We start from the raw sequence: 72089 nt of genomic DNA on the forward strand, positions 1-72089 counted from the left end.
GTAACTCAAAACTTTGTAGTTAATACTTGTAATACTCATCCAAAACCCAATTCATAACAAGAATATAACTTTCACAGCTACAGTATTCTAAAAGGTTCTAGTTTACATAACGGAGAGCACTCTAAGTAACCATAGTTTGAAATTAAGGTTCACTATAGTTGACTTAAATGAGACCAGATGGAAGTGCTAAACACTGCTTTACACTTAGTCATGGTTTGTGAGTTGAAATGAAAGCTTCGTCAACTAGGTGAGAAGGGTTGTCTCATGATTTTCATCTTTATGTACTTGCTTTGAGTGCTCTATGTTTCATTAATGGTTTGGGAGGTATTGTGCCAATTCACATGAAAATTTCTTAAATAGTATTTACTGTAGTCATAGTTGAAAAGAAAATATTTAAGGTAACTAAGGTATTGTTGATGGGTAAATTCGTATATTGTCGCAAAAACGATTCAGAGAATAAAATTAAAACGTTAAGTAAGGATGAAAAAAATATTAATATTTTGGTTGAATAAAACTCTAGAAAGACGACGAAATTTAGTTAACAAACCAAGGAAACTACCTTTCAAAATAGAACCCTATTAAGTATCACTTAAATGTTATTTTAAGAACTGAACCGTACATGAGACGAAAAATGCCGGCACGTTAAGATAATCTAAATATTTATAGACAAGCATTTTTTTAAACCTTTTTTTCTCAGCTCGTGTGCATCACAGGGAAAATCTACACATACTGTTAGAAAGATATTTTCCTGTAGATGTGCAGAATCCCTTTATAAATTATAATAGGCTCAAAAATAGGCACAAATATGAATTTAAAATTTAAAAAAATAACATGGGCCTTATGGGTTGCTATGCAGGTGACGAAATAACAACTATAAAAACATAAAATTAAAATAAATGGAATAATGCTACACAATCATGACATGTTTTATTTACAGCGTGGGGTGAAAAGAGAGGAGTCTGTGGACGCCCTCTAGTTTACATTAAACTCTTAATTAACTCTTGGTGCAAATTATTGACCAAAGTCAACCCTTATTGTGTGTAGCATATCTGACTTTTGACCACCATTCTAAATCATTAACTTTTTTCATTATACACTCTAAATTGTCTTTACCTACCGTCAGAACTCATTTTTTCCAAAACACCCGAAAATCTAATTCTATTCCTAAAGTTAAACGAAGTACACACTCGATCGTCTTTGTAAAAGCGAATCAACGGATGAGTCAGAACTAGATTAGTTTCTTTGGACTCCCGCCCTTTCCCCCAAAAAGGGGGACAAACACCCTTAAGCCCCGAGGTAAACTATTTACCCTCCGTTGTTGACACGTTTGAGCGACTCACCCTCAGCAGCAATTTTGTTTGTTGTTGAAGGATAAGTTTGTTTGGGTGAGACGAGTTGAACCATTGACTGTTTTCTTTTATTTACGTTCGCCGCCTTTGAGGGTGTTGAGAAATGTAAGTGCTTTGTTTTATGGGAAATTGTATCTTCTTTAGGGTGTAAAGGTATTTTTTTCGACACAAGTTTTACACCCGAAAAAGAGGTTAGAAGGTCTACGGGGTTCGAAAATACACTGACAATTGTGTAAAAAATCTAATTTGTCCCTCATATTGCACCATGGTTTTAGGGTGGTTAATTCAACAAAATTAAAAAGTCCTCATATTATCTAAAGTCAGCTACAAGTTCCATCAAGTTTCACTAATAGAACGAATACATACTACCAAGTAGTTAACTTACCTGTTTTTAACACTCTAAAATGTTAGATGCAACATTATTACTCCAATGACTTCAAAATTCAAATTTAATTTACGGAAGACATTTTAACCCTATCAAAATAATGATGACAACACAATGATTGTACAGCTATAGCCAACCTAATTAAAATGTTGACGAAGAGCTTTACGGTAAGTTCTCTTCAACGCACCAGAATTATTTTAATTTGTTTATGTAAAATTGTTAAACTGGTGAAATTTAGCCAAAAAATCGATTACATACTTATTGTATTTCACTTTCAATTTCAAGTTTGATGAGTCAAAAACTCCTTTATCTTTACTTTAAGCAGAAACTAAATAGTAAAAAAATAGACATTAGGAATTTCGTAAGGCTAGATAAGACGTCTCAGTGACAAATGTGAGGCAATTATTGAGCTAAATAGTTTGAGAGTTTGATCCTAGATATGTCACTCGCAAAGTAGTTACATAAGCTCGTATACTGAAGGCTATCTCTGAACAACATAATATTTCTATATTATCTGATGCAATTGTCTAGCAGGTAGAGTAATCAAACTAATTGCAAATGTTTGACATGATAAATATAATGAATTATGAGGATATATAAATTACATAGTAATAACTTATTGTATTTATTATCGTGTTACTGTGAGATCTTACCATCTTATGGTATTTGTTAACATTGTACCTAACCTAGTTAAAATCAATCATAATTAATTTACACCCCAATGACAATTGGCATCTGGACCCAGTACTATTTCACTTGAAATTGCACCAATATTGACCGTGCCTTTAAATTTTACTCCCTACCCAAAGTTAATGACCACGAATCTCCCAGAACCATCGGGACGTCTGCACGCACACGTCCAGTTCCTTCCTGTCTGGTAGACGCGAGCCTCTGGTGGTGCTCCGTTATAATTGTAAGGTACACACGTCAGTCTAAAAGGCCCGTTTTGCCAGAAGCGTCTGGTGCGTCCGACGCTCAGCGATGATCGCTAGAGCGATAATCGCTCAGCGTCTATCGCTCGGGCCTATTTTGCCAGAAGCGTCTGTTCCTTGCGATTATTTTATCAGTAAAGTGGTTTACTTTGGTAGCAAAAGGAGTGTTTATGAAAATGACCTGTAAAAAGCAAATAGCTAAGGCTGTAAATTTGTTAGCTGAGGAATTAGACGATGATGAGATATTAGAAATGTTGTGCAAACCTAGGGAAGAAGTGCGTAATATGTTTTTAAAGAGGCCTGAAGAGGGATATTTTAAATTGTTAATTGAAAATCAATTAAAAATTGACTTAACAGTCGTGTGCTGAAATGGCTTCAATCGGGTTTTCATCTTCTTCACTATTGAATCCTCACTTTGTTTGTGACATGTCACTAAACTTGAAAACAACAACTTATTTAAGGAAACAAAAGTTAAGTCAACAACTAAACACGTGCTTATTCCAGTAATAATCGCTAGCGACTGCGTCTCCGTCTGCTCCAGGAGCAGTGGTCCGCGTCAGACGCTTGCGTCTCAGTTACAGACGCTGGCGGCTGTAGCGATAGACGCTTCTGGCAAAATAGACTAACCTAAAACAATGCAAAGCAGTGGACAGCGATTGACGCGGAGCGATAGACGCTGAGCGTCAGACGCATGAGACGCTTCTGGCAAAACGGGCCTTAACACTAACACAGTTGCTCGCGTGAAGACACAAAAAGTTTCTTGGAAATTACCGGTCACGGAAAGAGAGTGAGTGTGAGAACGAACTGGTTCAGACGCAAAGAAAGCCCTTTTAAAACGTTTACAAGTGATTATAATTAGTAACTGTGTAAGTTGTAGCATCCTGATTGTGCAATTAAAATATTAGATTACAATTTGACGCCAGCGAAACACCAGGGGGCGTTTCCAAGAAGAGTGTTGAATGAATGACAGTTTTTTTTATTGACTACGTTCATATGATTCTGGTCAAACCCATGCATTCAAAACCTAACGATCAAAAACAAATGATCCAGTTTCAAACCATTAAGAAGCTTCTGTTTTTAGCGAATTTCCCATATAGGGAATAAGCTAAGGTCTCGTGGTAAGACCTAGACCCGGTCTTACTTTTTCGTTTTGAGGTCCCCAAAAACACCATCCGTTCAAATTCATATATATAATTATATATTTGTGTCTGTTTGTGTGTGTCCGTTAGCGCGATAACTCGAGCAAAGATGATCAGATTTTGATGAAATTTGGTACAAACGTGTAAACCTTCGTTTCGAACGAGTTCGCGTACCAGCATAATCGGTCTATGGGAACGTGGGTTTATTGAGGGGTTTTATGGGGTAAAAATGGATTTTTTCCTTTTTTGACCCTAAAACGCAAAATTTCATAATTTCTCTCCATGCCCATTTTGTAAAGCTTAAAAAAATTTTGTCTTTTGAAACGTTGTTGTATTCCCAACGGTTATGGAGATAATTAAACAAATTTTATATTTAAAATTCCCATGTTTTTCTTATGGATAATAAATTAATTGTTATAGTTTGCTTGTTTATGGATATATTTAAACCTAATTTGGAAATTTTGTATATTTCATACTAAGCTATCAACATTGCAATAAAAACACACCTGAATATCTTCTCTGTAGCAGCAAACCTAGGTACTCACTAAAAGTAATGTTTTTTTTTATATTAAATAAATCTGACAATTTTTAGGGAATATTTTAGTAGAAATCCTGCCAGGTAAATGGAAATTTGCTTAGCCTGCAGGTTTGCTGCGGTGGGGGTATTTATCAATATCGAACCGGTAAGCTCATCATTAGTATAAAAATCAAACTCTAGAAAACAAAAATTATATCTGGACCCTTTCCACACTACTGGCACTGGTTTCTATTTAAGAAGAATTGGCATATTCTGTGTGTAATTTGATTTTTCACCCCTTACAATCCCACATCGTTTCAATTATGAATGTTCAACATTGTATGTTGTTGATACTTCAAGTCTACATAAGGAGTTTGACAGCTTTTCGACTTATAAGGCTTTCAGTCCCTAGAGATATTACTGTAACGAACCGAAATCACCTCAGAATCTTGATGAAAGGTGATAATCAACAATCTCATCGATGGATCAATCTAAATTGATTGGCTTGCATTGTAACGTTATTTGGTGTTATTTGTGACGGTGATCGCTGATGATGTCATCAGATATTCATTGGACGTCCAATCCCTTCCAATTGGAGCCTTCAAACGTCCAATCATTCAGTTGTCACATCGTTGAAAATCAGGGAAGTGTGATTCATCATACGATATGTGTCAATCATCTTGCGAGATTGGTATAAACAATATGTGCAACAGACGACACAATTTTGCATTATTAATATACTACGGTAAAACAAAAACATGTTTTTGAGACAAAATACATTTGGTGACAAGTGACAGTAAAAAATTGAAACGGTAAAATGCATTCGTTTCGATTTCATCCTTAGATACGAGTAAATCGTACAGTGAATAGGATCAACTATTTTTACCTTCGTCATGAAATAATTAGGAACTAATATTAAACGTGGAACTAAAAGGTGTAAAAGAAACTTGTGTGTGAATTGTGTGTCTAAAATAAGGTTTAAGTGTTCATAGGACAATAAAGCCAACTGAGGTAAGAACTATACCATGGAGTGAGAAAAAAAAATCAAAAATATTTTTCCTTTTAATATTTGGTAAACGGTTTTACACTTTCCAATTATTCAATTCCTCTAAAATCCAAAGTTGGTAATACAGTACGGTATGAGTGTAAAACTTGTAAACTCCCAAGTAATTTAGTGGGGAAAATAAAGTCTCACCATCGACCTAATTTTAAACACACCGATAAGAAAATATATTGCTAGTACAGTAATAAACATTCAACAATTGAAATTTAGGTCACATAAAGAAGATTCAAATTTTCAAACTGATTTGGCACACCTATCCGACTGGAGCAACGATGAAATAAAGAAAGGAAAAGTTCGACAGGTGCGGCAGCCCAGAGGTCATCACCCCATGGTACACCCGCGTCTCTGAGGTGGCCGATCAGGCGGAGACGAGGAAGCGGGGTTTGGTCAGCCGCGAGAGTAATGAGAGGGCAATTTGATACACCTGTATTTGGCGCCGTCTGCAGCTGGGCACTAACACTCACACACACACGCACACCATCTCAAACGACATGTGCGGCCGACTTCTGCCGGCAAAAAATATTATCGGGAAAATCCAGTAAACGATTGGATTTCATTGGATTCGTGTGCTCCCAATATCTCCGCGTTCCGCCACCTCCGAACCCAAATCTGTCCCGCCATCTCCGAATTCTTGAGTGAGCTGCGAAGCCCCGTGGATGGAAGATTTAATGAAAATTTAACCCGTGGGTTAGGTTAGGTTTGGTCAGGTTAGGTTAGGTTAGGTTAGGTGAGGTTAAGTTAGGTTAGGTTAGGTTAGGTTAGGTTTGGACGGAAAGTCTTTACGCAGGAAGTAACCGAGGATTATAGAGGTCACTCTGAGATTCGGAGGTAGCGGTACACGGAGGTGGCGGGACGCGAAGATAGCGGGAGGTAACCCATTGGATTTCATTGGAGCACTTTTCAAAAAACAATTTATGGATTATGTTTGACATTTCACACCGAAAACTAACCCATCTTTTTTCCTTGTTAGATATAAGGGTTTACAACACACTACCCTTACGACTCTTCCTTAACAAGGGATCCTCTCCTAAATCGATGGACGAAACTCGAATGGACACATTTTAGATGTCTCCTAGAAGTCATAAGTTTAAGTTTAGCTCCTACATTTTCTACCGACTTCAGTAAACTGGTTCACACTGTTACAAAACAGAACATCCACCCACTAATGAACAAACGTCCAGATATGTCACACTACTCAGAAGCAATTAGACGTCATGTGCCAGAAGAAACAAAAGTGGTCCCAAAACACACTCTTGTGGAACCCCGTAGTGATAATCATTCTTTCCCGGCTACCTCTTCAGCTGGTGACCGCTTGTTCAACTGTCTTGCCACCTGGCAGTTCGTTTGCTCTTTTGTTTGAATGTCGAGTTTCTGTTTAACATATCAATTAGGAGCCGTCTATTTTTAGCTGTTCGAAATTCTTCTGAGGTGTTTCATAATTTTCCTGTTCTTGTTTTGGTGATGAATATTGAAACTAATGGGTCGTGGTACATTGAGATATGTACATTGGTATATATTGAGATGTGTGTGTAAAGAAGGATTGTCATTGAAGATTCAGCATCAGTTTAATGATGCAAACACATATTTATACAGCTCGTTTTTTATAACTACTTATTTTAATTAAATACAAGCTTCAAGATTCATTTGATAAAAAAATTCACGACTCAATTTTACCATTACAAGGTTAGCTTTTGGAACCATTATCCTAATGCTGAAAGAAAAATATGTATGGAAGTAGAAGACAAAATGGCGAAACAAGAGTGGTTTAATCATATGACAAGGATGGATGAATAAGAGATTCAAACCTAGAGAGAGAAATTTGTGGAAGAAGAGTTGGAAGACGAAAAAATAAATTGCAGGACGACCTAAAGAAAACCAAAAGGCTAAAAAAGAATACGTTGCAAGTGGAAAAACATAGTTAAATGTCTAATGTAATTTTGTCATGTGAAAAGGATGGACGACGAGAGTTTGAAATCTGACAACAGTTGGAAAGCCACGAAAGAAATTTAAGGACATAAATTAGGGGGTGATACCTAAAAAATCATCCACCCTAAATAGAAGAAAAGAAGCTTTACCTATGGATGATACAGTTTATTAAAACACCTTGGAGAAAGAAGTTGCTCAATTATACGAAACTAGATCGATCCGTTCGATATGATCAATTGTTGAATCGAATGTTTTTCAATAAAAAGTAATCTTCAACATTTACGATATTCCAATAAGAGCTTTCACACACTCTACGGTGCACGGTGTTGGTCGTGACGGTTGTGTTATGCCGTGCAATGCCTGTAATCACCGGCACTGGCCACCGGCACTGGCCACCGGCACTGGCCACCGGCACTGGCCACCTGCTCACGTCACTTGCATACGAGGCTTATCGTCGATCGGGGTTTCTCTTTCTATGGCAACAGTCAGTGCTTGAACAGGGATAGTTTCGAGTAGTTTACATGATATTTGAGACTTTTAGGTAAAAACAAGAATTACCACACAAGATAATCAGATTCGTCGGGAGATTAGGTCAAAATATGTTAGGCAGATAAGAAGGCTCAGTGTCCGTTTTTAAAGATGTGAAGGGGCTTTTAAAATTATTTTTTTTGTGAAAGTAACAATGGCGAATCAAAACCAGCAAAGAAATTCGTATTAAAGCGACAGCTTAATATTTCTTCTCCGTTACAACAGTGGCATTAGTAAATTTTACTGACGTACCTGTACCAAAGGTATTTCGGAAGGTTGTTTGAAATCTCACTTTACCCAACTCGAAAGAGAAATCAAGAAGATATACTTGTACACGTTGGACAGCTGTTAAGTAATTTACTTTGGGTATTGCTAGTAGACTGTTCATGTTACGTCAAAATCTAAATCATAGCAAAGTTAGTTGAATAGTAGTTTTCTCCGAAGATGGATAGCTGCTACGCATCATCCAACGACGCGTAGGTTACTCGAAGATCTACTTTGACAATCTACTGTGTCCGTAGAATCCTATCTTCTATATTCCAGATCATATCATACGTTTAAAACGCTTATGTAGACTTTATTTCTTTTCATTTCAAGTAAATCCAATAACGTACCGGTATGCTTAACTCAGATTATTTCACCCAAGTAAAAGCACAAGTTTATAAGCATACACTTTTTCTACCGGTAAAAAACAATAAGAGCAATAAGAAGAAGAAAAATAGTATGCCTAACTATCAATGAGCACTCTTCATGAACCATAGCGTACGTTAAAATGGTCTTCAACTTATCAATAAAGATGATAAATGTGGCAGGAAATGTTTAATCTATGGCACAACTTTCCTACAAAGGAAAGAAAGTGTTTCCCAAGGAATGTATTTCATCTGAAGTTGAAAGCGATAAAGATGGCACAGGTGGCGTAAGTAACATTAAACATGAGTTACGGCAATGTTTGCTCCCAACCCCCCGAGCCGATTTATATTTCTGTTCAAAAAGTTGTGTGAGAGTCAGCTTACAGGTTATGTTAAACAATTAATCTAAACACTGTTAGATATCAATTTCGTTGTACTTGGTTTGAAATACACATTATATTTCAATTCATAACATTATCTACCTGAATCTACTGATTTATATCGTCGTTATTTGTGGAAACAAATTATTACGAGTTCCTGGGGAATAGAAGTTGGGTTGTTAATTTATCAAACGTAAAAAAAAATCTTCTTGGTATTTTTTAACTTTAAGTAGACTTTTCACTCACTCTAAAACTGATTTTAATTTTTCCGAATTTAACTATCCTGTGTGTATAGAAACAATGTGTGTATATTGAAATTTTTTAGTTTATATAACTATATCACAGTTAAACCATGGTTTCTTAAGTATTCTGCTCCCAAGTGTCATAACCAGATAGTAGAAAAGCATTTCTCACTCCATTCAATTACTCATATTTCGATTAAAATACGCACCTATGTGGCGTCCCTACCTCAATTATTGACTGAAAAACGTTAAATAAACGCAACAATAATACGGCACCACAGCTGAACCACAGAGTTTTCACAGTAAACGCGATCGGTAAAGAGGCCATGCATTATGTCAAGCTTCTGCATAATACAGTGACACATTGTAAGAGCCTCATGCTGAAAAGGGGCTACAGAATGTACGAAAGTTGCTGCAACATCTTGCTACACCGCGCAAAATACTCCTGTTGTTATATAATTGTGTTATTTCTTACGCGTTTCGGTCATTACATGCCTCAAGTTTTGTTTACTTGTGAAATATTTAACTGCTGCTGGCAAAAAATTGTTTTTTTCGAGTAGTTCGAGAAAATATAACAAGGAATGTGATTAAGGTTTGAGGGCTTTTTATTTGTGTAAAATACGAAGAGGAGACAAATTAAGCATACATCTTAAATTTGGACGAAACGAAAACATAAAGAAACCCCTAGTTAAGCAAAACGAATAGCTCATTTACTTTCGTAAAAAAGCAAAAACTTAGCTATTGAAATTTTGACTAAAGAATATACACATCAATTTTAAGGAAAACCAGAAACTCTTATCTATAGAAACATTTTAATGCATAGAAGCGATGTAGGAGCAAGGGCAAAGTCAGATGCCCTTAGATTTATGAAAAATTAAAATATGAATACAATTGAGACAAATGCTAATTAATAAACTTGAACTCTGAAAAAAAACATTAAAAACACTAAGAAACAAAATACACTTTCTATGACAAAATAAAAGCTCACTTGCAAGAAAATCGTAAATCATAGGATAGTGAGTTATTTTTGACTAAAATAAAATCAAAACACAAGACATTTACTCATAATACTACAGTATGATGTACTAAACTGTAACGGGTCTTACACATGCCTCGGTAGCAGGTCTGTCTAATAACCTTCTCCCACAAACTCATAAATCATAAGTAATTGAAGGGACCGAACCGCGAAACCGGCTAACTAGTGGCTAGTGGTCAGCGTTACATGATATTCAGTCAGGACAGTAGGCTAATGAGACTAATTGACCTGATCCATACTAAGATAGACTAACGGGCTGCATATGGAGTTCTGCATACCGGGTATTTCAGTTTTGCAATATCAGCGTTCAGTGGGATTTTTAATTGTAAGGTAGGTGGGGATTTCAACACCAATGTTTACTATTTACCTAGTGATCGTCTAAGAGGGTGGGCATTTATTGCGTCAAATGACCTGAGTCAGTTGGGTTTTCATGAATTGCGCCAACTACTCCAGGGACCCGATACGGAAAGTGGCAGCCGTCTTTGACTGTATTGAGCAGGTTAGGTTAGGTTAGGTTAGGTTAGGATGACACGTAAACAAGGACATTCCTTCTGCCGAAAACTCACCCCTACCTGGCTTGGGCTTGGCGCAACTAACATTTTGTGGGACCCTTTGAGGGCTTGGCGCGATTAAGGTGCTCTTTGGCGCAATTAATGCAAGAGAGTTAGTCCCAATCTTAGAAAAGACCTAGAAAACAAAGATCCATCCACTTATTTATGGGCTAGTTTGTCACACTATAGTTAGGCAACGACCCCTGCCTCTAGAATCACAGTGCGTGCAGAATCCAAAGGAATTGTGAAAGTCCTGCTGTCGCCGCGCAGTCTACCGCAGCGTGTTACGAAATCCTTATCCTTGGATGTCCTCGCAAGTCCTGCAAGGCCCTTGACCCAGTCCGATCCTTATCTCGATCAGGAATGCCAACCTTGACTAGACCCGCTATTAAAACTGATTGATTTGTAACCTAAATATGTCGATTTGTTTTGTCCAAAGGAATTCTATGATTTCATATTGTCGGCGTGAAATAGACTAGTTCGTTTGGATAAAGATTTATCAAATTTTAGAGGTGTTTAAAATGATTACTAGTTCCTATGAACAGCCTTACAGACATTCAAGAACTACGACAATTGAGATACATACAGGAAGTAGAACTTCTCATCCTATTGTAAATCCAGAAGCTGGGTTTGGTTTGTTCCCTTGAGGGGGCTTTTAAAGAGAGTCTACTCTCCTTCTATATCTGTTTTTATTTTGTAAATAGTTTATCTGTATTTGTTTCTGACTTTCTGTCACTATTTAAAATTGGCAAAAGTTAATTGACAAGAGTTTTCCTGCTAAACAGTTGGTACTGAGGAACACTTGATAGTAAAAGTCATTTTATTTAATCATTATTTATTTAACTATGCAACTGTTGTACAATAAATACTACCTTAAGGCAATTTATATTTTTAAATAAACCTTACTGTCTTAAGAGCTACCGTAATGAATAATCGAAGTGAAAGTAGGCTAAGCACAATATGAATTATGCTAGTGATGGCAAATAAAATAAAATAATTCCCTTCCATTCAAACGTTAATACAATATGTTCTATCCGACGATCTTGAGCCTGGAATGGTTCGAATCATACGAAATCGTGGTTGTTTAAGAAGCAAACATAGCAGTAACTCATGTTTAATGCTAAACCTACGCCAGATGTGTTCTTATGTACATCTGTTGCTGCGTTCAACCTATGTATCAATATTTCATTACTTTAGATTTGCCTGAATTTGCCTTGCTTTCTTACTCCACCGAGGTTATATCTTGAAAAAATGTATCGTAAAATTATTGGTGATTAACATTTTTTTTTAAGATCTAACACTGTGTTAAGTCTTTGATAGTCCTTATTAATTTTAGCAATAGAGGACAATTAGCAGGTAGCTTTTATTGAGAAAATATAACAAATTATCTTTATCAGGAGTCTCTAAAATATTATTTATGCTTAAACGAACTGTAAAAGCTCTTGCCTACTTAAAGCTGAAAAAAGAAAACAACAATATGAATTTTGGTTAGTTAATTTGAGTATTTTTATGATAAAGTATATTCTTAAAAAAGTATCCCCCAACTAAATTACGGTCTAGGGTATATATATTTTTTTCTTTTAAAATAACGAAATACTGATAAAAGTTATGAGGAAAGAGTCAACATTTACTACGTACACCAATAATACCCGAGTATGATGTTTCCCTTATTAAGTTCATTTAAGATATGTATTAGTTAACAAAAACAAACAGTATATATATATAAGTATAAATCGTAAAGTCGACGTTTTAAACAGTACAGCAATGTTAAAAAAATTATGAAACTAGACTCAGAAAATAAATAATCATGAATACCAAAACAGCACTTCATAAAAACAATAGAACAACTGAAAATATAGTAATCTACAAAACCGACCATATTAGTAATAAGCCAAACATAATGAAAAACGAAACTTCAAATAAACATCAACAAAGCCAGAAACTAAACGGAATACAAAAACAGAAAAAGTAACCACTAAACAAAAACAACAGCACCAAAGCCAGATTTTAAAACATCAGAATAGCAACAATAGAAACAGTAGCAATCATAAAAAGACCAACAAAGCCATCGGACTAACAACATCAAACACAGCTGCTAACTAAAGAAAAAAAATCTGCAAACAATAACAGCAACAAGAATAAATAGACGCCTAAATCATCAAAAGCACCAAGAAAAGCTAAACAGAACAACAACAGTGGCCAATGAACAGGTGGTACGATGACATTCTAGCACAGAGAAAATGTCAACTGTCGTTCTGAAGGTGGCCGACTTCCTGGTAGTCGACAGAAGAACGTGGTAATGGACGAGATTGAGGAGGAATCCGTACAATGCTTGGGAGAGCTGGGCAATTATCTGGAAAAATGCGCGGACTTAAAGCCGATAATATGTTATTAACATGTTCATGAGAATTGGTATATGTGGTGTTTAAGTTTTGTGAAATGTGACATGATTATTAAAATTGAGGTTTAGTGGAGGCTGTGCTTATGTTGGGGTGCTATGTTGGTCACCTAGGTAGTTATTGTAATTTTGCTATAATCAAAAGATCCAGGGTAAACTAACTACTTTTTGCTTTCACTATAGGCGAACTAATGTAAAGAAACCCCACTTAATGAAACAAATTCAAGTTCTCCGGATAAAAATACTGGCTGAAGCTGTTCCAAGGAAATAGTAGTGGCTATTCGCCAGAGTAAAAAGTCAATGGTTCTGGTCAAAAGCATTCCTATAGTCTGTATGATAGTACCTGTGTCCTGGACAGGTTTACCTAGGACTAGCAAGAACCTTTACCAATTGATCAAGCCCCAGGTTGATCTCCGATCAGAAGACAGGTTCCATTATACATATTATATCCATTCCACAAAATACGGTCGTTCTTCATTCATACTGTAGTAGGGTTTAAAACTAACTAGTTTCAGGGTATTAAAAGTAAGCTTTGTGGTCTTAAAATTATGCAAGTTTAAAACCTTTTATGATTGTCATATTTAAAATAATTAAAATCAGAAACGTTTTAACTTAATATTTTAGGCGTTTTAATTACACGCTAAGTGTTTTGGAAGGCAAGAAAACACCCCCATTTTCAAGTGACCCATTTTCTACATTTACCTTATTTATATAGATCCACCTGAAACCCGGATATGTAGAGAAACTCTCCGGAGTGGAGATTTAAACAACTTAGCGATAAAAATTCCATCCATTTGACCAAGTATTAAACAATTGTCCTCAGCAATCAAGAAGGCTATACAGTAACGATTTATTTATAAAATGCCTCAATAAAAATCGTAGTTATAAATATTTGTTAATAACTCATTACAGACATTCTAAGACCACTCTAAAATCAAACTACTTACATTAAATTTAGTTAAGTTATCAAAATCCAACACTATATTATTAGATTATTCACCATTACCAAACTTTCTCTTTAAGCCACTAATCATGTAAATAATTGTCGCCTGGAGTCCTCTAAATGTAATTCTAGGGGTAATTTAGAGGGTAATGGATGAGGTTGAGTTTCTAAAGACCCTCTAAGCCCATACATCTTACCCTACATTGTCGCCGGGATTTCGGCCTTTGTTTCCAGTTATAATACGAGAGAAAGTAAAGAATCGCAGAGCCATTTGTCTTTAGTTATTAATTTTCTTACAACTTTGGACGAATCGTAATAATTTCTGGTTTGGTGAATTATTTAATCATGGTTAATTAAGTTGTTTAGTTACTAGTTAAAAGGGTGGTTTATGATTATGAATTATTGGTTTATGATGAATGGTGACTACGGAGCTCTGAACAATTTTATGTCGTTTTAGGGGGGTTAATTTAATAATTCAAAAAATTGAAAGAACTGCACCTTCAATTCACTCTGATATTTATAAAAATATCATGACAGTAATAAAATAGCTGCTTGGTTCTAAAATTTAATTTTTTCCCCTTTCTTTTGTGATTTTATGTTATATTGTAATTGTATCTTCATATGCATACTGTACCACACAAATTAATACAGTAAATATGTAATCCAGTATTTTTTTTTTTTTTACAATATTGTAATAAAACGACTAATTGTATCGTCCGATTTGGCCTGACCTTGACCAGTGTGACTGGTACAAATAAGGATGATGACCCGTCGTAACATGTTTAATTATGTTTCATTAACCACCTTGAAACATTTACACTGTGTGTGTAAAATTATCGAACATTGATTAAAGCTTGCCAACATCCCTTCTCAGGAAAAGCGGTGGAATAACTATGATATTTTAAAGGGGAAATCACAAAAACAGCAATAACTTTTGCAACATTGGGGGTTGTACCATTATATTAACAGTTAAAAATACCTTAACATACAACATTTAAATCCAATTTGTTCAAGAAATTTTGTAAACGTCCAATTTTTCGTTATTGTATGGGGAAATCACTTCAAAAAATTAAAAAGACGCCTGGAGATACCATAGATTAGTAATCACATACAGTACCGAACCTTTGACGAAATTTATATTTATATAAATAAACGCATCTATATCCTGTAGAAGTATGCTACGTAACTGAGAGGAAGTAAAAATAACCTTGTTGTTGTACACCTCAAACAATGGACGATTTTACATCCTTTTACACGTAAAAAAAAGTAGAAACAAACACAATAAACAACAAGAGCAAACAAAATACTTCCTCATCAGTTTCCGAGATAAACAGAACGCACATCACGCGTACCAACCTAACTATCGTAAAACCCCAGCGTTGACCATGCACGTATACGTAGTTGACATTCTAGTCGAGTCTAGTTAACTAGACAAAAGATCGTTACACGGAGGTGAGGGTAATGTAACGAGGGGAACACGTGCAAGGTAGCTCAGGCCAGTATATAATATAGTCTGTATGACGGAACTTGCCTCCTGACCCTTCGTAATGGGGACTGTGCAAGATAGCTCAGGCCACTAGATAATATAGTCTGTATGACGGAACCTGCCTCCTGACCCTGTGTAATGGGGACTGTGCAAGATAGCTCAGGCCACTTGATAATATAGTCTGTATGACGGAACCTGCCTCCTGACCCTTCGTAATGGGGACTGGCCAATGGTAATGGCTCGAGAGAGTCCCAGATAGACCTCGGGTTAGGAGTCAGGTTCCATCATACATACTATATGGAGGACACTTCTCAAGCCCAGAACCATTTTTACATTGCATCACTTCAGGCTAGGCCATGAGGGTAGCGGAATTATCACTTCAATAAAATCCATTGGTGATTGGTGGGATTTGAACCCGGGAACTTGATGAACGAATTCCCGCACTGTACAACTAGACCACGTCACACAAGATAGCACTGGGATTTTGGCTATTTCAAACGTGCCGTTGGTTTTCTATGTCATAAAAGCAGTACTATAGTCTGTATTATAGAACCTGTGTCATGACCCTCTATCTACCTGAGGACTCGCTATGGTTTAAGGCCTGGGTCAGTTCCAGGAAGAAAGAGGGTCAGGAGACAGGTTCCAACATGCAGACTATATTTTATATATAAATAATACAAGTACACTAAAGACTGGCTGCTAGCAGCACGAAATCTCTTGAAGAAGTGAGTGCTACCTCCACTTATTAATTAAAACTTAATGACTTGGACACACCTGACCATTTGTACACCTGCAGGGTGTCACTAACGGTGCTAATGGAATTTTAATTAACATTAAACACTCTGGCTACTAATGGCTGAAATAACTAAGTACACTTAAATTGTGTTTGGTTGTGTCACTGAAGTTGTGTCTATTACAGTAATGACCATTGCAGTAATGGTAATTCCTTAATTTTCTCTTCGATCGGAATAGGCTGAGTCAAACATGTGCGTTTCCACGCAAAATAAATGAAGAAAACCAACTAACAGAGTAATTAACAAGAATATTAGAAAGGAAGACTGTGACTACTGTAATGGAGGGTACCTCCCCTGCTTGAGGTTCCCTCCGTTACATTGGGTGACGTAGCTCAGGAATTAAACTCAGCACTCGCTTAAAAAACCCAACTTTGATATTACTCAAAACAATACTAAGAACACAAAAAAAAACAAATCGAAAAGGTAGAGTAGACTGGAACTGTATAAATCATTTAGTTAGAAACTGAAACCCCAATTTGGAAAAGACTCTAAACCCCTAATCTTTGACCCCTCCTTTTATACTAAAATAACGATAACAGAAACAGTAGTAGCTAAACAATGAAAAACCTTTATTATTTAATAACAACGAAAAGTAGAAACAAAAGAACAAAACCAGTAACTACTGGATAACAACACCAGATGTTTGATAGGTTATTCCAAACATTTGTTAAGAATGGTAAGAGTCGGAAAAATCGTTATATTAAAGATTTGATGGTGATTAGCTATTTATGGTAGTCATTTCATTTTTAGTAGTACAAATTCCGAAGTTCGCCCTTTTTGGAACAAGGAAAAGAAGAAGCCATAGGATGAGAAGAAGGACAGAGAAAGAGTCACTATAATAGAATTGTTATATATTTTAATAGTCGTATAAAGAATTACATGATTTTGTAGGTTTTGTGACTCAGTAGATTTTCTTGACGTCATCAGAAACTACTTATGCCAATTTATCGATGCTAAAAACATTAAATATTGTTTTTAGAAATGGCTGACATGAAATCTCTTGAGTAATAATTACTGCGTGAGCCTATATGGATTGCCCCTTGTACAACACTTTATATGGGTTATTCAGGAAAATTAAAATAAATAGCGAAAGTAAACCCAGTGGAGCATGAAGTGGGGAAGTAAAGTTTGGAATTTTTACGACCACTTTACTGAGTATGGGGCAACGTCACTATTAGTTGACGTAACTTTCAAAGGAACAGCTGTCGTCTTGTAAGGGCTGAGTGTACGAAACTTTACAATGATATAAGTACGCTGGTGAACTTTGTGAACAAAGAATCCATCATGGTAAAATATTATAGTATTTTGAGAAGGATTTTAACTGACAAAGCATCAACATTTTACTAGAAACGTACGACATTTATGTTCTAGTTGAAATTTGTTTATAAACACATAAATGAAACATACTGGTCGCTGTTTATACTAAAAATCCTTAGTAATTAGGAGTAATTAGTAGGTTAGGTTATAATTATTAGGTGTGGTAGGTATAATATAAGTACCAACAATAGTCAAACTAATAATTATATTGCATGCTTTAATGTCGCCATTAGCTGTATGGGCTATTAATTAACAGCTGTGTCAAGGGAATGTCGGCCTTAGTCACTTACAAGACTACAAGATCGCGCCACTCATCCTACACTCATCTCCATTCATACTTGGCTTAAAATACCTACATTGTATGGTCGCCATTTCAAAGAAGAGTATTAAAGTATTAAAGTAAGTCCTTAAACTTACACTGGAATTTCTAGTACTTTATTTACGGGAAGAAACAGTAATCTACGCTTTTGGTAAAAGTAAATTTAGCAACAATTTAGAGGGAATGTTTTTGCACACATTTAAACAATAGTAACTAACAACATGACATGTGTGTCGTTAGTTAAGTAGCAGCATTGACTGTTGGAAGCAGCTTTACTCAACAACAGCTCAGGGGTGTCAACAATGGAGGATGCTGCAACAGCTGACTTAGAAGAACATCTGTCTGATTATAAACATCAGGCGAGGTAGGTGAATGAACAACACGAGTTTTGGCAGCTGCGGTCGAAAGGTGTGTTTTGACGTCATATGATGATAATCTGTATAAGACACTCCGAACGAGGTGTTCATTAGAAGATTAACTTTAATATCTATCTATAAATAACTGACGTTTAACTTGGATGTTTATAAATCCGAGGTCTGCGAACTCTCATAACCTGTTGAGCACAACAGCTGATGTGCGACTATATCGATTCTGGCGGCAATATGCTAATTCTCCCGCCAAATTGATTACCCTATAAGATCCGCTCGCGATTTTACACCTAACCTATAATTTGTGACTGGTTTAGAACAACGCGCAGTGCCTTGGGGAGTGTATGACTCATCTGACCAAATATTTCGTTTATAAACGTGGACGTGGATATTATGTAATCATACTGAAATTAAATTTTGTTTCAAATAAATTTTATGGGAATAATTGAGATACAAAAGTTACTACAATACTGAATGAGACAGTTTATTGTTGAAGTATGAGTTTTATTTTTTTGTAAATAAATCAAAAATATATATTCGTCACTCTCTCAATGAAATACGAGTACATTCTTTAAAAAATAAAAATTATATGACAACTATCTATAAGGACAGAAGAGTGTATACCGCTATCGCAGTAAACCTGTAGACTGATTTCATTTACACTTAAAATTAATATATCATTTGAAATGTCAAATTTATTTTCTTTGTTCAATGAGTACTTATATGCTGCCACAGGGAATATATAATATTTAATTTCAGTTTTGAACACGTTATTTAAATTTGTGCCCGGACTTTTCAAATCCTTTTTCCAGAAGATAAGGACTAAAAAAGTATTTTAGTGGCAAGAAAAATGTGCAAAACTGTAACATAAGTTGTGTTTATTGAGTAGGCTGCCGTTTGCATAAATATTTCAGCTAATATTAGAAAGTTTTTTATTGACAGGTATATTATGATAGACATATAAAACAACCGACGGTACACCATAAAAACAAAGTGCTAAAGCCCTCAGCTGCCGGAAACCCACAAAATATAAGGGTTCCTTCCGCCCTCTCCCGTCCCTTCCACCGTTCTCTTCCCATCAGAATCGCCCCACTGTCCTGCGCTGCTCATCCGATATCATGTTTGGTACATTCCATCAATTCCCTAGGCTCTATCGGTTATGAGGTTTTACTATAAGATTTATAGAATTTGAGAAAAAAGCGACGAAATACAATAACTGACTTAATATTTTCAATAAATTTATGAAAGAATTATTAATCGTAGAAATTGTTTTAAACAAACGCCACATCAAGAAATAATTTACATAAACAAAAACAATACAATTTCACTCTTCCTTTCTCGTACACCTTCTGTCTCTTTTTTAATCTGTAACATGGCGTTATGTCATCCCACAAAACCCGCAACAAAAATGCATTACATTTTTCCGATTTAAAAGCAACAACTTCCATTACAATTTGATACCAAGGATAATTTACCCATTTTGTGCTGATTCCAGGAATCTATTTTATGCATGTAACCCCATACCAGCCTATACGCTATATTATGCTGATTCAGGTGGAATTCCGCTGAACGCTACCAACTCATGATTTTATATTATTTTGAGTCTAGACCAAGTAGTCTATCGTTTAAAGAGTTGAACGAATATTAAACCGTTGACTTTGGATATTGAAGAATCCAATATTACTTAGTAGTACATCGAAGAAGTTACTACTTAGTAAAATACCCGTTCTACTTCACGGCAGTCAAGTATAAAACTTAAATAGGTGGTAAACTTGAGGTGAAATACCCTGTACACCTTTCCTGTATTTAAACGTAGTATTTCATTTTACGTCCTTATCATAATTCATTAAATCAATAAAACTAAAAATTAAAATGTAAAAAAAATGGTGGCTAAGATTGTGTAAACCCCAAGGATACATTATTGGACACAAAAAGAGTCTAGACCTAGAAGTTTGTTGACAAAACTTCAGTTTCAAAGGTCTGTATATACTCGTAGATCCATTAAATCACAAATGAACATCGACTAGATTAAAATATCCATACCCGGGGGGTCCGATACCACCTTAAAGTAGGTCTACTTTACACTAAAACATACATAACCTAGACAAATTAAATCCACACTCTCTCCCCGTAAAGCAATAGTCACCTGCATCATCTACGCAACTACTACGTACATTTGTCTTTGTCACACAAAAATAACCTTCAGATTTATTTAGAAAGCCTGAATCCTTATTGGGGTTTCAAAGAGCAAAGCCGTGCATATAAGATATAAACCTCACACTCACAACCGAGTATCAAGTTACCAGCGCAGTGTAACTTTTGTTTCTCATTCGTCTTCGCTCTCTCTTTCTCTTGTGGGATTTAGTGGACGAGTACGTGAGAGATTGTATCTTCAGTGATAGATGCGACTGTAAACTGTTCTAAAATAGACGTCAGTCTGGAGACATTAAAACGTTGTCTAGATTTGAAAAGTTCGAAAATTTTTCGTGTTAGGTACGAAAGTTATCCTCAGTATAAATAGTTTTAAACATTTACTAACTTTACAATATGTTAGAAAATGTCTAACTTACTAAATTTTTGGCTTTAATCTTTTTACATTGTCTTTCTTCGTGATAGGGTCTTAAACTAAACTTATCTTAAGTCTCGCCTTAAAACCTTGTATAACTTTGAAAAGTTTGCTTCAACTTATCCGATCGTAAGACTTTCCTCGTGTTACGATCTCGAACTTAAGATACCTTTAAACATTGGTAAACATAATGCTTTGGCTTCGTTAGACTAGTTCGATTGCGATACTCATTTTCTTCGAATCTAAGACTTAATTTTATCCTCAGTCTAAAAGGTTTTAAACATTTTCGGGCCTATATAAAAACTCTATCTTTAGAAACTGAAATTTAAATTTTGGTCGATCGTCAAATAAGCTCACATCGGAATCTTTAACTAAGGTGGTCCATGTTGGAAAGTATTAATGTATTTAAACTCTCGTCTCAAAAAAACTTAATTTTGTATTGTTCAGTTATAACTAACTAGCTGTACCCGCGGGCTTTGCCCCGATTTTAAAACTTCATATGTGAGCTCGTTCGCATGGCTCAATCACGTCCTGGTTGAAGTTCGTTCGCTACGCTCACGCACCTTTAGGTTGGAGCTCGTTCGCTGCGCTCACACGTCCTGGTTGAAGTTCGTTCGCTACGCTCACTCACCTTTACAGTTGGAGCTCGTTCGCTGCGCTCACTTGCCTTCAGGTTAGCTCGTTCGCTACGCTAACTCGCCTCCAGGTTGAAGTTCGTTCGCTACGCTCACTCACCTTTTGGTTTGAAATTAGCTGTTGTCAATAATATAAAAAAAATAATAGTGCTGCACTCAGTTGGTAATCCTTGTAACTTTAATGCTATTGAACATCATAGAACAGAACCAACTTGTTTAATTGAAACAGCTGTTAAGATTCATTAATTCTATTTAAATGTGAGTACTCATTAGGTTAACATGGGAAACTCCATAGCCACTGGGGCGGAGCCCGAGAGTCCGATCAGAATAAAAACCACTTAGTTTTCCTATTTAATGCCTAGAGAATCAGTGTACCAAATTTCAGCCTCCTAGGTAAGTGGGAAGTGGGAGAATTAGTGATGAGTGAGTGAGTCAGTCAGTCAGTCAGTCAGTGAGGGCTTTGCCTTTTATATATATAGATTAAAATGTCTGGACATACTATGGTTTCTCAAAAAATAGTTTAGTTTTAAAATTAAAGGCAGTCAACATTGAATTTAAAATTTAATTTTCTACTTCATGGTAGTGTATTACCATACTCAAGCACCAATGTACACAAGGTGAAACGGACGACATATTATTATCACTTTAAAAAATAAAAAACTGGTTCCCTCGTTACGATTCGAATTGAATGGCTATTTTTGTATATAATAAAGTTTAAAGAACCGTGTAAATTATTTTGGGTGTGACTTTGTATGAATTAACTCTCTCCTATCACAAATATAATCCTGTAACGTATTTGTTGCAACATATATAAGCTAATCCAACAACCGGTTCCTCGTTCCTCATTGGAACGGTTGCAACGGTGATCTCTGCGACCCTGTTAAATCAAGAGATCAAGAACGCGGAATGACATACGTGACAGTTATTGAGGAAGCCGAACTTTCGCGATTTACAGTCAGTGAATGTAAATGATTTATATCCGTGTACAAGATATGAGATACAGTCGTGCGTGTAAGTGTTTCGTTTCATAACAGTGATTTTCTACAACTTTTTTTGTCACTTTACACTCTTTACTTACTCAAAAATCTAGTTAAAATTAATATTATGAAGGTGCACTAAAGTAAACATGACTGACTCGTCTATGGGTACAGTACGAGTACACTACTGCAAAAATAATCAATCAATTCTGAAGGTGACGAAAAAAGTTAGAGACCAAATTTAGCAAGCATTTTTTTTATTTAAAAATAGATATTCAAGATGATAAGCCAATTGATTTTCGATATTATAACAGTCGAAGTCCCCTATGAGAAAATTAATTCGTCTCAATTCACAAATATTTTTATACCAGGTCAAAGAAGATTTTTATGAAATAACTTAAACCTGAAATTATTGATTCGACATCAGTGAAATTTAAGAAATGTAAACAGATTAAAGGTCAGGTATGGAGGTTTGTATCTTGTTTCCCATTTATTTCTTGTTGCCTATCGGGATTTATGATTGCTGATTTTGGCTGAGCGACACCGAGGCATACCCTTCTAATTAAAGGGGGCCTATAAGGACGTGGAAAGTACTACTGTATTTTAATTGATTTATCTATACATTTTCTACCTCAAAAAAACCTTTGTAGAAACTTTCTTAAAATAATTTCACAAATTTGTTTACCAGGAGTAATTTGCTGTCCCAGGAGTATTTTTCGATCAGTAAAAAAACCGGTAACAAAAACCTTGAGATGAAACCCCATTGTTACAATAGGATGAGAAGTCCACTTTAGATCAAAAGTCAATGGATAAAGCTACCACTCCCGCACGTCATATCGGTATAATTAATTGTCCAGCGGTAAAACGCTCAGTGGCCGACTGTACATCATCAATAACGGGGACCACCCAAGCATACGCCATCCGCTATCCGCAAACTATCCGCCACACGCCTTTTATCCGCGACAACAATACGCCTGACGAAACTGTAAGTGTTGTATGACACAAATCCAGCTTTGTCCGTGATACCTTGTGAGCTCCTTATACGCCATTGTAAGATTATGCGTTGAACAGGATAAAGTTTCACAATGGTAACGTTTAATTAAAATTGATGGCAAAGGTTGGGAAACAGCTAATAGTAAGGTAGCCTACTTTGATTTTTTTTCTTGTTTGTATCCTCCTTCGCTAACAACTTTTTAATGTGTTTATTCGCAGTTCAAACATTGGACCTGGTACTATCCAACGTTTGCCTTTTGTTGGAATTTATTATTTATTAATTTGTAGTCCTATGATAAATGAATCTGTGCAACCACAGCCTGAAGAGTAGACCTTACACAACATGACTAACATATCCCAATCCAATCTAACCTAGAACCTAGCCCAACCCAGCCTAAATTAACCTAGAACCTAATCCAATCCAACTTAAATTAACCTAGAACCTAACCCAACCTTACCAAACCTAACCTAACCTAGAACCTAATCCAACTCAACCTAACCTAACCTAAAACCTAATCCAACTCAACCTAACCTAACCTAGAACCCAACCAAACCCAACCCAACCCAACCTAGAACCTAGTCAAACCCATCAGAAAGTTGTGTTTTTTTAATGTACACTAATGGCTTTCAACAAAGCTTTTGTTTTAGTAAAATCTACATAATGCCTAAAAGAGGAAAATTTTATTTCCTTCCGGGCGTACTAAACAAAACGCCCGATCAGATTTATTGGTTTACTCTTCTATTGAGAAGAATAAGATTTAACAGAGGCTGTTTTGGCATGTTAGCATCCTTTAATATATTTTTACTTACGACAAAGGATAAAGACTTCAACTACGTAGGTAGTCCATAAACATGGTAACAAACCTGGAACAAAAAAGAAACCAATTAAAATGACCATATACACTAAATCAAATACGGAAGAATTTAACTACAGTCACATTATTTGCTATTTATTTAAACTCATTTGGTAAATTAATATAATTTATTTCACAATAACAAGCATTTACAACTATTAAACAAAGACATAAATAATTATGAACATTCTATTCATCATACCTACCAACATTAAAAAAATTAAAACCATCATTAAAACTTTACCATATCACGTGTATTAAATTAGCCAAGTAGTTTCACATTTTGAGTTCACATCCATTTACGGTTTGTACTTAAACTAACTTGGGAAACAACGTGAATGCTAATTAACAAAACATTTCTACAATCCATGAATCAAACTTCCTTGTGTATTTATCAACACAAATTATCCATTTGAAGTGTCATTGTTTAGTAGTTTTCACCACAACCACACTTTGTAAAGACAAAGTAACTTATTTCCAGAATAAATTCCATAATGGTGATTGTGTTACGGAGCAAGCTGGGAAGGCCGGAAGCCCGAAGCTGTTTCATTTCCCCATTTCCCCTTCCGTTGGTCGCCATGGCAACCGCAGTTTCCCGGTGTCCCGAGAGAGTAACAGGTTATGCATTGTTAACGGGGAATAAAGTATAACGAGGTGTTTTAGCAATTTAGATACCGTCTAATTTGTTTTGGCAATATTAAATATGCAATACATTTGTTGAAAGGCGAAAAGTAAATTATTGTTATCCAGTTTTGAGGAAAATGGTATTAAAGTGAAGACATTATTTACTGGGTTGAAACTATACAAAGTGTACCGGTGCGAATTTAATAGTACTTTACATCACTGGGGCGTAAAGTGACACTTTTGACCTGTGTTAAAGTTTCACGAACGAGGTGAAGCCGAGGTCGGAAAATGAGCGAGGGCTGAAAAACACTTTTTGCCCGTGTGATGAACTATATTTTTCGTCATATTGCACCATTATTTGTACAAACTATGTTATGCAACTAAAACAGTTTTCATTCAAAGATAACCTTCATGATAATGTATAATACTATTATCTTTTTTTATTTTAAATATCGTAGGAAGTAGAAATGTTGTAGATTACCTTATTGAGGTTAGTATTTAAAGGAAACAAAGAAATTCAAATAACATAAAATGCAACAGTGTTGCATAAGCTGTCATTGTACGATTAAAGGATTTTTGCTTCTGACTGCCTACACACACAATATTGTGGTCAACCGTAGTTGAATAAAAATAATAGGTATTCGTAAATCCAAATAAGCTGTAAAGACATTTTTTTTACTGTAAAACCATCTCATTTACGAAGATTTATTGAGAATATTTTGTTCCAAGGATGAAGTTATTGAGCTTGCCAAGAACTTTATTTCACTGATTTATAAAATATGTACGTAGAAATAGCATTAACCTTGGGCTAAATAACAGGTTAAACTGAGCGAAAGAATATTCTGGACGGTACTGAATGCTACACCGGATGTAAAACTGGACTGCTTCCAAAACTAAAACATTCGTCTCGGAATTTGTTTGTTACTTTGGTCTGTTTTAGCAATCCAAATATTTGAAGTTTTGCCGAACTACTTGCAATTCATTCGCCCTCCTGTTGTTCGATTTCGCATTAACTTTTTTCAACAATTTGTAGTAGGCCCAACAGTATCACAAATGGAATTTATCTGTGCGTTACTTAGGCTAAATAACTGGGTGGTTCATAGAACACATAAAGCAACTCTCCAATCTAGGATAAATAATTAACTCTATCTGTCGAAATAGTGTGTTAACTGCCTCGTTTAAAAGGCTGTTATGTTCCGTGGTTGAAGACTAATTTCTTCACATCACTTTTGTTCCGGGGGTCCTCAGGTAGATTTCGGTACCGGCCAAAACATCACCTTTGTTCCGCGGACAAATCTCTTGTTCCGCGAGAGCAGGGGCTGTACTCTCCCTCCTCCAACTCCTATATTTCGCCCTTCCTCCTAATTCTTTATTTCATGCGGACTTTAAAACTCGTTAAATTATAATTTTCTCCAAAAATATCAACCAAATTTAACAAAACCTAACCTAACCTACGAAAGGGGGAATTAAGAGGAACGCGAAAGAGAGGATTTGGGGGAGGGAGAGTACAACCGAGATGTCCGCGGAAAAAAGCTATTTTTCGGCCCCAAAATCTACCTGCTGACCCCAGGAACAAAAATGATGTAAATAATTTGCCTTCAACCGCGGAACAAAAGCGACACACGCGTTTAAAAGCCCTGCAATAGTAAAGAGTCTAATTTTTTTGTAGGAAACATTTTCTCACCGAATCTACCAAGAAGCTTCTCGCACTGTAAACACACACTCACGATGAGGGATTTACAAGGGTCATATCTGTGTTTGTGTTGGGAGGCGCCAAGTAGTGTCCCGAGTCTATAGTGAGCCGTTCTGGGGGTAAACCCGTCAACGGGGGTAAATATATCACAATCTCAACACACAGGAGTAAATATATCACACGTCTTCTGGTTACCGTCATGGAAGATGGGTGAAAAATTAGAAACCGATTGTTGGCAGGTCCCAAAGATATGGCGTACGAAAGAGGGTTGTTGAGGTAGTATGACAAAAGGGGGATTATGAATTAGTAGTAGAACCCCGGTTAACCGAAAAAAGAGAGAGAGTCATTTCGGATAACCAATTTTTCGGTTAAACCATCATATACTAAAAATAGCCAATGTACCACCACAGTGAGTAGGAAAAATGAATTTAAGAATATGTCTTTATAATTCAGTGTTTTATTTCAGCTACAAAAATGTTACAATGGGATAGAAAATACTTTAAACCGGACAACTGAAATAGAAGCATTTTACAGCCCTATTTTATTTTATAGAACCATTTCGGTTAACCCGAGTTCGGTTAACAAGGTTACAGTAGGTTTCTACTGTAATTAAAAATAGTAGAAAGAATCTTATTTTTATCCTTGGGCCTGTTTCATAATAAATTACAAACTAATATTATTAGTAAATCAGCTGATTGCCCAATGCAAATGTATTGGAAACTACAAGTTACAAGTTAGTACTGTAGTTTATTGTGAAGAAAATATACCAGAAAAATACCAGAACTTACCATGAATCCTACAGTAGTAGCTTATGCCCTAAATGGAACAAACTCGCAATTAAAATATTTTTCCTAATTTAAGCCGAGTAGGAATTGGCACAAATCGTTGTCTTAAAACTTGATTTAGACACAGTTGAGGTTTGAACCTCAATTATTGTATTCCAATGAAGATTCGACCCGGGCTACAAACATCTTGCCCAAAGCTAAAGTTTCATTGTCAAACACTTTTGATCACATACATTAGCGAAGAAAGCGAATGGGAGATTTTGGGGCGCGAAAACAACAATGAGATGAAATTAGAGGAACTACAAACCTCGGGGTATCTTTAGTCAAGGTCTACATTGGCACAAAGCTTTCCTCTTCCGGCTACAAGGTGTACTTTCTAAACTTAACTCATTTCAAAATCAAAATATTCAAAAAGTTTCCAACTCTTATCAGGCATACTTGTTAAACAATAAATGGAAGTTTTAGTTTATTCTGAGACTATTGGTTAGTACTGAACCATAGCAAAAGGTTGATAATTTAACGTAAAATGTTTGGCTAAAGGGATATATTTCCATATATACTGGTTAAATGTCTTGTTATACTTATACTTGTTAAAAGTTTACTCCTTATAACACGAGGTTTAAGTACGTGTTGAAAAATATTGGTATTTTAGTTTTCAATTTCTTAACTTAGACAACCCCAATCAAATAAAAAAAATTATATGCCATCCATGGTTATTTTCGACTCAACTAAACCTACCATATTTGGAACACAACCATTTTTTTAAAAACATAAATGAAGTTGCAGGTAAAATAAATTTAAAAAATACACATTCTGCTTCAACACAAGGTATAAAACTCCACATAACACCCTCGAGCCGAAAAAGTTTGTTTACGCTTCATTAGGGTTGTTTTTATCATCCCTGTCTGTTATGACATTAAACCACCCCGGGCGAAAACGTAAAACAACATAATATGTAAACATTTCAGCTTAAAATAATAAATGGAGGGTTTTCTTGTTATTTTAAAAGCCTTTAGTAATCAGCCGACCACGATGTTTTTCTTCCTTTTTTCTGGTTTTTCCACATCATAATTATTTTTAAACTCATACATGGAAGAATAATTCACTAAGGATTTTTCAACAGGATGATTAATTTAACCGATTATATCGTGTGCAATTTATAGATAAAAATATTTTATTATCAGCTCAATAATGGTAATAAAAGAGAAGACATATAACGTTAAACATTCATCACCCCCCAGTAAAAAGCTCGGTGACCAAATATTTTATTGTAAGAAACATTGCGATGAATCATGGCACATTGAGTGTCAAACGCTGGACGACTGTCGATACCGCCTGTGACGTCACTCTCGAGAGCAGTGTGTTAGGGGGTGATAATAATTGGGAGGGGGAAAAAGAGCTAATGGAAATGACAGTCCTTTGACAGCTTTTGAAAGGTCCAATGTGCTGTATATTGCCCCTCAGTCAAAGCTAGGCTGCAAGAACAACTCGGAGCTTCGGCAGGGAAAATTGTCACTTGGATTTCGAAGAAGGGAAAATATTTTTGAAAATGTTGATTTTGAGAAAATATATTGATAACGAATTTTGAGGTACAAATCCCCTATGGTCCCTTATGGTCTTGAGCTGGGTGAAATGGTTACCCCTTTTGCAAGTTTGATCAAATGCCATACAAAATACCTGATTTTTCACTAAGCGACCAAATACTGTATAAGGACAAATGATTAAAAAAAATATTGCACAAAAGGCGATTTGGGCTTCTGAGGGTACTGTACTTATACAAAATAAAATCTCTCATCTGAAAATTTCAGAGGCAGTTGTTCCCTATAAGGAAATCTACTAAGCATTAAGCAAGTATCCCAATACTTTTCATTAAAAAATAAGATTTTTAATATCAGAAAACATCGAGTAACATTTTAAACAAACGTTAAAACCCACTTTTTAATTGGGAAAATGCATTTATTTATAGTAGTCGGGTACATAAAGTAGCCTTATAAAATTATCAAACAATCGTGTTAATTCGCCGAAGCAAGAAAAGTTTAAGTAAAGAAAGCTATTAAAGAATGTAAAAATTAACTTAAAATATTAAAAATATCCAAATAATTCATGATTATAATCAAATATTGTTTCGTTTAGGTTTAGAGTAAAAAGAGTGTGAACAAAATTGATGGACAAAAAGTATGTTCCCGTGCCGGGAATCGAACCCGGGCCTTCTGGGTGAAAGCCAGATATCCTAGCCACTAGACCACACGGGATGGTTGGTACCTACTGCTAAAATGCCACATATGAGATAATCTTGCCATCTGATGTCCATAAATGTAAGAGCAATGTTAAGAAGTGTATCAAATTGAATGTTTTAAATATATTTGCCATAATTAATGAGATGTTATTGAAACTGTAAACAACTTTATTGTAGCCTACACAATATTGCATCAACCAAAACTTTGGTTGGAAATTTCTAAATGTCCATGTATTTACAAATATTCAGTTCTTAGCAATGTTTATCAAATTTCAATCAGTGCACAAAGTTACGAATATGAGCAGAAAACCAACCCAGGCATTACCTAATCGTCATAAAATCCGGTACTTTGCTGTTGACTTTACGAATAACATAACTTAACAGAAGGTGACAGTTATTGCAATTTTGCAATGGTTTGTACATGTCAAAAGTATCAATTTCTTACTATTTTTGCCTGTTTTGCTGTTGATTCTACCATAACTTAAAGGAGTAAAAACTCCGGTTCTACTCAAGTTGTACAGTATAAACAAAGACAAGGGGATACCACCCTTTTAATCCCTTGTTTGTGGTATAATATATAAGCACAGACAATATAATACTGTAACCAATATAATATATAATACAATACAATACAATACAATACAATACAATACCAATATAATACATTAAAGTATTATATTGTCTGTGATATAAGGTAGGCTAAGGCGATATTATTTGTAAATTAAAACACATCTATTTTATACTCGTATAGGCCTACTCGCCTTTTTCGCCTATTATATTGTATACTCCTACTTTTTGGACCCCTCTGCATTTATTCTGACTCAACTATTGTTAAAAATACATTTACAAAAATTACATTTTACAATTATATTCCTCCCAAACTTATCAATTTCTTTGTCCCAAGAATCCCGACGATTTCCTTGTACAACGGCGCCTGGAAATCAATTGGATCTGGCGGCTTCCCCAAAGGTACAAAAACTCGATAGCGACGAGATTGCAATGGCAGTGCATTGTTGATGTATTGACAATCCGAAGACAGCTGGCGGCGCTTCAGAGGAACGACACTAGCGACACTGGTGGCGAACTACCGTACTACGTCGAGCAGCGCGGAGCGACAGTACGTTATACCATTGTTGTAATAGTTGCGGGGACACACTTGTCATACACCCTTCCGATCCGACTCCGATCATACTGTGGTACGACTGTCGGAGAGGGGAATGGTACATAACTTTAAACGTGGTTGTTTACACCTCTCCGACACGCGTCACGTCATACTCCGATCCTACTCCGATTTTGGCTCCGATCACGCACCGACACTGCAGTCAGTCTATTCGTTTGTCAGATGCAGGATGGGTTGTTTTTTTTTTAAATCACCTTTATTCTTAAGATTTAAGAATAATGGCTTAAGATAAATACAGGGTGTTGAAAATGTCTGGAACCAACATTATATCTGGTGAGTGGTTAAAGAAAAACAACTGATATTTTGTGTACGGATATACTATGGCTTTACCTATCTTTTAGTGCCTAATGAAATTTTTTACCACTTATAGGGAACGTCCTGTGGAGGATGCAGTAAAAAGTTTTAATGGAAGCCTATGGCAAATGATACATCATTTTAAAGGCCATTTTTTTCTGAGTAAGGAGCCGCAAGTTTCATCTTAAAATAACCACCCTAGGAAAATTGGCGACTGTTCGAAATTTAAAAACCCACTTATAGGGAACGTCCTGTGGAGGATGCAGTAAAAAGTTTTAATGGAAGTCTATGGTAAATGATACATCATTTTAAAGGCCATTTTTTTCTGAGTAAGGAGCCACAAGTTTCATCTCAAAAGGACCACCCTAGCGAAAATGGCGACTGTTTGAAGTTTTTTTTTAAATAATTGAAAGCTTAATTGGTATTTCTGTTAAAAATAAGTTTAGTAAAACAACACAAACAATTTAGTTAAATGTTTTTTTTTTCAGTCATTTTTCAGTTCACCACGTGATAAACTACTGTATTTCGTAACTGGCTTGTAATAGCATTTAAAGGAAACAAATACGGACCATTTAAATAGCATTGTTTTTAAATTTCAAACAGTCGCCATTTTTGGTAGGGTGGTTCTTTTGAGATGAAACTTGCGGCTCCTTACTCAGAAAAAAATGGCCTTTAAAATGATGTATCATTTGCCATAGGCTTCCATTAAAACTTTTTACTGCATCCTCCACAGGACGTTCCCTATAAGTGGTAAAAAATTTCATTAGGCACTAAAAGATAGGTAAAGCCATAGTATATCCGTACACAAAATATCAATTGTTTTTCTTTAACCACTCACCAGATATAATGTTGGTTCCAGACATTTTCAACACCCTGTATATGCCGATGCTTTATGTGAAATCTGTGCGTGCATACCTTCAATTTGATACCTCGATCATGAAAATCGGACGGGTAGAAGAGCCAAACGAACTCGAGAGAGAAAACCCAATGTGCTTAATATAAGATGGGCACTTAAGTAAACCACCTAACTTTCTTTCCATACAGAATGAACCCAAATTCTTCGTTTTCCACTTCCCTTCAGAGATGTCTGACTTTCTTCCTCTTCATCTAGACAAACCGCCATCATGGGTGAATCCCGAAGTCCAAAGTTTTTGAACATTTTTACCACCTTCTGCACGTAGTTTACAAATCAGACTGGCAAGTGTTGATCGACCGGTGGAGGAAATCTGAGATGGGTCGGAATCGTGTATGACATGTGTGCTCACCCCCTCCGATCCCGCACCGATCCTTCTAGAATCCCGCAAATCGGATCGTAGTAGGATCGGAAGAGTGTATGACAAGTGTGTCCCCGCCTTACAGTACCTCGCAAAAGTGGTGTAAACACAGAATAACGTTTGAAAATTTCAAAGTTGAAGCGTAATTGAAAGATTAAATACTATCCAAATATACTATGTATACAACTGGAGAAGATACTGTACAACGTATTCCTGTCAAAATCACCCACGATAGTACATTGAGAAACAACTGATACTTGGTACAGAACCGTATACAAAAATACCAACGAGCGTTAGTTATAAGAGCTACAAAATTTAAAGACAGAGTACCTACAAAGTGCAGAACTAAATCGAACATGATATGAATATTGAGAATGGTACTGCATGTGTTAAGCAAGACATGTTTCATGATTTTATCGGATAATTCTACTAATATCATTAATTTTCATTAAAAATATTTTAAATGATTTTTTTGTGAAAAGGGTTGATTCAATATATAGTGGATTAACTACACATTTTTTGTATTGAGAAACCCCTTATAAATTCCACAAAAGACCTTAAATATCCTTCATCTACTAGGAAGCAAGTTCCGTATTCATCAATTGTCGATGATTCCAAAATTTATAATTTTCAAAACCTCAATATTTAGGTTACTCAACTGTTAATCTATATACTTTTACGACACCAAAAAAATTGTTTGCTTTAACACCTTTAGTTAAGGATGTCTAATCATTTAGTTTTGTTTGTTTATTTAACTTATCAAGTAAGCTTTTGTACTTTACAAAACCTTACAACTGTCAAATTAAATTGATCCATTTAAAATTCATTGTCCTACTTCTGGATATTAATTTACAAATAGAAAATATTTTGTTACCCTACGATAGCCATTGAAGGCCTACTCACAAGACCATCCAAGGACAAGGTAAAAATTATTTTCTATCGATCAATTTACTAATTTACAAAAACTATATGACCCCTTAAAGCTAAAAGCTACGTTTGAAGGTGTAGTTATGTGGTTAGCTAGAGAGGGAAAGTCCAGGTAATGGTTATGGCTGGTCCAGTTTTTACAATGTTTGCTCTGATAAGCTAATTGATAAGTGTGTGGGCAAGCAGGTCGGACAATAAAGTGGTTGGACTATAAACACACACTCACGCACGCACACAAACACACGCACGCGTTTAAAAACGTTAAAATACAATTTTAGATAGTTATATACTCAGGTAAATACAAGAAAATATTCTATATGAAACGAGTAAAGAAGCCCAGCGCATTGCAATTTTGATAGTAGTCCAACACACGTATATTTGTTTTTAATTGTATTGGTATTGGATATTGGTATCAGTATTGGTTATTACCAATGCAAAATTGGGAGCGATTTGTAACAAAGTACTGGAAGGGGGGGATTTGTAAAGCATCGTTAAAGCAAGGAACACAGTAGTTAAATCTTATTCCATCTGTAGCCAAGTGTTGGGGAAAATACTCTAGACGTTGTAAAATTTGACTTATTAGAATAGGCTACACTATGAACAAGATTCCTAAATACACCAAATTAATAATAAATAGGTTTTAAAACTAAAACGTATTACCAATTGGGGATTTATAATGTATAATGTATATTTAATAAAATAAACTTTTAATAAAATCCTAGATTTAGGAAAAAGACAACATAAATAATTTTTGTAAGTGTATTTAACAGTTAGGCCTATGTCATAGTTTATGAACGATTGTTACGGTTTATAAAACTCAAGTTCTCAACCTACATTTCTATTGTTTTGAAACTCCAACATTATTCTTACTCATCCGAATTGATTCCTGAGATTCAAAATTGAGCATATAACTAATTAAATATGGTTCATACTGTATTTAACCATAGACAAATAGAATTAAATATAGACCGGTTACCATAGATTCTGGCACACACCGCTAGGAGCACAATTGAGTTGCAGCCTACGTAAATACACCCCCAGCGGTGTGCGCCAGAACCCATGGTAACCACTGCACGGCTGACAGTATATATTTAATTCTGTTGTCTATGATTTAACACCGATAACAGCGGAGTCTTCAATAACCTTTAACAATTGGCGTAGCCATATATAAATGTAGGGCGCCGCGTGTAGGAGTACGTAGGAGTGATGTATCTAACCGCCATTCGTCAACAGCTGTAGGCCAAATGTGTGTTATTATTGTTGAATTACAACGTCCATTGTGTGAGGAACACCTCGGGCGATGGAAATTCGGCGGGGAATTTATTTAGCTAGAGATGTTTTGAAGTTACTCTATAGTGCTTGTGCTTCTTGACAAGCCTATTCCTCCGCTTGTCTTTAAACGTTCGTACAGCTTTTCGTCCAAACATCCAAACATCCATTCATCCAAACACCCATACATACAAACATACAACATACACAAGTCCCCCCCCCCCACTTTCTCGATTAAAATTTGATAATTGTACAATGCTCAAACACCTACATTAAAAACACAATCGCTAAAAATCTATTTAATTGCAATGAAAATATGTTTGAACTAGGCTTCATGTAAATATATGGATATGCGATAGGATACTAATCAATTGAATCTATAATAATCGCGTTTCAAAACCATACTTTAAATTAAATCAAAGCCTTTGACTATTAATACAACCTAGTCAAAGCCTACACTTCTTGAGTTATGACTATTGGTTTTAATTAATTGTACATTTAAGAATCAACCAAAACTTGTAACAACTTTAAATTGTACCTAAATTGGGGAAATATGCAAAAATATAGGACTACATAATATTTAATTTTACGAACTGCCAATTAGCTCATTAATTAAGGACTAAGAATATGAATGACACATAAGACCAATGATTTAAACCAAGCACTTACCTTATTCAAAACGTCTGAACCTGGTTAGACATCATTACAATATACTCTGCGCACATCGACGAATTCATTTTAAAACTATACTTTAACACAGCAGTTCTTTCACACACAAAAAACACCGTTTACACAAACTATACAACACAAAATATGCACTGAATATTCAAAACAACATTTGCAATATGAACGTCGCGTCCGCGATACCGACAAAAGACTGACCAGGATCCGACATGCAAGGCATTGTTGAATCAGCTGATCGATTAGCTAATATTAATAATCATGTGATTCCTTCACAAAGCCTACAACTACGGTAGGTGACTTGTACTTGTTTTGATTACGTCATTGGGGGGTATAGTCTTTAGGTTTCCTCGTAGCAGCAAACCTAAGTAACGAATCATACAGATTTAAGAATAATTATATTTTAGTGGGATTCCCATCGATATGTATATTTTAACGGATGTTGTTTTGGTCTTTGAGGATATAAAAACAAATATGTGAATCGATAATTTTTAAGAAGATGCGAGATTGCATTAAGATACATTACGTTATTTACTACAAGCGATTTCAAAACAAACTGTGTCTACACTTGTGTAAACAGTTTTTCGTAATTTGAAAATGAAAAATAACCCTCCCACCATGGGGTTGGTCATTAAATTGAATCATTTTGATAATTTTCAAATAACATATACGTTTTAAAAATTACTACTTGATCACTCAAATCTTACTTTTAATTTTTAGTGAAGAACTAACTAAATAAGTTAAGTCACTCATACTGTAGTAGAATCTGTTCAACAATATAGGTACTGTATTAAGAACGTTGATACATTAAATAGCTATGCACTATTAAGAGGTTTACAATAAGTAAAACAGGGTTTGACCTTGTGCAAGCGATTGTTTTCTTTTACACACGCGGGTGTGGAAATTTACGACTTTGCGCAAACAGGTGTTTTGATGGGGGACGCGGAAAGGTCGCCCCCGGAAACATCACCCCCCTACGTCATATTGACGTCAGAGACCGGGGGGTGATGTTTCCGGCCGCGGACACTCAATTTCATGCACTCGTCGATATGACGAGTTATTTTAGAGTTTGCGTATTAATTAGATAAATATATTCACTTATCATATACAATTACCAGATTTTCTAATTAGAATTGATGTTAACCGGATATGTTAACCCCGATCGTTTTCAAAATGCACACCCCGGAAAGGTCCCCCCCTGCCATGATCTCCCCCGGTATACCTGCTGTAGGGCTTGGGCTCGTGACTCGAGCCAGCTATTGTTCACAAGGGTAGAGACTGTGGCCACATACAGATTGGCCAATGGTTTAAGGGTCGTTTCTAACATACAGATTGACCAAAGGTCCTAATGAGCAGTGACAAAAAATGAGGGAGGAGCTTACAGCAGCGATGTCCCGTGTGGGGGAAGGGGCTTGTCTATTCACATGAAGTGTTTGTCAACGCTTTCTAATCGTAACAGTCACAGAGGTGGCCAAACTCAAGAGACGCATTTAATTTTGTAAAACATAAAGTGTTATATCTATATATTAATTTGAAACTGTTTTTCTTTGTGACTACAGCTGAAATAAAACAATGCGGTATTCTAAGGCAAATAATCTATAAGTATAAAAGAGGATGTTTGTATATATATATGTATATATATATATATATACTAGTGGCGTGTAGGGACATAAGTCCCCAAAATGCTCAATAATATAAAACAAATTATTCTAATATTTGAACAAACAAAGAAATAATTATCTATGTGTCAGAATAGATATCCCTGTATAATGTACCATATTGTATTATTCATTTTATATAATTTTCCAATCATTTATTATAACATTTATGATTACATGTATGAAGGAAACCTGTAGGGACAAGTAAAGAGTGATGAGTCAAAAATGTAAAGTGGTGGGGGTACACCCTTCCACTGCTGAGACAGAGACCATTCCTATGGTGGCTCCCTGTATATACGGTCAGCGGTTCTTTTACTCTCTTCGTCAGCGATTCACCCTTCACTTGAAGGTACTGTACTATTTTGTTAAAGTTGCCTAATATATAAAAATTACATAAATGTTCTTATTTGATTTGCAGGATCTGTTTACAACAATAGTAAGTTTTGTTTGGTATTCGATTGTATAATTTTATAAACATAAAGTAAATTTAAATGTAACTCTACAACAAAGACTATGTTTTGTTATTAGGGTTGATGTTTCCGAGTAATGAAGACGAACAATACCTTTTAATATCCTATCCTTAATTTTCAAGTATTCAATGGGGTTAGAATTAATTAAATATTTTCTTAAATTGTAAAAAGGTACATTAAATTGAAAAGTCTTGTTCTGCAGGATGCTTAGCTGTAGTTTTGATACTCCAATAAATTTATTATTCATTTGATATGTTATTCAATCGTATTTCCCAAGATTAAATTTGTACCGGTTAAGTGCCACACAAAAAGTACGGTACAATATATGCCATATCTTTTGTGTAAAAAACAGTTTGTTGTTTGTCTTTGTTGATGTTATTTTCAATAAATCATTTCGAATCACCACATAGATTTAACTCTGCTAAAGCAAGGTCACACTATAAAGGCAGCAAACATATAATTGGTTGTGAATAAATACTGGTTTATTAAGGTAGCTCGTTAATTATTTATTCAATGTGGATATTTCTTGTTAAACAAAAGTATATAACCATAGATTAAACATATAACGTAACTAAAAAGTCTTAATTATTATAGGTAACGTTATCCCTGGTTTTATATAGTACATTGCTGAACTTACTGGCATATAAGTATAATCCAAATGTTAACATTGCGTACTGGCTTGATGATAAATCACGATCAGCTGTATGAAGTAAACAAAATTAGCAGAAAATGGCTTCTAATGCTATTCTTATGGAGAACATTTTACGTTATATCACGTTTTCTGTTAACTTTATGGAAACTCTACTATTTTTCCCGAGTCCCTGGGGTCATAATTTAAGACCCCTCCCACTTTTCTGCGACTTACCAGACGTCCAAAATTTTCTGGTAAAGATTTTGTCTTACAGAATTATATATAAGGATTTGGCAGTGATAAACTCGGACACCGCTGAACCGATTGCCACGAAACTTGGTACATACGTGTAGAATTTCATGAAATAGGTTTATACACCATCAATTTCGTGATCCGTCCAATCGGCTCCACCCCAGTGGCTCTGGAGTTTCCCATGTTAACCTTATGAGAAATGGAATTAATGAATCTTAACAGCTGTTTCAATTAAACAAGTTGGTTCTGTTCTATGATGTTCAATAGCATTAAAGTTACAAGGATTACCAACAGGGTGAGGCATTGGCGATAATCTTTGGTGTGAACCATTTCTACAACTACCTACTTGGCAAGAAGTTCATTCTAGTTACAGACAATGAACCATTGACAAGGATTTTTCACCAAAATAAAGCTCTACCACAGATGACGTCAGCTCGCCTGCTGCGATACGCTTCATTCCTCTCCGGATTTGATTACATCGTTCGATTCAAGAAGGGAAGTAGCAATCAAAATGTAGATTGTTTATCAAGATCTCCAGTCAAAACATGCAGTAGTTCAACAGATCAAGAAATCGGGGAAGAAGTGAACCAGCTTTATTCTCAATCACTTTTTCAAGTATCCAACCGTGAAATAACTTCAAAGACAATCAAAGAAGAAACCGCAAAAGACCATGAATGAATGGAATAGTTCGAACCCTGAAAAACAATTCTACTGACTCAGAATACACCCTACTTGACGGTATATTGTTTCGCAAAGACAGAATTGTAATTCCAACATCTTTACGCTCCAAAATACTCGGTGAACTTCATGAAACTCATCTGGGAATAACCAGAATGAAGCAACTCGCTCGACGCTATGTTTACTGGCCAGGAATTGACGGTGAAATCGAAAGACTAGTTAAAGGATGTAAAAGTTGTGCCCTAGTGAAAGCAAGTCCACCTAAAGTGTCAGTACATCCGTGGAACCTACCTGAAAATAACTGGGACCGCATACATATAGATTATGCCGGCCCTTATGAAAATCACTACTTTCTTGTTTGTATTGACGCAAGATCCAAATGGGCTGAAATCGAAGTGTTGAAGGAAGCTCCCACATATTCAAACACAATCAATCTGTTAAATAAGATATTTGCTACACATGGGTATCCGAAAGAATGCGTTTCTGATAATGCTACAATATTTACAAGTGAAGAATTCAGAGCTTACTGCAAGATCAACGGCATATTCCAAAAGTTCATCGCCCCTGGGCATCCAGCGACGAATGGCCTTGCAGAACGCAACGTACAAACCCTGAAGAACAAATTAAAGTCAGCTTCTGAAGAACCTGGAACCCTGACAGACAAAGTGAGAAGAATCTTATTCCGTTATAGAGCTACTCCATTAGCTAGCAACCAAACCCCTGCTGAACTCTACCTCAATAGAAAACTAAGGATTCGACTGGATGCCATATTTCCTTATCAACACCCTAAATCAAATATCCAGCCTGTTTTAAAACCTGTCAGATCGATTCAAGAGGGGGAGAGAGTGCAAGTTCAAATGTACACTAACAACAGACAAGTTTGGCAGTTTGGAGTAATAAAGAAGAAGCTAGGAAAAAGACATTACATAGTAACACTCGATAGTGGAAGAAATATCAAGAGACACATTAACCAGCTTAGACCAACTCTAGTAATGAAAGAAAAGATGGTAACATTTGGACCTAAGCAATCATTTGATGTACCAAGACTTCCAAACCAAACTCCATCGTATCCTGATCAAATACCCGACCATATTGAACCAGAACAAGACCACCCTACAGAAGTTAACATTCCAGTTCGCTCTCCACGATCAATAAGACAACGACGACAGCCACCTTGGTTACGAGACTTTATCGTTCAAAAATAGGTTATGTTCTTCTCAATAAGTGAGGGAGAGTGTCATAATCTTTATTCTATATAGTCAGCTGTTGATAAATATTAAATAGAAAACACTTGTTATTGTTACTTTTAAAAACATTACATTACAAAAACATCTATGTTGTAAAAATAAAGTTATATTAAGTTACAATGTGCGTGTATTTTAATAGTACGGTCACAACAAACAATAATAAAACTAATAAACTAAAATTACTTTCAGAAGTTGAAATGTATGAGCGAAGGAATATGCTATTGTTGCTAATTGTTGACAAACACTTGACTTGAATGGACAAGCTCCTCCCCCACACGGGACATCGCTGCTGTAAGCTCCTCCCCCATTTTTTGTCCCTGCTCATTAGGACCTTTGGTCAATCTGTATGTTAGAAACGACCCTTTAACCATTGGCCAATCTGTACGCGCGCGAGACTGTCCCATATTACCACCGCTCGACTGAACTCGCAAGAATGGGAAGGATTTGGCATTATTACGCAAATGTTGTGGAAGTTAAGATAAATACAAATTAACACTTTGATATTGTGCTTTCTCTAGACATTTCCCCTTAATTTTATACATCAAATGATGTATAAATTACTTATAGTTTTTTTCCGTCAACGTATAAAATGTATTTGAAACACGTGGAAATGAAATAAAATGTTTATAGTAATAGTGACAATTAAGTAAGGAATCAACTCGTATTAATATGACCATGCTTCAACCACTCAACATCATAATACAGTCAGTACACACTTGACAAACATATTTTCACATTTCCTAATTCTTAAATTGTAAACATTGAGCAATAAATGCTGTATATAATTTTATACATTTAAATAATTGTCTGGATTTTATGGTAAAAAATAAATGCATTGAGAATATTCCTGATTTGATATTGGTGAAGGACTCTTTCCCGTAAAAAGAATTTAGAAAGTAAATATTGGTTAGTTTCTTCGGTAATAAACAGGAAAAAGCTCACACTGTTTACGTTTGCGTTGACAGAGAAGCAAGCAACAGTGTCACATTCACTTTATTTTATGATTTCTCACTGCTGATATTAAATAACTAAATTGACATTGAAGTAGTACAGTTATTCCATGAACGGTCGCCCATTGTTTTGAAAGTTACACATTTAAGTCTACCTGTAGTTCGCAGAATATTAATACGTATAACTTAAAAATTTGCAAGAGAACATAATCCTAAGTATAGTACGGTATCCACTATTCTCAGAGTATTGATTTATGGAATTCGTCTGTAATTTGCAGACTATTAATTCGTGGAGTACAACTGTATTTATAGCGGGAAGTATTTTTTGTAAAATAGCTTAGACTTCCCCACTTCAGGTATCCCTCCCAAGGATACCTGAGCCAAATACGTTTGTTTAACATGGTCAAGGAAAAGTTTAGTTAGTTATTTACTAAAGTAAGTTTCATCTTTTTAACATAATTCATAATTATCAGTGTTATCTAGCCTATGTACTTAATTAATTTGGAAGGGGTTAATTTGTGAACAGAACGCCTCATTGAGTTTTAAACAGATTTTGAAAATGTTAATGTAATTTGTAAAAAAGTATACTCTGAAGTTGCACTAACAATAAAATCATCTCAAAATATGGTAGGGGATTTTCCTCAGTGTTTTCTAGAGACCTGCTACACCGGTTCACATTTTTATAACCCTCGAAATTTTGGTATATCGATATAGACTACACACATTCTACAAACATGACATAACTTTCATGGCATAAACTTATAGGCCTACTTACACAGATTTGATTTCAGACAAATCTTGAAGTATTAAGAGAATGTATAGTTCAAATCTACAGATTTCCTGAATACGAAGATCCGTTACGGTAGGAAAAAACAACATTTAAAATTGAAACAGTATGCGGGCAAACACCGACGATCAATATTTAAGTAACTACTTGTAACATAAAAACGTCAATGACAGTTTGAAACCAGCTGTTAGTTAAAACAGCACTGGAACGACTTTAAATTATTAACGTCGGCTGCTAGACTAAAAAAAATTAAACTAAAAAATGAAATCATGGCATTGACATTCCCTTCCTTAGAAAATTATATTTATTTCAACACAAAAATCACGAAATCGCAAAAGTGGTTGATTCAGAATCCTGAAATAAAAAAAACTCTGTCACGTTTAAAAATATAATATATCACAATTAATTGCACACTCTAGTGGAAATCGATGAAACCCACCCATATGAATTCTTGCTTATCCGTTTACTTTTCCACTCTTTGCGTTTTTGTACATGCCAAGTCAAGTCTTAAAACATTACATTTAAAACAATTGTATTAAATCTTCCATAAATTACAAGAAACAGTGACTCATCCATTTTCCCCGATTCCGAATATTTGTGCGCAATCTTGGCGACTTATGTTCAGTCTCCAGCATTTTGGAGGTGTTCGCAATTCAGACACACCCGTTCCCATAGTCCGATTATGCTGGTTCAGGAACTCGTTCTAATAAACTTAGGCTTACACGTTTGTAACAAATCTCATCAAACTCGCAGCGTTGTTGCCCGAGTTACCGCGCTCACGGTCACATATACAGGGTGTATTTATAAAGTCCCGCATGGGCTTAATATTTTTAAAACGGCAATAAATAAATCAATAAGATTTGGTACATAAACACCACACCTAGAAACAACGTTTTAAAGACTGTCAATTTTCTGTCATATAATGGGGACATCCCGCAAGGAGTCAGAAGGAAATCTAAATAAGAGCCTAGGTTGATATTTACAGATAACCGTAGGCATATTCTACAACTTAGTAAAACGTTATTTTTTGTATTAAAGCCATTTTTCATTTAGGACACAAATGATTTTTCTTTATGCATTCTTTATTTGTTGTGCTCTTGGTCTTTAATGTTTACCAGGTTTTTAATGACTTTTTTGTTGCCAAAAACAATTTAAAGAAAATATATTTAATTATTTACTTACATTATTTTTTACGTAGTTAAAATGACTAAGTATTTGATTTGATAATTCGAAATATTATCAACATATTTTTCAACCTTTTCCCATATAAGAAGGTGTCCAAACACTACCAAATAGGTAAAGGTACTACAGTAGCAAAATGTGTATTTATTAGAAGATATAAAAATAAGAATAAGAAACGAAACACACAAATTTAAAGTGCGTAACACCAAAAAAATTATCCTTATGCTTTTTTCTTCTTTTTGTGCTCTTGATTTTGATTTCGATATATTTTATTGTTTTAAATTATATTGTAAATGAAGTTTGTACCGGTACTGTATAAATTCCTTGACACTTTGTAGAATATTAAATTGTTATTCAGTTATATTTTTGTATTTTCTTTCCATAATTAAAATGTATAGGCCTAATAGACGATTTAGTACTCATTGTGTGTATTTATTTCTCAATTTAAGTACCTGTCTTCCAAACTTTGTTACAAAATCCTAAATTTGTGTTAGCGAATTTCCCCTATAGGGAATAAGCTATTACCGTAGTACTCATGGTAAGACCTGGACCCGGGACCGATTTACTTTTTCGTTTTGAGGTCCCTAGATGCCAAAAACAACATCCGTTCAAATTCATAAATTTGATGAAATTTGGTACAAGCGTGTAAACCTACGTTTATTTGAACGAGTTCGCGAACCAGCATGATCGAACCAAGGGAACGGGGGTTTATGGGGGGTTTTATGGGGTAAAAATTGGGTTTTCCCATTTTTGACACTAAAAACTTAAAATTTAGCAATTTCTTTATAAAACATTTTGTAGAGCTTAAAAAACAAATAATTTAGTATATTGAAGCGTTAATTATGCGCCTAATGGTTACGGAGAAAATTCCAAAATTCTGTAAATTTAAAATTTTCATGTTATACTTAGAATAAGTAAACTGTTGTAGTTTACTTGTTTATACTCATATTTTAATAAAATTTGGAAAATGCATTCATTTCATAGGCCTACTAAACTATTATCATTTAAAAAAAAAAAACACCTTTTTACCCTCCCTGTTGCAGCAAACCTAAGTACTCGTTAAACTTTGATGGTTTAAAACTGGACCCAGCTGTTCCTGATCATTGGGCTTTAAATAAATGGTCCTGGCTAATGAAACAGCTAATCTTAGTCAGTAACAAAGCTACACAGATCATCTCACACCATTCTACACTCACATTTGGGTTAAAATACGCACCTAGGTGGCGTCCCAATATCAATTGATATTGATATTGATATATATTGAACTAATGTTATTTAAATAGGGAATAAATGTGATATTTTTACAGAGACATTTTAGCGTAAATCCAATCAGGCAAGTGGAAATTCGCTTAGTCTGCAGGTTTGCTGTGTCGGGGGTATTTTTAATTATAATTGGCACTTTGTGATACATTAATTGGAGTATATACGAATGTTACTATCGTTTAAGCGATGTAATACAAGTTTACAGCTCAACATTTCAAATTTTGATTACATATTAAAAAATTGAACTCACGTATATTTTCCCCTTAGTAATTATGAAACATAATTTTGCAAACTTCAGTAGCAAAAAGGTTTTCTAAACATATACATCTTATAACAAAACTAATTTATTGGTATATCAACACTGATTGCAAGTCCTCTTCTCGATTTAAAGTGATTTTGATATTTTATTATACTTTCATTATATTTTGACTCTATTCCAGTGATATGAAACTAGCCTAGGCTGTTTCTGAATTAATGCACTTTTTGGCATAACCTTTAGAATAGTAACATTTACATATTTGTAATTACTAACAGTTAGTTATTTCGATAAGTTTAAGGAATTAATCCCCTAAAAGATATTATTATGTTTATTCTTATTTAATAATCTGTTTCTAATTTTCAAATTATTAATTAAATCGGGGCCAAACCTAAAGCAATGCGATTCATTTTTAATACATTTAGAAATTATTTTTAACAAATGTGTTGCTTAACAATTACCATAGGGTGTAAGGTAAGTTTACTGATGTTGATAAGTATAACTACCATTTAATGCAACAGAAAAAATGTATACTTTACGGATTATCGTTGGTTATGAATTAAGTATAAAAGAATCATTTTTTAAAGTCAATCTTTGCTCGCATTATTTAGTTGTCTTAGAAGTTCATACACATCTAAATCTACTGATTGATATTCCACCACAGCGTCTGCAATTTTCTTCTGTGGAAAAGCTGTTGTCCAAGCGACAATAATAATAAACGAGCGGCCGACCCTCAGAAAAATGGACTGAGGAGGACGGGCAGCAGGTAGGCTGCCGAGCAGCCCAGCCCTACTAGGGGTAGCGTTTCAGGGGGGGACGATTCCGGGGTGTACATAGGGGATGCCTTGCCGGGGAAGACCTTTCCGTTTCTACTTGATTGAATTAAAATTAATAACATAATTAGTTCATATCAACTAGATTTTGATAAATTACTTGTCAAGCCCTTGGGGGGGGACGATTCCGGTCGTGGACATAGATTTTATACCGGCTGGTTGTCTGGTTTCGTGACGTCACGTTTAGCCTGGGGGGTGATGTTTCCGGGGGCGACCATTCCGGCGACCCTTTTGATGCGTGCTAAATTGTGTTTGTACTTTGTTTTACTGCATTTTTTGGAAATAGTTGAATTGTACTCTTTAACTTTACATGTTTACATGTTGATTTTAGTACTCTTAAACTTTGTATTGAATTTCAATGTTTCGAGCTTGAAAATCTAATGAAAGAAATTGACTTAAAGGGATTATTTTGCAGGAGTGTTACGAATATAAGTAAAACTAAATTACTTGCAAATAAAATGCTCGTTACAAAAACCGTAAGGTAAAAATTGTAATTTGCTGGCTGTATTATTAGACAGCAGAGTGAAAAAATAAATGATTTACAGTACATTGTAAGATTTGTGTACGGTTACTATTTTTGTGAGTAATACCAACATCGTAAATAGTAATACATTTTGTAAAATGTAGGTATATACATAGTGACTCAAATTCAAATTAAATAACTTCTTGATCAGCATTGTACGTGTTATTAAATTTACGGAAAGTAAATAAAAGAAACGTCTCATTGGGTCTGATGATGATTGGAGTGTCTAATCGAAATCGATAACCACTTACCATCTTTTGGGTATATTTACCGTCTTGTGAGTCAATAGAATAAGCATAAATATATTATTTAAGACGTTTCTTTCATTTACTTTCCGTAAATTCAAAATATAATCTACATTACTTTTCATGTTATATTACTATGTTGTGTCTTGGATATATAAATCCACGAAGGCCAGACTACTTTAGTCTCTCAACGGGATATTTACTACACGTTTATTTATTGACTACATGAATTGAAACATTTACAATACTATAAAGCTCTTCGAACTTTTTTCTTGTGACCATATTTACCTATTTATCCTATTTATCCTCTAGCTGGTGCTTTGACTTTCACCATGACGTTAACTCTAATTTTGTTATTTTATATAACTTCTTGGACTAAGTCCCTACTACATTGTTTTTTTTTTCAATGTTGAGCACCCCCTTTTTTCACCCATTCCCTATCCAAATTTCCAATGTCGATTCTTTTCGACCCATATCTTCATTGCATATCCATCTCCACCACCAATTCACACAAAACATGTGTTAACACTATTTCCAAATTACAAATTTCACTTTCAGGTCAAGCCCCAACCCCACCTACGTCAGTGGGCAGTTTACTACTCTATGTCGTAGGCGTCTGTCCGATTCTTACTCTATGGCGTGGGTGTTCCATCAGTATCTATCTGAATCGGAATCACTTTAGACAAGAAATGCGCAACATGAATAATTCAGTAGACATTCAAAACTCGTAGAAACAATTTAGGATTATCTCTCTTGTTAAATAACTGTTTCTGTGTTATTCGATTTAATCCGGTTTTTATTTGACAAAATTATTCTTTGCTCATTTTTGTCAGTTTTGCTGGCGTTGAAAGTATTCACTCCTCGGCCTAGTCATGATAAATATATCGTTGTGAAAACAGCTGTTTTCAATGCATGCTTTGGTCTAAAACAGTGCTTTTACACCCTTGGCAAAAAATGAATTAGATTGAGACGAGAACTTCAGCAGCAAATTAGTCTCGATAGAAAAAATCTCTGCATCATTAGATACACGTTTTTTGTGTTCATTGTTGTGTTAAATTATAATTTTTAGTAAATTAACATAGACTTAAGTAAGCTTTATTCGATAATTAGACAAATGTATTATCGTATTGGTGGAGTAACACGTATTGTTTCTAGATAATGGGAATATAATGTGCGTATACAATAGCAAAGCAAGACGTATATAATTTTGGTATGTTTTTTTTTTTAAAGTGAACCATGTAAGAAATATTTTTTTTTACTAAGCTAGATGACACTAAAGCGTTGTATTACAAATATTTTCATCACGAGTGTCAAAGTGTATTTTCAACCTCAGCTCATTTTCCCCACCTTCGGTCGTCAAACTTAATATAGCGTCGAAAAACTCACTTTATGCTCTAGTGAGGAAATAAAATACTACTATAGGCTCAGTTGATTTAATTTTAAAATAACGATAACCTCTAGCTCTATGCATTTATTTAATCAGCTGTTTATATTGTTGCAATCTAAGACCTGGATTGCAATGTATTCAAAACGATCTAGTTCACTCTTGTCTTGGTCAATACAATTTCTGTTTTTTATCGCCACCAAAGTAATCTCCCGTGTTCTGATCGCCCACAGTTGTTCCACACAAACTTGTTTACCTCAACTTGAGTGGTTTTAGACGCTTAAGTGATGCCGCCGTCGCACCTAGCTGGAAAACCTGACGTGCTTTTCCAACCTCCACTTTATTTCTGGGTGGTTCAGTATAGACATCAAGATTGTAACAGTACGTAATTGATTGCATAGAGTGGAAATGTTTGAAAGTAATATTTAACTTGGACACAAATTTAATAAAAACATATAACGGGCATCGGTTCATTTTCCAATTTTCTTAAGGTTTTCACATTTTTTACAAAATACTAGGCATATTTACAACGGCTTAAAAGCGTCAGTTAAAGTTAAGAACCATTTTGACAAATATTTGTTGTAAATAGATAGTTTTTATGCAAAATTAATTTATGTATTGCTGTTTTAGCATTTTGATATTTTTATATAAGCAGTACGTAATATACAAAAGTATATGAACGAAATGGGATAATTATGAGCCGTACCTCAACCCGTTATATTACTACTTATTACTTATTCTTACTACGTGTGTATGTACGAACAGCTTGTTTTAAAAGTAGATAACTGTAGAATCACACAGTTTGTCAATAATACATTACTACATATTCGGTGGAGTTCAAAGGGTCAATTATTTTGAAAATTCAAGAAATATTTCTTCAGTCATTATAAATCACTCAATATTTGATTAGCATTAAATCGCACCTATATTTATTAATATTTGATCATTTCTCAAACCGTCGCATTAACGTTACAAATCACCTAGAAAAATAATCAAAACTGGAGCAAACTAGAAAATTATACCTCCGCCTAAGTAATTGAAATCGTTCAAATTATTCTCGATACGCGTCAGAAACAAATGAGGAACAAAATGAACAGCTGATGAATATCAATGTTCGGCTACCACAAAGGCATCTTTCCCTCCATTAGTCTTGGCTGACGATTATGGCGGGAAATCTGAATATCAAATTGCCTCGTAAATGATGTCTTCGAATAATTACGCGTCATTAGTTATTGGCAATTAAAACGTTTAGCTTACAGGTTAGCGTAGGAGTTAATGACATGAAACCGTTTGTAGACTTTAAATACGTGATGTTTATTAAAGGAAAGTTTGTGTCTTGTTAAAATGAAGGAGACAAAATGTGACTACGTTTTCTTAGAATGAAATAATGGTGTAATATTTATTTTACTACTATACCACGTACTTTAAATTAAGAAAACACTAGTTTCGTAACCCGATTGTGTAAATAGCTTAAATTTTAGTTGAAGCACAAAAATATACAAGCTATTTAAAGCAAATATGTTCATATTCGGCGTTTCCTTGTTACTAAACAATGGCTCATCTGTTACAAACTAATGACAAAATGATATCCAACTATTCAAGCTGCAGAGTCAAGATGTTTACTACCAAATATTCAATAAGACTTGAAATACTTATGTAGCCCACAGACAAGTGCAAGTTTTTTTCTTATTTGTTCCTCAACATAAGGCATTTGCTACTCCTTTCTTTTCTCAATTGTATGCATTTATTTGCTCAACCTGAATGTAATTTGACAACTATTTACCATCTCTTAGTCCCCTTTCTAATAAACTATATCATCTATGCTGCAATTACATTGAACATGCTCTATAGACAAAACGTGTTGCTTCAAAAATCAATTTTAAATTACATCCCCAAGATTGATGTTTTACTACTAATTTGTAATATAAAACAACTCTGTACCATTATAAACACAGACGAACTAACTTGAAATACAACTTTAACATTTACCTACATTTTGATTTTGGTGTTCACGAAACAGGGCTGCTGATATATTAACGTTGTAATTTAAATAAAAATTGACGATTTTAACAACTAAACGAAAAATGTTACTTCTATACAGGGTGGTAAAAAAGTCCCAGGACAGTTAAATCTTTTAAAAAATTATGTAGATAGAGCTACAATACTTGGTACAAAGTTACAGGGCATAAAACTCTATTTTAACACATATTCAGTGATCCAATAACGCTTCAGGGGGACGGCCCACAAGGAGTCGGAAGAAAATCTTAAATAGAAGCATAGGTCAATATGAACATCAAATTAAAGGTCTTTTTTAGTAGAATACAATGCCGCAAACCGCACTTCAAAAGGTTGATCCTGCGAAAATTGCAGATGTTCGATGATTTCTTGAATCTGCCATTTTGAATCTTTGAACGCCTGCCATTTTTTACTCAGACATTCTTTTGAGCTTGAATTTACGGCATCGTAATCTACTAGTAAAGACCTTTAATTTGATGTGCATATCGACCTATGCTTACGTTAACAATTTTCTTCCGATTCCTAGGGCTGTGCCTCCTGAGGAGTAAGCGTATAAATAGCAATGTAAAATAATGAATCTTTGAACAACTGTCATTTTGCGCAGGATCAATCTTTTGAAGTGCGGTTTGCGGCATTGTATTCTACTAAAAAATACCTTTAATTTGATGTGCATATGAACCTATACTTCCGTTTAAGATTTTCTTTCGACTCCTTGTGGGCCGTCCCCCTGAAGAGTTGCTGGATCACTGAATATGTGTTAAAATAAAGTTTTATGCCCTGTAACTTTGTACCAAGTATTGTAGCTCTATCTGCATTATTTTTTAAAATATTTAACTGTCCTGGGACTTTTTTACCACCCTGTATAAATACAATAATGTCTGGGCGCTCAGTTGTGTTTAATTTACTACTATACCTACATAAATTTGTTTAATTTTACACTAGACTCGCACATCTGGGTTTGACGAACTTGTTTTGAGATCGATAATGTAAGTGGGTTACCACAGGGGAGCCGAATAGGACCACCGATCTTTTCGTCCCACGCACTTCCTGTCAAAAAAGGCGTACAAGCGCGGGCATTTAATTACTGAAAAGTAGGGCTAAGTACTTTCACGAAGTATTGTGTAATATTGTGGTTAGTGTAGGTTGTTGATTTTGTTAGATTTTGAGGCGAGGGGGATGTAAAATGTATAAAATTGACTTATTTAACATTTTGTCTGTGTATTATGGAAATAGATTAGTTATTTTCACAGATTTTGAACTGTTTGATGAGGACATGGGACATTTACGTGCATAAAAACTGCAAAGGGTATGTCTACGCTACAAAAGAGCTTGTTTGATGGCAGGAATTATTTTCCATTTAAATATATTTAAGATTTTTACCTGTATATATGCGGTGCAAAATGGGGTGTTGTTGTATATGATGACCTTATATTAAATATATTGCAACTAAGTCAATCCCAGGTGTTCGCTTACTTATTTACTTACTTATGAACATTCATCCATATTCATTCTGTAGTGTAATTGAATTTGTAACCTGAAATTTACATAAAATCCTCATTGATAATGTGTAGCAGGTTTTCATTGAAAAAAATATAGTTATACAGAGCCTCTCGTGCAGTTTGCTTGTTCTTCAATTAAAATTATTTTTTTTCTTCATTCATGTTTTAAGTAGCACACTCAACCGGTGACTTCATTGAATTAAGATTTCTCTTTTTATAAATACATACTTTACTTTAATGTGAGAAAATATAATGTTAAATTTACGGTAGAGTACCGCATCTTCAGTTTAGGGTTGTATTTAGTTAAAATAATATTACAGCTATTTATCTTTCATGGAACATTTCACGACACATCACACTATGCCTTTTAATATTTATCGATTTTCATTAGCAATATTGAACAATACACTTTATGTCGCAACAAAGAAAGATTTCCACCAGTATTTTGCACCACTGGGGTTCTTTGTGTAACTGTCCCAGATTCAAAGGTAAGGGATTAATGTCGAAAACAAAAAAGAGGAAAATCTGCACCTCGCTGAAAAGAGTTAATTTCCTCTTTCACACTTTTTACAACACGAAGCTTTCATCTTCAGTGACATGTTTCCAAAGTTATCTCCACTCTGGTTGATTATTCGACAGACTTTTGTTTTTCAAGACAAAACCAAGTTTAAAAAATAAATGTTTAACATGTCGATTATTTACTTTAATGAGACGACGTTGCAAATTGAGTGTAGATGAATAAAAATGCGGAGTGAGTGTGGAATATTAATTATGGTAAATATTTTACTGACTAGTATAAGTTTTTTGGACAGAATTATTCTAAACAGACGATTTTAAACCTTAAAAAAACTTTTATCAGGACTTTTTAATACTGTTAGGCAAACTCTGTAATCTCCCATCTAAGTAAATAGAATTTGTTTCAAATACGTGGTATTAGAATGTTTTCTATTATACTTTTTTTACCCGAAAATAATATGTAATTTTATGACCCCTGAATTGCAAGTTTTCCCTACTACAGTACTGGGCCAGCCAACCTACACCTGTCGTTTAGCTATATTAGTTAGCACCTATGGAAAAAAACTAAATAGTTTCGAAATATTGCCTTTATAATCAGTAAAGCATGATAATCAGTAATCAAACAACCTTCAATATTTCTTGTGTTCATTTACATTATGCGTTAAGAATAAAAGTTTAGCATAATGTGTTAGAGTCAAGTGTAATACACTGATTCAAAACCCATATACATTACCAAAACTATTTAATCTTGGATTAAATTAGAAAATCATTGTAAAAATTAATCAGGGAAAAATCAAACTGGCACCTATATGACCTTATTATATTTAAATACCTAACATATGTCAAGTTCCTATCTGGAAATGAAATTTGTAACTAAAATTAATACATTCAATAAAATGATTCAACTTATAGCGGTGAATAAATAAAAGATATCAGTGGCAATTTAAGTGGTACGATAGCAGAGCCACTTTTGGTTCTCGCTATATAAGACGTAGCCTGGCAATAAGACTCCGATACGGGTGAATCGAAGTCATAAACTTCTTGCGAGTCTCGGGTACAAATTCAGTCGCCCTCTCTTGACATTCTTGCCAAGGACTTGTCCGGCAAAAACCCCTGAGTCAACCAACATTGGTGATGTAATTTCTTGGGAACTTCTCTGATAATGTTAATAATATTTTAACTATGAATGTTTTAGTGCCCATTGTTTCTTAACTATCCCCTTAAATTTTATTTTCCTTCAACCTTTGCGTCAGGAAGAAATTGTAGTGATTTAAAAATTATGTGTATAACACAATTTTCGATATATAAAAGAAATATAAGTTTTCTCACATGCTACGTCAACATTTCAAACCCTTTAGAGGGAATAAAGTTGAAATCAGACACTAATAAAGAAATCATGACTGCTACCATCACCACATTTATGTGATCAGTATCATTATTTTGTGCAAAACCGATCAGATGTTAACGAATAAGACAACATACATAAAATAACATGTACCTAGTAAGATATTAATTTTAGACTCTTCATATGAGTGTATCTATCACAACTCTTAACAGCCCCTACTGATGCAGAGGTAATACGGCTTGTGATATTAGACTGTAAAAATAGTCAAATTTCAAAACGGTTGGCGTTAAAACGAAAAAAAATTACAAGCGGTGAAATAAAGCGATCTATACGTCGTAGAATTTTCTTTTTTTGGGCGAGAACCAAAAATGTCTTGATTGAGATTATTTTCAGGCGGTTTTTATGGCACACCGAACCCGTCATCCTGGCTGTTATGCGATGATTCGCGCAGATATACACATAGATAGGCTCATATCACGGGCAGCGCCAAGTAGAACTGGTTCTTAGCATATTTTGAATGCTGATGAACTGTTAGAACGCCTGGAGCTGAGCGATCTTCGCGACGGTCATGGACGATGGAGGCTGGCGCCCAAGGAGAATTTGCAACTCTTTTGGTGAGAGAAACAAAATATGTCGTCAAAAGTGTCAGGAAAACACAATTCCAACGTAGGTACCCAAAGAAAAAGTAACATGCACAATTGTACTTAAACCTGTATACAATAGGTCAATTGATCATATCGTAAATCTATCGTGTCCTTGGTCCTTGATAGCAAGTCTCTCAAGGGTGTTATCAAATGAGACATGTTATCAAGGTTGACTTCTTATCGAGGTTCGCAATACGTGACTGGGAGTTATACAAAGTTTAGGGTATTTGAAAATACTTATTATCAAGAGTGTCTTGCTATTGAGGGTCTTTTTCTTGAGTTTCCACTTGTAATGTTTCCTTGTGACAGGTTTATACATTGTTTTCTTATCCAAAACCGAATTAAGAACGTTACCAACACACTAGGTCATGGATGTAAAGGCGAAAATTATTAATTGAGGAGTGTTCAATTAATGAGAAAATAACATTTACTGTCTCAGATCAGTTGATTTGGTACTCTTCTGGCCGACCACACCAGGTAAAGTTAGGTTAGGTTAAGTACCAACCAATACATTTAAAATCAAAGTGTATTTTAATGTAAAAATAACCTAACCTAATCTGGTATGGTGGAGATAACAGAAGAGTGTCGTTAATTTGTTTATCTAGTATCTAGAGTAGTTTATTTATAGTCCAATGATTATACAGTTAGCTCAATCAATTTTCAAATCACCAAAAAGCTATGATTGACTTGTTTTAGAAAAAAAAACGGTGATCTTATTCTCTATGCAATAAAAATAATAGGAAGAAATTACACCGAAATGTATTCAGTTTTATTTTTCATCAAGTTCTAGTCCATTGATTTATTCCCAGTGTTATTTGAGTACTAACCAAGCGGTATAAGTTAAATTTACAAACTCAAACGTTAACACATATTTCGGAAAACTACGGTCATCAAATTCGACAAGAGCTTTTACAGACTTTTAGATTCAACCTCCTACATCTTCAAAACATGATATTATGTAGCTCTGTCTGTCTGTCTTTCTGTCTGTCTCTGTGTGTGTGTCTGTCTGTCTGTCCGTCTGTATGTCACACATACTTGCTGGATAACCGACTTTCATCCTAACGAGACTTTATGTCGCGGATTCGGCGGTTCATTTAATCTTCGCCGCATAAATATGTTTCTTCGTACTTTCCCGGCCTTCTAAAATAAAGTAAAGCTTTAAATGCTACGAATTCACGTACAATGCAAGATATTTGAGATCTACGGTACCGTCAAAGCAACATTTAAACAAACAAAGTTATCGATACATTAAAAACCTTTTAAGAAGATAGTTCCGTGTGCGTGGGCATAAAATAACAAGAACAACAGATCTGGACAAATGTAAATACTGTAGCACAATATTGTACGTGATGTAAATTAACCTAACAACTCCATCACTGAGTCAGGTTCAAAATATAGTTTTTACCGACCCAGGTTCAAGAATTTTTATTATATTAGGTTTTCTTGTTGTTGCCTGTTTTCTTGAGCAAGATGTTTTGTGTCACACTTATTTCGCCAGCGTGTGCAGTATGTACGGGATCTTCTTATCACTAACACTACATCCTCATAACACTACAGACTAGATATTTACAACACGTTTAAAATGTTTTACACTACAGATTTTATAGTTTATAAGAATTTTCTTATGTTTTAATTCGCCCCGTCGATGAATTCGCGGTGACTACGAAAAATGCTCACTATTTCATGTTAACTAACGTCTAAATAAATAATTATTTCCAAAATTTGGTTCGTAACAGGCGGATTTTCGAAATAGTATTTGGAATAGCGGAACTCTACTGAATTGAATTACATCACCACATAACTAACTACAATCTTAGCTCATGTACAATCATGCTTGCTAAACTCCCAATATATTCTCCATCACGTGAAAGTGGTAGAGAGCGTTGCAGCATATTTCGTGCACCGTGACAGTTTAACTCGTACATTGCTCTCTTGCGTGCTGTGGATTAATTTACGGATCAATCAACAATGAAAAGTCATTGAAACGTTGTAACTACAACTCTAGTCAAACACAAGTCTTTTGGGGATTAAATGTTCTAGTCGGTGTTTGAGCATTGAAGTTGTAGTCGGGTATGTATATTGACCTAGTAGTTGTGTGTTGAAAAAACTGAATGGTGGGTGAGTTAAACCAATATTTTTTATCGATTGTCTCTGAATCGTCAGAATAAACAAACTAAGAATTTGATTGACTGTATTATTCCCAGGGCGACTGTTATTGAGTTGAAAAACTAGCTCAATAAAGTAAACATTCCACATTCCTATGTTGAATCCTAAGACAATTTTGGAATAATAATTAACGTAGTTTAATCAAACGAACGACCGATTATTCTGTCAATCAATAATCTATGACGTCACGCCAAATTTATAACCAATCCGAATCGAAAGAGCACCTTTTGTGAACTATATAGTCTATTAGTTTAGGACACACACATTTTCATACTATCAAAAACTAAGGAGTGACATAGAGTTGAATGTAGCACTCTAACAATAGTACTTTTAAACTATATTCTATTGGGATACAAAATTGTCACTTGTCTATTTAGAAATAAATGGGACGCCTACTTCAGAAACAATATTCATTGGTTTTTCTGAAAACGTATAAAATCTTCAGTTTGAAACCTAACGATTCACTATATACATTACTTGTGTTACAGTCAATCAATGTAATCCATGGTGTCTTGTTTTTCGCGTCGACTGAAGCACATCAAACCCTCTCCGAAATTAAAAACTTTAACAAACCCTCTTAAATTTTCTTTTAATGAAATCCAAAAAAGTCAATGTTCTATTATTTTCCACTATTCAAAACTTAGTGTCAGTTTAGCAACTCAGTTCATCCAATACCCTAGAGTACTTGTGTAATTAGCACTGTTTAAACCATCATTAACAAACCTGATTGCTAAGACGAAATTCCGTATCTTCACCGTAGTTAATGAGGACCTTCATTAAAGTCTGAATATTCCCCAGCGTATCTCCGCAATTCAACCATCGCCAAAACATGTGAAATTTTAACTACGCCTACTTATCGATAAATTATGCTAAATTATGGGAAGCGTTGTTGCGCAGGGGCTGATTTCAGTGCGAAATACCGAGCCGAAACTTGAAACAGGAATTAAATTGATAGATTATGGATATTCATAGTTTTATTTAGGCATTGAGGATTTTCTCTTAGCTCAACGAACCTAAAGGTTAATGTGGGTGAAACAAAATGACTTAAAGAGGCAACGATTGCGTAATTCTGAGTACAATGTTGTTACAATTTCCAAGAGACCAAGGAGGTAACAATATTTTTACTTCCCCAGTAAAATGTGTCTGTTTTTATTTCGATATGTTTAATTTTTGATAAGGGTTTTCCACTAAATCGCTATTATGAGATGAAAACATACTAATGCGTATAACCCAATTACATAAAGGGATGATGAGTTTCGAATTACTTATTTAGCTTTTCTGACGAAGATATCCTATACAATTGAGGCATTATGTTTCTTAAACCAGTAAAATGATTTTTCAAGAGGAAAAATATGGATCTATTTACAGCTATATACAATAACTATGCTTTAATTGTATTTAATATTAAACTGTGTCTCAAATATAGTTAGAATTTTAAGAAATTCGGGTATTTCCCACCAAAGACCCTGATTGTAGACCAGAAATACTCTCCCTACTTCTCCCCCTTCTCCATCCCTTCTTCTTTGTACGCTCCCTTTCTATACTATAGTCTGTATGACGAAACCTGGCCCCTGGCCCTCTACCCGGGGCTATACATAATACAGATACAGACTATACAGGGTGTCCCGGAACTCTCTACCAATATTTTAGGGCATTGCTCCTGGGTAAGAAACATACCTAAATATCATATTTAAATTGTCCGGAAGTCCTTAGTTACTCACACAGCCGCCATTTTGTTTTTTCCAGTTATTATTTTTTTTCTAAAGAATGGTTAAACATACGAAATGGAAACTTTGCACAAACATTAATGACAACTAGACAAAGCTACAAAAAAATTATGAAGATTTTCCAAATTCATAAAACAAAATGGCGACCATTTAAAATGTTGTTTCTTAAATAGCCCAAAAAGCGTTGATTTTATAAAAATTTTAAATGGCCGCCATTTTGTTTTATGAATTTGAAAAATCGTCATAATGTTTTTGTAGCTTTGTCTAGTTGTCGTAAATGTTTGTGCAAAGTTTCCATTTCGTATGTTTAACCATTCTTTAGAAAAAAAATAATAACTGAAAAAAACAAAATGGCGGCTGTGTGAGTAACTAAGGACTTCCGGACAATTTAAATATGATATTTAGGTATGTTTCTTACCCAGGAGCAATGCCCTAAAATATTGGTAGAGAGTTCCGGGACACCCTGTATAATGTATTCTATAGCCCCGCCGTCTACCAGGGGTCTAGCCAACGATAAGCCCTGACCATTCCAAGGTATAGGATGATTCAGGAGACAGGTTCCATCATACAGACTATAGGAGGCGGCCGAAAGTATTGAACGTGCTGCGGTAGCCCAGACCTCGGGAGTCATCTGTCTGAAGACCACGAAGCTACGGATCCGTGACGAAACTGTATACAAGACTAGCAGCACAACACGTCCCTTCAGTGTCCCACCAGGTTGTCTGTGGTTTTATATATAGGTGGACAGATTGATTCTTTCTAGCGAGTAACGAATATAATTTAGGTATCTTTTGGTACATTTTGGTAATATAAATGCCCTGTGATTGACTAGAATGAGATAATTCCGTAATTCCGTAGGTATTCTACGATCACGGAGAGACCAGAACGAAACTATACAGGACTATAGTCTGTACAATGGAACCTGCATCCTGACCCTTCGTCTACATGAGGACTGGCCAATGGTTTAAAACCCGATCCAGTCTCAGGTAGACTAAGGGTCAGGAGAGAGGTTCCATCAAAAGACTACTAAATTCTTGACGAATTAACAATAAAGAATATTGTATTGTATTGTATTGTATTGTACTGTACAGCAAAACATCACGTCATAACACCTTACAGCGCTGCACTGCATTACTCCGAAATTCAATACTCCGAAAAGCACTGCTACGAAAACTAAGGGTCAGGAGAGAGGTGCCATCACACACCAGTAGTCTTTTACTGTACAGCAAAACATCACGTCATAACACCTTACAGCACTGCACTGCATTACTCCGAAATTCAATATTCCGAAAAGCACTGCTACGAAAAAAACGTCACAAAGACATTGCTTTAAAACATTTGCACAGTCAGACACTGCTGCGTTTTAAAAGTGTTTCGGAAGAATGATTTTCTAACAAATTATCTATGGTTAGTAATAGTGGTTATTCACAATCCTGTAAGCAGGGAACGCAATTTAAAATTAATGTGTTAAAAACATATTAAACATGTTATTCATGTTAAACACTATAACCTCTCTGTTAACCAGACAATTTAATTTAAACCAACAGGATTACACATCTAGAGCCATTATTGTAAAAATCATCTAGAATCTCTATTCCTTTCAATCTTAACTTTTTTGTGACAGAACGATAATTCAGGCTACCCAGGTTCTATAAATCTCTCGCTACTTGTATTCAAACTAAAACTTGACATAACAATGAATGTAATTCAATGAATAAACTGTTACAATTCTTTGCGATCTAGGACGTCTAAGCTAATAACTATGTAAATTGCAAAATTGATCTAATATGAAATGGAAATATTGTTCAAGTGGAAACCTACTCTCCTTAATTACGAATGGAAATTACTCTACGTATAATTGGTATGAGGGTAATTTAAACTAATCGATTCATTGGACTTCCTTTATTACATTTGTATCATGGTTTCTGGTGTGTTTGCAATACCCATTCATGAATTTGTAAATTTATTCGCTGGTGAAATATTGTTAATAATAAATGCTATCGATGTTTTTGGAACAAAATTTCTTTTAGATTTATTTTACCTTTTTACCATGGTGCTCCTAGTGTAATTGGGCTTTCTCTGTCAATTACATTGTTTTTCCAGTAGAAAATGAAGCGGCACCAGTACTGGCATTTATTTTGGTGCCAAGTCGTACGAAAAATGTAGTTTTAGCTTGTGATTTTATTGTTGGCTTGTTTAGACATCCTTTCACACTTGGGGAAGAGTCATGTATACTCAAAGCTACCAACTTTGTCCGTTGACTTAAAAACTGTAAATTTCTTTAATAAACTTGTAGGGTGTTTTGGTGTTTTACAATCAAAATTAAGGTACTTCAAACGAACCACCAACAAATTGCGCTGATAAAAGTTACTGTTTTCTGTTCAAAACGCATATTTTTAAGCCAAGCCAAGCAGAAATAACCTATTACAAACCATAGCATCTTTTATGTCATATTATCTCAAGAACAGGAACTAAAATTGAAAATAAAACAGACTGTAACACACTCTGTGATTGGCTCACTCAGCTATTTTCTTTTTTAACAACAAATATGCTACAGCTGGTCCATAATATGGGGTGTCTGAGCATCCAAAAATCAATGCAACTCCATAGTCGAAGCTGCAATCTCCCCATATTCCATCGACACAATCACTGGGATTTAATAAGCATTAAACAGTTGCGTCATTACAATCAGCTGTGCCCACCCTAAGGGGAGAAACACAATCAATGTTGTTGCCATGACAACCGCTTTCAAACTGTGCCAACAGCTGATCGACAAGCGTAGACACCCGGTTGTGATGGAACATGTCCGACCTGACCTGACCCAACAAGTTGTAATGTATTCATGAAGATTAATTTGCTGTAGTTTAAATGCAGATTGTTAACTGTAAGAAGGTTTATTGAGGAATAAACAAGTCTCCTTAGGATGTATTATTTTTACTTATTCGTTAAGTCGTTATACCATTTGCTTCGCAACGGAAAGAAGATAATGAAGAAAATAAGTGATTGTTGTTTAAAACTTAATTTTCACCAAATAATCTCTGCATTTTAATTTATGTTTGTTTGGTTAGGTGTTAGGTTTAGGTTAGTACTCAAAAAAGTCAAATGTTATCCCTTCATTTATTAATAACTAACCTCCTTTTAAAATAACGTATATTTCCTCAGTGTATAAAACATAAAGAAAACATTTTCAATTAGCTGGTTTATACTCTATACGGCACTTTGCTCACTACTTTTCCTCAATCTAGATAACAACTGAACAAAACAAAATCACAAAAGCGGAAAAAATGAAATTGTTGAGAAACCAGCTGTTCTGAAAACTCAAACGGAACGAAATTCCGTAAGACAACTTCAGACCAACCTAGTTATCCCATTAACATATCCCACTTCCTAAACTGCTTCACCAATAAAACAAAGAGAACAGACGTCCTTAATTTTGGAAGTAACTTGATACCAGGCTCTTCAAGGACCTTGAGATCCTGTGATGGTCCTGAGCTGGGAGTGCTTGGTCATTCCATGGTCCATTGCTTCCTGCCAAGGTCGCTGCGGAGACGATGGTGCCAGACTAGGCAGTTTTCTTCAGCAAATCGGGAGCTAAATATACAATGCCTAAGTTCTTTGTTAATGAAAAAGTACCTGGAGACCTAGCTTTGCTCGGGGAAATTTATCACTATACTCTGACAGTATTCTTTGGTCAATGTAAATCTATCCCAAAAATATTATTTTGCGGTCTATCTTTTCTTGACAACTATTTAACTTCTATTAAAATTAGAATATCATAGTTTGCTGAAATGATTCGAAAGAAGAGTTTTTAACAATTGATTTGGTTCCCCTAAACGGGCCAAACTATAGAAGAAAATACCCAGTACTTTTCACGCTGAATTCGAAAAAGGCTATGAGCAGTAACAACATCTCCTCACCTTCCTTCCTTAGTCAGTATTAGAATGGTATTAGTCAGTGCAAGAACTTGGGCTCGCATCGAAACTACAACCGAAACATTTCATTTACCCTTAATTTTTAAAATGTAACAAGTTGCAATTTTCCTGAAACTCAGGACTCTTTCCGACTGAAAACTATTACATTTAATGATTTAGCAAGAAGAACTCAGTAAGGAGACACATTATAATCCAATTTTTATTATGTTTGGTTAAATTAAACTTTTTCTATGAACAATATAACCTACAAGTAAATGTTAGTTAACTTAGGTGTTGGCTATTTTAAGACCAATTATTAATCTCCTGACATTTTATAAATCATCATCTAATGTAGGTCTAGGGCGTATTTGTTGGATTTTATATCTCCAATTTATACAAAATTGAGTATTTATTAGACATTAACTAGTTATTTTTCCTACATTCACATTCTAGGACGCTAGGTTCTGGCCCGGAACTGTTTTAAACATTACCCCAGGCTAGTCCGAGAGAGTCGCGGTATTACCACAGTATATAAAATCCATTGGTGATTGGCGGGATTTGAACCCGGGACCTCAGGACACGAAGCCCTGCGCTATCACTTAACCAGCTCTTTAAGCCTCAGCAACCGTTTAAACTTTAAACTTAAAGATTTAAACATTTTCACTGGTTATTGATTTGATTTCTCTATTCTAATATATACATTACAGTTACTTAGGTAAATTTTTCTCAAGAACAGACGTCCAAACATTTATTTTATTTCCAACAAAATAGTAAATCCAAGCAAAGTGTTTAAACAAACCGATACATCACCGAGACAATCTTGCGAAAGCTAGAAGAACGATAGTCCGGTAAAGTTATTCTTTAATCCGTTTCCAGAAGATAGATTGCTTGGAACTTTTCCATTTTGTTCACTCGTGAGTTCCAATGAAAAAGGTAATAGTTTCGTGTTGTACTGTTAAGTGCCATTTAGCCGAGAACACATACGTTAAAATGTTTATAGCGGTTTGCATTAGCGTTTCTTAATATTTTTAATAAAAATACTGTAGTACAGAATCAAACCATATATTAACAAAGCTCGCTCATTTATCATCTGTATAGATCAGCTAAAAACAAGTGTAGCCTAATGTATTTTTAAGTGAAGTAACGATTTAGTGTTTAAATGTTTCAAATTTATTTGTATTTCTCAATATTTATTTATCAAAATATATTATATTTTGGCATATTCCCTAGTATTAATATTAAAATAAACGATTATAGTCTGTATGATGGAACCTATCTCGTGATCCTCTGCTACCTGAGGAGTGGCAAATGGTTTCAAGCTTTAACAGAGGGTCAGGAGACAGGTTCCATTACACAGACTATATTTAACATCACTCTGATGCGTTACCGAACATCAAACCAGTGTCCAATACTTTCAATTTTACAATATGATGAAAAGTATGCTTGCAGTGTTAAAAATATATTGACTGTACTGTATATTAAACAAATCAATCAAAGAATTACACCAATCAAGTTAAAAACAATTCATAAACACACGAGACTCAAAAACGTGACAAAAATTGTTAACACTTTGCCCACACCATAGAGATCAAGTGTAGAGAAAATAGCCTGGAATGCAGTTACAGTAATTGAAAGATAGCATCTCAACAGCAACAATAGAAGGTTGACAACTGCTATTGGAGATAGTAATAACAACACTACCGTTGATTATATATTATCATCCACACACATGTAATTACTTACACGTGTAATTTGCCGCCATACCGACACGGCGCGTGTATGTGCGAAGTAGGCAACGCTGTCACTGCACGTGTAATATGAAAGACTTTCATAGATGTTTTAGTAGTGTGGGCTATTATTGAAGATTTAAACTCTTTTTGCAAGAAATATAGACAAAATTTAGATGAAGTTATTGGTAAACCAAGTATTTGATACCAACAGTACCAGGAGGTTAAACACCTTTATTGTAACGTTAAGTATAGTCTCATTTTCTACATTTCTTCTAGCTGAACTAAAAAATCTGGAAGAAGGAGCTAAGGATAATACGAGTGATGTTTTCACCCTTTTGTAACATTTGAAGGCCTTTTTCGTGTATCATCGTGAAATACTTGACGCAGCGAAGATAACCGAAAAAGACCGGACATTGCCGAAAAGGACTTAGGAAATATCCCACATTATTTGCATTTTCTACGATTCATGGCAAGGGAATTTTAATATCAACCTTCTGTTAGAAATCATCATCGCGTAATCGATACCCCGATGACGATCAGCAGATGAGTTTTATATTGAACTTGGTTAGGATCGAACCAGAAACCTTCTGACATGAATGCGAGCGCTCGGACAATCAGACAGTTAAATGAGGTCCAATTATCTTCTACTTTTCATTTTATTTAAGTAATACAGTAATTTGGCAATTTCAAGGTCTTATCATGCAACCCGAAACTTGTATCTCCAATGTTAAACATAAAAGGTCATGTACATGGATAAAGTACGCACAACTGCAGAAAACATGACTGGGTTCTCACATCACACCTCTAAAAGCCTTGTCACGAGTTTCGCGTCCAAGTCGTTCGGCACCAAATTTACTTTTTCTACTTGCCACGTTAATTTCAGTACTCCATTTTGTGACACTAGCTATTTTTGAGGGAAATTCTAAATGTATAACTTGTTTAAATGAACTAGGTTTATTTATTCTATACAACATTATACTTCTCCTATGCCACACAACAATTCTCCTGTTCCACAAAAATTAATAATTTGTCAATAGTCAATGGTACTAGTTTGAACTCTAAAATTACTGTAGACGAAAAACTAAAGAGACTGAACATCAATGGCTGCTACTAATCGCTACAAATTTATAGGACGTTCGATAACTATCACGAAAAAAACAGTTGAATTATTACATAATCACCAAGTTCCAGAATTACTTTAATGAAAATGCACTCCAGTTGAAGTGACTGGACAAAATCCAAAAAACCCGAGCTCGAGCGTCTAAAGGATCAATAATTCAGTGGACGCCGGAAGCGAGAACACATCTGGATAGGATTCTGTTTGATCTGAAGATTTTGACACAGTTTAGCTCGCTTCGCTCCGTGACACCTTGGCTAGTGTCACACTGTGTCACAGTCAATAATGACACTGTGTCACGGTAGAAAAGTAACGGTCAAAGAAACTTCTATGATCGCATTTAATCGAGAGAGAATGATAAACACTGATTAATTAGTGTGCTACTTTGTTGGTTTCTCAAAATGTTGTATATTATTTAATTTTTTATGTCTCACTATGATATACTAGAACGAAAGGCACCGGAACCGATGTAGACATTACTTTAAGTTAGGTCTAGATGGTTTTAGCACTAACACTTATATAAAATCCATTGGTGATTGGCGGGATATGAACCCGGGTACCTGGAGGACCGAAGTTCCGCACTCTACAGCTAGATCAGCTCGCTCCCCTACCAAATATTACAGCATTGACTATGGGATACTGAAGTCTTGTATAATACTGGATATTGTATCAATATTCAAAGGTTAAAGATAAAAGAAACATGTACAACTTAATTTCCACCCTCATAGAGTTGACGGCTTTGGAATACAATCGAAATTTGATGACTCTCATTATTTTTTAGCAAAAATCGGAAAAAAACGATACTCCTATTAAAATTTTCAGTATAAAAGCATCGGAGTATTAATTAAAACTGTGAATTACCTCAAAGAAATTACAAAATCTAGACCAAAAATTAAGTTTTAACAATAATAATTACGAATAGATGAGTAAACAAGAGAAAATATACAAAAATTGTGTCTGAAATATACGTAAACCCTATAGACTTGGTAAATCATACTGAAATGAAATATTAATTTTGAAGATGGGGTCAATTGTACATTAGAAACCGTTTCAGAGATGATCGGAACCAATGAAGGTACCAAAAAATGCCAAGACCTCTAAAAGGTAACATGAAGTGGAATATCAAATTTTCAAAATCAAGCAAGTTATCTATAGTCAAACCTAGCTCAACTGTTTAAATCATGATGGTTTTTTGCAAACTAAATATTTATTAAAACTACAAAAGACAGTGTTGTTAAACTCACACTATCCCCGTACAATCACATAAGTTAACTAGCTATACAACCCAAAACTATCCCACCTCCAATAATACTAGGTGGCGTTTGCAGAGGCATCCACAAAATTGAGCGGAGCCATCAAGAGTTTATATTATATTGTTTTGGTCATACTACAGTAATACCAGTTGTTTTTAAAGCATGCGTTGCGGGTCTAAAGTAGCATTTTTACTCTTTAGGAAGTAAAAATAGATTGTATCCTCTATGGAGTAAAAATCAGCTGTTGTCAACTCAGTTGTAAATTTCTATATTGTAAACGATTGCATGCATCGAAATATGTATCGATTCGTGCTTCGTAGTTATTTTAACCTACAGTCTACAGTCTCTTCCCATAGCCTTTTAGCATTGCAGATACATTAATCCATTCCCACACTCAACACGCTCACCTTTACTACTTCCTTCACCACCCTCAACGTCGTGGACCTGTTTCCCTCTCTTCCCATAGCATTTTAGGATTGCAGATACATTAATGTAATTGCCAAAGATAGTTCCCACACTCTGCACTGCAAGCCTTACTACTTCCTTCACCATTTCTAACGTCAGAGACTTGTTTCCTTCCCTTCTCATAGCATTTTTGGATTAAAGATACATCAATCTAACTACCACAGACAGTTTTCACACTATGCTCATACTTTACTACTTTCTAAGCCATTTCCTACATCGTGGACCTGTTTTCACCACTTTCCATAGCAATTTAGTATTTTAGATACGTTAATCTAATTGCCACAAACATTCCCCACACTCCGCACTGCTAGCCTTTACTACTTCTTTCACCATTTTCTATGTCGTGGGGATGCTTCCATCCCTTCTCATAGCATTTCAGCATTGCAGATACGTTAATCTAACTGCTACAAACGGTTTCCAGTTCCCACACTCCACACTGCTCACCTTACTACTTCCTTCACCTCTTCTTACGTCTCGGACCTGTTTCCCTCCCTTCCCATAGCATCATAGGATTGTAAATACCTTAATCTAATGGTCATAAACAGTTTCCACACTTCGGACAGCTTGCCTTGACTACTTCCTTCACCACTTCCTACATCGTGGACCTGTTTTCCTCCCTTCCCATGGCATTTTATGATTGCAGATACCTCAATCTAATCGTCATAACCAGTTCCCACACTCCGGACAGCTTGCCTTGACTACTTCCTTCATCACTTCCTACGTCGCGGACCCGTTTTCCTCCCTTCCAATAGCATTTTAAGATTGCAGATACCTTAATCTAATCGTCATAACCAGTTTTCACACTCCGGACTGCTCGCCTTTACTACTTCCTTCACCACTTCTGACGTCGCGGACCTGTTTCCCTCCCTACCAATAGCACCATAGGATTGTAAATACCTTAATCTAATGGTCATAAACAGTTCCCACTCACCAGACTACTCGTATTTACTACTTCCTTCGCCACTTCTTACGCCACAACCCTGTTTACCTCCCTTCCCTTATAATTTTTAGAATGCAGATACCTAAATCTAATCGTGATAAACGGTTCCCACACTCCGGACTGCTCGCCTTTACTACTTCCTTCACCACTTTCTACGTCGTGGACCCGTTTTCCTCCCTTCCAATAGCATTTTAAGATTGCAGATACCTTAATCTAATCGTCATAACCAGTTTTCACACTCCGGACTGCTCGCCTTTACTACTTCCTTCACCACTTCCTACGTAGCAGACCTGTTTCCCTCCCTTCCCATAGCATCATAGGATTGCAAATGCCTTAATCTAATGGTCATAAACAGTTCCAAGACTCCCGACCGCTCACATTTACTACTTCCTTCGCCACTTTTAACGCCACGGACCTGTTTCCCTCACTTTCCATAACATTTTATGATTGCAAATACCTTAATCTAATGGTCATAAACAGATCCCACATTCCAGACTGCTCACCTTTCGTACTTCCTTCACCACTTTCTACGTCGTGGACCCGTTTTCCTCCCTTCCCATAAAATTTTAGGAATGCAGATACCTAAATCTAATCGTCATAAACAGTTCCCACACTCCGGACTGCTCGTATTTACTACTTCCTTTACCACTTCCTACGTAGCGGACCTGTTTCCCTCCCTTCCCATAGCATCATAGGATTGCAAATGCCTTAATCTAATGGTCATAAACAGTTCCAACACTCCCGATCGCTCACCTTTACTACTTCCTTCGCCACTCTTAACGCCACAGACCTGTTTCCCTCACTATCCATAACATTTTATGATTGCAAATGCCTTAATCTAATCGTCATAAACAGTTTCCACACTCCGGGCTGCTCGTATTTACTACTTCCTTTACCACTTCCTACGTAGCGGACCTGTTTCCCTCCCTTCCCATAGCATCATAGGATTGCAAATGCCCTAATCTAATGGTCATAAACAGTTCCAACACTCCCGACTGCTCACCTTTAGTACTTCCTTTAGCACTTCCTACGTCACGGACCTCAAGCTAGTGTCGTCATTTGAATATATTTATGATTCATACCGTTTCTGTTCTAATATCTGTGGAATTATGCTATCAGCTATTTCTTCATCTGCTGCATTCAAAAGTCAACAGCTGATCATATGTCTTTGTTTATGTGTCAAATACTGCTTCCATAAGGATTACATTGAAACTTTGAGACCCAGTGGGGCGGATTCCTGAGAGTTATTTTTAACGCCATATAGATGTTGGCACTCACCGATATGGTATTTATCACCATCCAAAATTTGAAAACGATTGATTCAGCCGTCTAGGAGGAGTTTGCGTATTACGAAATGCATAAAAGTCGACGTATAAGAGCTTCGCTCGCTTCGCTCGCTCCGCTCAAAAGTCAATTAAAATTACTTTCCATACGTAGCCAAGATTGGTTTTACAATTATGAAGCGCGATAAACCTACTTCTCGTTAGATGGACCCACCACGGAGGTAAGTACCCTTTCAGATCCAATTAAATCTGACTACCAACATGGAAATGCCTTCATGTCAACCGCTACTTACCCGGGCAGGTGAGTATGTAAGTATAACGTCTCGAAGTAGACGTGACACTTCATCCTAAGCTGATTAGTCACTTAGATCACTTCGAGATTATTGCTTCCTTCAACTCAACTCGAATTGGATCTAAAGGTGTGAGCTGTCATTTTTCTTATTTTTTTGTAATGTTGTGAGGGAACGGCCTAAATCCTGGTCTTGTTACTATCCAACGTCGAAATTTTGTTAGGCATCATTAATAATTGACGAATGAATAATTTCACCTAGGCCATGAAACGATCTAGCTTGGAAACGAACCAGTGGCCTTCAGATTTGAGGGCGAGCACTTCTTTAAAAGTGTGCATAAGTGTGCATAATCGTATACATTATATTTTACTCTATAACTTTTATTTTAATAGCAAGTTTAGAAAATTTACTTTAAAAACCCTTACCTATTTCAAAGAGATTTAACTCCCTTTCCTCCAAAAGCAATACAAAACTCTAGTGGATTTAGACATGATTTTATTCAGTCCACTCCAGTTTTGTTCTCACGAAAATCACCACCAACACGAATTACTCATTTCACACAAAATATGTACAAATTACGAAAGCATTGAGTAATCTCCATTTTCCACTCCAGAGATTAAGATAATTAAGCCAAGTGTAAGACAGAAGCTTCTATTAATTGGAACACCTTAATTAAACTGAAGACATTTTTTAACATTCTCTACAATTGTACTAAAGGACGTGTTTTCCCCAAGATATCTGAGCGGAATTATACATTTTCTTCAATTAGTTATTATAGTCTTAAGTTTATGGTCATGGGTAATAATTGGAATAGAGTAAATTTAGTTAAAAGGTGGGTGCTTGTTATATCTAAGATTATGATGTTATTACAAATACTTAGGAAAACTTACGATAAGATTAATCTCTCCAGGAAACCACAGGCTTAGTAGATCATACCTAAAACAAAAAATACAAACTTTAGCTACATAGACTTGAAAATAGATCTATACCAAATATTCAGCCAAAACTAACAATACATTGCATTATCTAAGACGTACCAATATAGAATCGAAAATACACTTTTTTAACAGTTTTTAGCCAAGGTATCAAATGTATTTAAGTTGTACTCCTAATATTAACATTCCGAGGTTTACCATACCCCAGTTCCTTTGGCCCAGAACCAAACTTAACCTATTTTTATATTACAAGTCACAAAGAGAAATATGAATTTAAAAAAGTTTATAACCTTGCAAATATAGTTTTGTTACACACCTTACGCAACGGTAAACACATTAAACGCTGTTGTAATCAAAATTAAATTAAACAGTGCCAAAAGGATTACTTAGAATAGCTAATGTTAAAAAACTGTTTTAACAAAAATAACTCCTTTAAAAAACACATTTCTAATTTTAGTTAACTTTCCACTCTCATTTTAGGGCTTAGCCCCCATGCCCTAGGATTAATTTATTATGCAGATCATTAAGCCTATCAGTATTTAAACTTCAAACTATACTAAAATAATAAATAAAAATATATATATTTTTTTAAGCCGTAATGTGGTAAGATCGCAAAACGGCCAACAAGAGAGTAGAAAGAGTTAACTTACAAATTGTAATTAGTGAAAATAATTATCATCGATAATACTTAGAACAGATTGATCCAGATGGGCTCTAAACTATTTTAAACAAAACCGCCGAGAGGCTGAAACTAATTAATTCTTGGGGCTACACTTAGGCGTGTGCTCGAATTGATCCGTGGTCAGAGGGTAGTTTTGGATCATTCAAACTGACCCGGGGGTCTGGCAGGTAGGTAATAGCGTCGCTTGAAACCTGTGATCTGATCCGCGAGTCGTTGAGGGAGGCATGGGAATTCTCCCCGTCCTCTACGGGAAAATAAGTTGAGTAATAGACTTAGTATTTGCTTATACAGTATACCCATACTAATATGATTTAGCCTATTAGCTCATTTTAGCAATTTAATTGATTTGGCTTAATATAGCTAGCCTAGTTTGGTCTTTTATTTAGTTTATTGTGTGTATTCAATTCCGTCCAAATATTCTATAAGATTCGATATCAAACGGTTTCTACAATTGGCAAAAAGTTAACATATTAAATTTATATCAAGGTTGCCAATTAATTGTTTTCTATTCAATGGGGATAGATAGCATTTCGGAATTAAATTAATTTTCTTAATTGCAATTTGGTTTGCGTTCAAAAAGTAAACAGTTCTGGATCACGTATAATCTTATCATCATAAAATAAAATAGGCTAAATAGAAATAAATCGTAAAATAAAATATAAAATAAATCGTATGTATATCCGTTTGTCTGTCAGCATCTCGTATACACGTTACTAAACCATCCTTGCAATCGTAACGCACCTTTAGAGAAAAGTTGATCTCTGGCTACAAATGTTTACTTTTAAAATATTCAATTTTACTGCAAATATTTACTGAGAGTTGCTACGAAATTCCTTAAGGGCGTGATTTACCCCTGACGCGCAACCGAATGCAAGGGTTTGCAAGATTTCTGTTTTCACCTGCTACATTGAATTGAATTGAATTGAAAATGTCTTTATTCATATAATATACAGTGGTATACATCGAATGGCGTCATTATGCTAAATTACAGCTAACAAATTAATTTCTTTACATTTCCTCCATAAGCCATAAGGTACATATTTAAAACAAAAGTTGATCATAAACAACAAAAAGTATGGTTGTCAGAGTTCATCAAATTTATATAATGTTTTATTTGTCAAATGCAGTTTTAATTTTTTCTTAAACATTTTTACATCTTTAACGTTTCATTCAATGGGTAACGATATTCAATGGGAGAATATTTACACTGTCATTGAAGGAAGAATCAAAGTTAAGGTCTCATATTAAAGAGGACGAAATTTTCTATAGTTCTTTGTTTCTATATTTCAATTATTTTAAATACTGTTGCGGGCTTAACGGGTTCTTTACAATAAAACTTGGCGATTTTATAATAACTATTTATTTACACTAATTATTATCTATTTACAAATAATTACAATTACCTAACACCTAACTAACCCTATCTAAACCTAGCTAAAGCCTATTCTAATTTACAATGTTTCTACTTACAGCTAGCCTCTACAGGATTTATCACTTCTGTTACAACACTGTCACTGCCACTAGCACTAGCACTGGTCACTAACACCGACGGGAACTTGCTGTGACGATTCTCGGAAGACTCAACTCAACTGAACTGCCGTGTGCCGGAAGACGGTCCCTTATATCAGTTTTCCGTGGAACCTTCTGGAGACTACTCGTAGGCTAGACAAAGGTGTTTACAGATCGCCGTGGAAGCTTCTGGTAGATGTCAAAACCCCTATTGACGTAGTCCGTTGACATGGGTCCATTGTCTTTCGTAGAACCCCGTGTAAACAAACAACCCTTTTGAGACGGCGCCTGGCTATTGTTGCGCGGGGCTCCTGACTTGTAACAATACACACCTTATAAAATTGAGTTGCAGTACAAGAAAAAAGGGTCTTTTCAACTAGCCTTAACTTATTAAAAAAACGTTTTTTAAACA

The 72089-nt window shown here is 35.2% G+C and overlaps 1 protein-coding gene and 1 non-coding gene across 2 annotated transcripts; one reads left to right on the forward strand and one right to left on the reverse strand.

Annotated features, from left to right (window-relative positions):
• Nucleotides 1–29609: 29609 nt before the first annotated feature.
• Nucleotides 29610–29681, reverse strand: Trnae-uuc (transfer RNA glutamic acid (anticodon UUC)). The gene has a single exon. It is a non-coding gene; the product is annotated as a tRNA-Glu (tRNA).
• A 9453-nt stretch (nucleotides 29682–39134) lies between these two features.
• On the forward strand, nucleotides 39135–40184 carry LOC129004002 (uncharacterized protein K02A2.6-like). The gene has a single exon (XM_054432373.1). The coding sequence runs from the start codon at nucleotides 39135–39137 to the stop codon at nucleotides 40182–40184; it is 1050 nt and encodes a 349-aa protein (XP_054288348.1).
• The last annotated feature ends 31905 nt before the right edge of the window (nucleotides 40185–72089 follow it).

Source organism: Macrosteles quadrilineatus, unplaced genomic scaffold (genome assembly GCF_028750875.1).
Source record: "Macrosteles quadrilineatus isolate MER2022 unplaced genomic scaffold, UCM_ALF_1.0 Scaffold_1__1_contigs__length_201487025, whole genome shotgun sequence".
Lineage (NCBI taxonomy): Eukaryota > Metazoa > Arthropoda > Insecta > Hemiptera > Cicadellidae > Macrosteles > Macrosteles quadrilineatus.

Excerpts from the sequence above, each read along its gene's own strand:
- LOC129004002 (XM_054432373.1), top strand. The coding sequence starts at position 39,135 with ATGAAGCAACTCGCTCGACGCTATGTTTACTGGCCAGGAATTGACGGT.